At 48.8% G+C, this 71,026-nt stretch overlaps 1 protein-coding gene across 2 annotated transcripts; it reads right to left on the bottom strand.

Moving 5' to 3' along the window:
- Nucleotides 1–32,398: 32,398 nt before the first annotated feature.
- Nucleotides 32,399–40,755, bottom strand: CXCL14 (C-X-C motif chemokine ligand 14). 2 transcript variants are annotated; one of them, XM_010359911.2, is made up of 4 exons: nt 40,406–40,755; nt 40,125–40,230; nt 36,257–36,370; nt 32,399–33,564 (listed from the first exon to the last, which is right to left on the bottom strand). In XM_010359911.2, exon 4 carries the CDS (start codon nt 33,531–33,533, stop codon nt 33,057–33,059), a length of 477 nt encoding a protein of 158 aa, XP_010358213.2. In that variant the 5' UTR covers nt 33,534–33,564; nt 36,257–36,370; nt 40,125–40,230; nt 40,406–40,755; the 3' UTR covers nt 32,399–33,056. The 2 variants fall into 2 exon arrangements, with proteins under 2 accessions (XP_010358213.2, XP_030783508.1); XM_030927648.1 differs by having other exon boundaries at nt 40,406–40,749.
- Between the last annotated feature and the right edge of the window lie 30,271 nt (nt 40,756–71,026).

Consider the following 71,026-nt stretch of genomic DNA (forward strand, 5'->3'; position numbering starts at 1 on the left):
GCGCAACAATGGGCGCCCCCCTCCTTTGCCACCTCCGCCCCCCGCGGCAGCCCGGGTGAATGGAGCGAGGCGGCAGGTCATCCCCGTGCAGCGCCTGGGTATTTGCATAATTTATGCTCGCGGGAGGCCGCCCTCGCCCCTCCCCCCACCCGGAGTGTGCCCGTAATTACCGCCGGCCAATCGGCGGCGTCGCGCGGCCCCGGGAGTCGGCTCGGGCTAAGCTGGCCAGGGCGTCTCCAGGCAGTGAAACGGAGGCGGGGGCGGCGCGCGATTAGCGGCCGAGGCACGCTCCTCTCGAGGCGGGCTGGGCGCCCCTCGCTGGGGTGGGACGGGGAGGCGGGGCGCGAGCGCGAAAGTGTGAGCCGCCCAGTGAGTTGTGGAAACCTGGAGGGGACTTGGAGTTTGGGTTCACATCCCCTCTCCGGCTGCTGAGTGGTTGGCGTGACTTTGGACGAGTAATTTAACTTCCCTGAGCGTTGCTTTCCCCATCTGTAAAATGAGACACAAGTTTATCCTGTGGAGGGTGATCAGAGATAATGTTCGTGGAACACTAAATGTGCAGCAGTCGCTGAACAGGGTGAAAATAATTTTCTAATAGAATGGAGAGTGGCCATGCCAGAGGCACGGGGCGCAGGGCAAGGGTAAGTGTCACTGCTCCGTTCAGGTTGATGAAGAAACGGGAAAGAATCTTTTGACCTTCATTTGGGGAGTGCAAAGAGGAGAGTGGAAAAGATGATCGGGTGATTTCCCAGGTTGCCTTGAGTCTTGGTCTCACCCTTCCCTTCTTTCCCTTCCCTTCTCCACCCTACTCCACACCTCTGCCCCAACAGTCACCCCAAGATTCTTAAGGTAACAGAAGTATGAGAATTTTCTTTTCTCCAGAGTTCCTGAAACCTTGCCTGCCCCATGCCCGGAGAAATCCGTTGCATACCGTCTCTTGGAGCCCTGCTTGCAGCCTCTGTGGCCCTCTTCAGGGCGGGCCAGCCAGGGGATTCAGCTTCCCTGGCCCAAGAGAGAGCTGGCCCGTGGAGGGCAGCAGGTGCACAGTGGAACCCCTTTCCTCCAAACCCCTTTGCATCTTTGGTGTCTTAAACTCGCCTATTCTAGCAGGTCTTCCCTCTGCATGTCAGGAGTCACTTTTCTCTGCACTCACCCAGGAACCACAGAGGCCCAGACATCGCCCAACTTTGTACTTGGGGGATAAATAGTAAGCAACAGCACTGGATTATAGGATGAGGGTATTAAAAACAAAATGAGCAGCTTTCAGCAAAGTGCCTGCCGCCTCCCCTGATATCCAGGTGGTAGCCTCAGGCCAGATGCCTGGCCTGCTGCCCTGAGATCCCAGCTGACTCTTTGGAGGGGGGGGGGGGGGATTGGCACCTTTGAGAAAGGGAGCTGTATAGTGGCAGTGCCCACCTCGGCTCGCTGACCAGCACTTGCCTTCTGGCTCAGGGGACTCTGCCCAGCTGTCCCCTTCCCCCACTGCACCCTGCCTGTACCCCTGACTTAGGTGGAAGGCTAGGACACAGTCATATGTAAGGGCTTGAGATTTATTAGAAGTCACAGAAAGTGGCTTCAACCAGTTCACTCAGGAAAGGGCAGTTGTTGGATGGATACAGGAGCTTCTCAAGAACCCAAGGGCTTTGAGGACTTGTGTAAACCAGCAGGAGCCCAGGGGTCCTCTCTCTGCACACACACATATACCCTCCCTTCGTTTCTCTCCTTGTGTCACCTTCCTTTCTTTGGACTGCCACAACAAAATTCCACAAACTGGGTGGTTTAAGGCAACAGAAGTTCATTCTCTTACAGTTCAGGAGGCCAGAAGTCTGTAATCAAGGTGTTGGCAGGGATGGCTCCTTTTTGGAGGCTCTGAGAGAAAATCTGTGACATACCTCTCTCGCAGTTTCTAGTGGTGGCTCCTGGCCATCTTTGCCATTCATTGTTTGGCAGCTGTGTCACTCCAATCTCTGCCTCCTTTCTTCACATGTCATTCTCCTCTGTGTCTTCTCCTTCTCTGTCTCTTATAAGGACACTTGTCATTTGATTTAGGGCCCAGCTAATCCAGGACGACTTAGTCTTGCAACCCTTGCCTTAATTATATCTGCAAAGATGCTTATTCCAAATAAGGTCCCATTCTGAGGTTCTGGGTGGACATATCTTACAGAGGGCCATTATTTCAACCTACTACAACAAACGCTTTTCCCAATTCCTGAAGGAGAGAATTGGTTTGGCCAGTGTCACTTTTTTGGCTGAGAGGTACCTGTAGAGCTTTCCTGTTGAGAAATTTGAATGTATGAGAACCCATTCCCCATTCCTAGCAATTAGGGTGTGGCCAAAAGATTTTAGTACAGGCAACTGGCTGCCCCACTTGCAATTTAGGCTCAGAGCTGGTGACAGTCCAGAGTTCACTTGTGTCACGGGGCAACAACCTGGGACAGCCAGTGACCAGTGGTGGAAGAGGTGACCAGGAACCAGCGGACATCCTGTCTGAACTCCTCCCAGGGCCTGCCCTGGTTCCGTCTGTTTTTTGAGCCTGGTTCTCCAGCCTTCCCACTGATTGCATGAGCCCTCCCATGGTGGGCCTTTCGTTCATGAGGCTTTTCTGCTTCAGATGGCCAGGATTGGTGTCTGTGGTTTCATAAATAAAAACACCAAGTTAAATTCTCAGGTTGCTGAAGCATAGAGACTTAGCCTTGTATTATTTTGAAATAATCCATTGGCTATGTTGATAACCTGTGCTGGGCCAGGCACTGTGCTGGACACTGGGGTGATAGGGGTGATAAACCTGGCTGATGGGGATCATGGGCTCTGAGGCTTGCAAGCCAGGGTTCAGTGCCAGCAGAATCTTTGGAAATTATTCATCTATCCGCTGCACCTCATACATGGGAAACTGAGGTGGGAGATGGGGTGGTCTTTTTTCCGGGTTACCCCAGGGATCGCTGATGGTCAAACTAGGCCAGACTCAGAAGTCCTTTCAGCCTCCACTCTACGTTCTTCCATCACAATCAATCGACGAATACACACTGAGAGCCTACTGCATGCTGCCCTGTGCCAGGTGCTTTTGGAGTGTGAAGCAGGCCTATAGTCCTAAAGGAGAGGAGATGTGGCATTAGGACTAGAGAGGTGTTGAGGACCTATTAAGGGAGCAGATCTGAAGAGTGTTGTGCACCTCCCAAAGGGAAGGCTTCTTGGCAGAGTAGGGGGCTCACAAAGGCCTTGAAGGATGGATGGGATGTGAATACACAATTTAAGGAAAGAGAGGGCTGGGGGTTACTATAGTGGCTAGGGGGACTGGTCTGGAGGATAGGGCTTCTGGGTGAACTCAGTGGAAAGAGAATAAGGGGGCAGTTGTGGTGGCCCTTGAATGGCCATGGCGGCCTTCCTCATTCCATTCTGTCTCCTCCTCCTCTTGCTGCTTTCTCTGAGCAGGGGTGTTAAAGTTGTTCTAGTCATTCACTGTACAAGGACATCTGGTAGAGGGGGCAAATAAGGGCTGAAATCTAGCCTCTCTACTACCCGCCAAACTATGCACCCTGACATGGGCTACACCTGTCCATAGAGGGCACCTTGTCAAATATGTCCAGAGCCACCTTATGAGCTAGTAGTAGGTCTGTGCTTTCTCCTGCCATGCTTCCCTCCTTTTCCTGAACCTTAAGAGAGCTGAGCAGGCAAGCATTCAAGCCTTGCCCTGCCTGCTCCTGGCTCTTGGGCAGGGCATGTCGCGGCTCCTTCTTGGCTGTTAGTGCCTACCCCTTGTGCTTTTTATAAGTACATCTGTAGGGGCCCTTCTATAAGTGATCTACTGAGGATGGAGCTGAGCCCTGGCAGGATGAGAATGAAGGGGCAGCTTAAAGAGGCCCAGAGCCTCTCCTCAAGAGAAAAAGGCCAGGCCACAGTTAGAAGGATGCGCATGCTTGCCAGGGAAGATGAAAATTTCTCCTGCCCCTTGAAGCCTTCCAAGCCTAGTACATAAGTACAGTATTCTCAGAGTACAATAGAAGGTGATGGGGGCATGTAATAAATCCAACGACAGCAGGCGCCACCATGGTGAGCACCGCACCAGGTGTTCTGCCTGATGTGTGAGACATCCAGCTGCCAATCTGCTGGGGGGCAGGGGAGGGTAGGCAGATGTTCCAAGGTGGAGCACATGTTCCAAGGGACTAAGGATTAAGCTGGAGCTTCTTACACTGTGGTCACCTGCGGTAGTAGTGATGGTGAGGATCCCCACCCCATACCCCTTGAATCAGAACCTCTGGAGCACATGTTGAAGTCACTATTGACTGATACCTGGAGCCAATTTATTCACACTAGAATCGATATCTTGCATTAGCAACCACTCTCCTATCCTGTGCTTGCCTCAGCTCTTGAAGCAGGTCAGGTACATTTATGTGACAGCTAAGAGGAGCTCCAAGGGCACACCTGTTCCAGACAGCCCTAGGGATCTGACTCAAGACCCCGGTGAGACCAGCAGGGAGGTGATTTTACTTCATCATCAAGAAGACCTTTCTGGCATCAACACACTGATGAAGAAACAGCTTTCTTGGGAAATGAGAGGGAGGGGCTCTCAGGGTGGAGCAAGGCGTTGGATGCTTCCAGGGTCTTGAGAGACTTGGTTTATTATTATTTTTTAATAAAGAAAGGCCAAAATAGGGGAGAAATGGTGGTAAATTATAAACATTTACAAATAATAAATCAGTGTGGTTCACAAAAATATAAAGGAGTCTGTGCTGTTCACGGGGCAATTTCAGGATTTTAAAGTGACCATCAAACTATAGTGCCTGTAGGCATGGAGATCCAGGGATGGATTCAGATTGGAATTTGTGATGGAGCATCTTCCTCCACCCTGTCAGTGTCTCAGTGACCATGTGTATGACCTCGTTTGGAGTTAGTGTCCATAGCCTTCCAGCCCTTTTGTGGATGCGAGGCTGAGTCAGATAGCCTCCCTTCTGGTTTTCAGAAACACTTCAACCTGCGGTTGAGAGATGCTGTAACAGGAACTAGACTGGTCAGTTAGTGTCCTGTAATAACAAGTACTGACATGATAATCTGAAGGGGCTGAGGGGAAGGGGACACCATCACATTTCATACTTTCCTTCCTAAATTGCTTTAGCTCAGATTGATTATTCTCTGTCCCCTCCAATGGGTTAGATAGAATATTAATTTCAAGAGTGCTGTGGCACTTTCGTGTAGACCTGAGCTTTGTGGGGTTTCAAAGCAAAGTTGTTTTTTACAGTACATATGAACTTGCAGCTGCAGCTTATGACAAGAGAAGGGAATGTTGTGGGCATCTTACTCAGCCACTCACGTACTGGGGACAGGGCAGTCAGTGCACCGCACCGAGTTTGCAAGGCCACTCTGCAGTGCTGATATCTACAGCGGTCCTTGATGGGGAATTTTACAGAAAGTGAAGTTGTGGAGAGGGCCACCCTTCATAAACAAGACTGCTTGACTTCGATGATGATTTTCTTTCTGAAGCTATCTAGGGGGCAGTTGCATTGGTTTTGTGGGTGGCATTTTAGAAAGAAAATGTTGTTATCTTTATACAAAAAAAGGAAAAAAGATGCAGTTCCTCAAGAGGAAAGGATGAATGATGAGGTTGGACACAGAGCTCGCAGGTTCCTTTCAGTGCATCAAGTACACCCGAAGATATGCAGTTGGTTTTCCATATAAGAGAAAAAGGGTGGGGTTGGAAAAGAGAAACAATTCCCTATTTTCTTTACTGATGACCCATGACAGTTGTGGAAGGGGGGGCAAAAGGGAGGGGGGAAACGAGGCAGGACGGGGGAAACAGAGGGGTCTTTCAGTGACAGAGCAAGGAAAATGGCAAATTATCCATGGTTTCTAGAAATCCGTGGAGGCCCCCTCGGCCCCTGCCCTGCTAAATACAGTGCCGTCTGTATGGGTTTCCCAATTCGGAGATGTCGGCTTGAATATTCCTCAGCATTGTCTGCTGATGGGTTTGGTGAAGTGCAATCTGCCTACACGCGGGATGAGTCCTGGGCTCCAGCAGAAGCCCCAGTACACCTCTCCTTTATTCTGTGCTGTGCCCGAAATGCCTTCCCAAATGACACCGGGCAATTCTGCAGCCAAACACATTGTTTCCACAAGCATCTGTCCAGTTTGATTGGGATTCTTTAGCCTGCACTGGTGTTGGGGGACAGCATGTGCTTGGGCTGGCCAAAGTTTGAAGTGCGTTTGTGGTTAGGGCCAGTCTTGGGTGAAACAATGTCCTTTTTGTGCCCAGAGGCGAGGGGGGTGTGCACACAGGGAGGGCCCACAAGGGAGGGTGCAGGCCCTGAACTGAAGAGGGGGCAGGTGGAGGTGATTGCTCCACCTCTCCTCAGCAATGAGGCCTGGAGTCATTTTCACATCAGCTGCTAGAAGCTGTGAATCCTTCCAGACTCACCTTCAGAGCCTCTGAGTTTGATTCTCTTAGAGCTCTTGAAGTTAAATCTTCTGCACTCAGATAAAAACAAAAACCCAAACCATAGCCCCGCTGTTGCTGTCACTAGGTTTAGCTCCCCAAAGCCAGGCTGCACCTGCCACAGGAAGTTGCTAAAGCCAGGGTGAATTTTCCTGAGCAGTTTCATTTTTGCCAGCTTCATGTTTTTGAATTCTTAAGAAGGTCTTTACTAGGGATTATAAACACATCCCCCTGCCCTCCCGTATCCCTGGATGCTTGTGAATCAAGTGTGGGAAAACTGTGTGAGGGTGTTTTCTTCTGTGTGTACAAAAGAAGCCACAGTGAAACGTATCCTAATGGAATCTGACTATTGGTTTATGGAAAGAATTCAGAAATAAACACAAAAATTGCTAAGTGTTTTCTTTTTGCTTTTCTCTACCTTAACGCTCAGCTACATAAATTCATGTTGGGTTCAAACACAAATGCATTTTGTTTGTAGTAATTAAAATGTTTTAATGAGACAACCATAAAATCCACCATTAATTATTTTATTTCAAACACTTCTGCCTTCTTTTGAACCAGGTCTATTTAGAAATAGTTTAGAGAGTAGCCTGCAGTTTTATTCTTTCCTCTGCATTATACACAGGAGTGGAGAAGTCATTTATAAATAATTACACAATGTTTTGGGTCTTTGGGCTTGTATAATATATCAAAGCGATTAGTACACTTATTGTTCCATTGTAAATGCTTTTTTTCTCCTTTCAGTTTCACTTGCCTTGTCTTCCAGCTAAACCTTTTTCTGGAAATCTTTTGTCTTCTTCATTCTTTTTGCTTGTTACAGTCCAGGAGCATTCTTCTTATTCAAACACTCGCAGCAGGGGCAAAGAAAGCGACTTCGGCCGCATCTTAAGTTTTACCATAACTTTCTGGCATTTTCTTTTCTTCCAGTTTTCCCAGACTACCTAGGGGCAGTGAAGAATTATAACATACATGAATTATTAGTACTCCCCTCGAGTTAAAGGGGGAGGAAAGCGCCTCATTTTCTATGCCCCCAAGGGACGGACCGAGCAGGCGGCCTCTAAACAATGTATTTATCACTTTGCATCTCTTTGGGACGCCGGCCGCACCCCCACCCTTGCCGCCGCCGCCGCCGCCCCTTGGGTTTTGCTCCGTCAGGGGAGACCAGGCGTTTCTGGATTTCTTTTATGCAGCCACAAATAAAGGCTCCTGGGCTGGAAGAAGGGGACTTCCCCCCGAGTCTTGAGCAAATGACCCTAGCGCCGTGGTTCTTCCTACCGCTGGTGCCTCGGAGAACCCGGCGGGGCGCGCTGGGGGACGCGTGGGCACTGCCGCGTGGGCGCCCTGGCCCCGCGCCCGCGTGGAGCGAGAGCCGGGACTCTGGGCCAGCAAGTTCCAGTTCCCCGACGGGGCCGGCTCGCCGCCGGAGCCGCGTGAGGGGATTAGGGCCGCACGAGAGGCGACCGCGCTGCGGCCTCCAGCCACGTGAGCACAGACACTGCTTCAAACGTCCCCAACGCACTAATCCTTGTTATCCGGCAGGACGACCGCGGCCGCGCCGACACCCGGCCTGCCTCCTCCGCCTGGCTGCAGGCGGGTAGTGCGCCAGGCTCCCGAGCCCCTGACACGGATTTGGGGCCTGCTATGAGGATCTACCCGACCCCATCCACATTCCTGGGGCCCTCGGGGCAAAGTCCTACACTCCCTGGTGACCAACGCGCCTGCATAAAAGTGGTGGGAAAGTTGTTACGCTTAGAAAACTGCCACCACGCGCACGCCTGTAATCCCAGTTACTTGGGAGGCTGAGACAGGAGAATCGCTGGAACCCGGGAGGCGGAGGCTGCAGTGAGGCCAGATCGCGCCACTGCACTCTAGCCTGGGAAACAAGAGCGAAACCCCGTCTCAAAAACAAAAACAAAACAAAACAAAACAAAAAAACTGCCACCGCTCCGGAAGAGCTGGGATGGAGAATAAGGTTGAATTCTGGAGGGAAATCCGGCAAAATGGGCATTGGCACTAATATAGGACGTTCGTTAAGGAAACAACAAAGATGGCTGGAAGAATGGAGTATGGCTGAAAACAACCCACTGGAGAGAGAGGTGCAGATAGTCCCCTCTGGGCGCCTTCCGAGGCTGGGAGGGCATTCTGGCCCCCGCCCCTCCCCGCCGCAATCTGTCGGGACCGGCCGGGTTTCCATATGAAGAGTAGAGCCGGCGCCTTGGGAGCGCTGAATGGCCGCTCGCGGTCGGGCGGGCGCGCACGCCCCGCGGCCCGGGCTGGATTTGGCCGCATTTGCATAGCAGGTGCTGATGCTTGTCCATTCTTACTTAAGGAAGTTTTAATATGGGATAAATTACCAGGAACTAGGAGCTGACGTGGGCGGGAAAAAAGGAATCGTGTCGGCAGCCAGTCTTCTTACTGCCGCCTGGCCTGGAAGCAGAGGAGGGGCAAGGAGAGAAATGCGAAGTGAGATTCGATTTTAAAAGTCGTCTCCTTAAGAAGCTACAGCCTCTCCCCCTACGCCCCAAAAGGAGTAAAGAGAAGACAGGAGGAAACTTTAATCAATTTGATTTTAGAATCTGTTTTGCAAAGAGTAAAGCAGTAATCCTAGGGATAGTAATACGATTAACCAAAGAAGATCTTTGAGTCAGAAAGTCTGGTCGAGTTTAAAATGTTAATCCTGGCCCTAATCCGCCCCGTTGGCGGGGTAGAAGTGCTGCACCACGAGGAGAGATTGTGTTTCCTTCCCCTGCTCTTAAAGAAACATCCACGAGGTCCGCACCGGCCCATTTCTAGATCAGGATGAATTCCTTCCCTGGAGTGCCCTCCCAGGGCTCCCGGCCTCAGGGCCACTGGGAGCCAGGGCGTGCTCTGGATACGTTTCTCTCCCAGGGAAACCAGGCCCCCCTGTGGCTGCTTGGGGATGGCGGTGGCCTCCGGGTTAATTCCAAGTGTTTGGAATCTTGCAAAGGCTTGGAGCAAAATGGAGTTTCAAAGTGGTGGGATTTTGAAGAGATAGAGGCTGGGGTGGATTTCCCCGCCCTGCCCCCAAAATCCCCTTTAAACTGGACACATGCGTATCCTCAGGGACAATCTGGTTTTTAAGGTTGTCAGGGTCTTGGGGACTAGAGAAGGGGAATGGCGACCGCACACTGCAGCAGCCAGAGTGTGCATCTGCTTATCCGCTTCACGGGAGAAATGTCTGTAGTCTGGGGACCCCTGAGAAATCTCCAAATACTTGGGCCCACTAGGGGGCCAGGGTGAGGAGAGGTGGACTTAGCATGAGCACTGCTACCCCAGGGTCTCCATACTAACATGCTGTCAGACTCATGGAGCCAACAGGCCACCTGCTCTCTGAGGGGTCAAATACCGAGGCTCTTAATTCCTTTGCCCTCGGGCACAGGACCCTTCCTCCCCCCTCCTGGACCCACACACTGCTTTTTAAGGTTCAGCCTTCTCTAATAACTGGTGGTTCTTCTCTTCTGGCCCAGTCTGACAACACTTTGGGACAAGTTTGCACCTGGATCTTGCGGCAGGCCTCTGACTTGCCCCTAGTGCTTCCCAACGCCTGCTTTCCCTGGAAGGCAGTGTGAGATGCCCAAATGGACCATATGGTTTGGAGCGAGAGCCTTGGAGCCTACAGACAATGGGGAAGTGAGAGGCCCAGGTCAGTGGCGGAGCTCGAGAGGCTGCAAACCTCCCTTTCAGCCTAATGAAGCTGTTGTCTGGGGGTAATGATGCAAATGCCTGGGTCCTTTCTTGCCCGTGATAGTCTAGAACGTGATTTGTCATACAATCTGAATCTTTGGGAGGACTTTAGACAGAACCTCCCCCAAAGATGGAGATGAGCCATATGTGCACTTTGCATCTGAAGTGGAGATGGGGGAGGGTGAAGGGGGGACCCCCACCCACTCCGACTTCCCTGAAGGACAGTGTTCTGGCTGGAGCCTGACAGCCATGAGGACGAGGACGTAGATCCCAATGAGCCTAGGGCTGCGTGACCCTGGGGGCTCATGAGTGGATTCCGTGCCACAACATCTGATCACAAATTAGCAGTGTGTGTTGGGAAAAAATGTATGAACAATCTGGATATGCTGAGTGGGGTGGTCTTTGCTGCCCCCTCATTCTTTGTGTCCCATGCTGGGAGATGAGGACAGAGAAAAGGACATTCTGAATGAAAAACATGGCAATGTATTTATGACATTAATGACAATTAATGACATTATGAAATTAATGACAATGCTTAGATTTCACTTCATTGAGTGCCCCGCTGATGCTAACTGGGGCCAGGATGAACACTTCACGGAATATTTCTGAAGCAGAATTAGTAAAAGAGAAGCAGGGACCAGGTGACAGGCAGCCAGGCCTGGGGCAGCTGGGGACAGGAGAGGGGAAGATACAAACCCAGGTGAGGCGGACAGGAGGAAAGTGGGAAAAGTCGCTCCTTGGTGAGAAAGAGAAAGCTGGCATTGCTTCTTATATAAGGAAGAGGGGCAGCTCCCAGTTGCAGCTCCAGCTCTGGGCACTGTGGGTTCACCCAAAGTCTGGGGACACAAAGACATTACTCATTATCAATCTAAGTAAGCCAGGTCACAGTGGAATGAATTAATCCAATAACTCTTTCTGGGGGTAGGGGATGCAATAGAGAGGCACCAGTGCCCCAACATGACTGGAATTGGAATAGCAATGACAGTAAGTGCTGGGAAAAAAGGTGTCTGTGGGTGGAGTCTACAAAGATGACCCCTCCACAGCTGCCCGCAGACTACCCCTTTCTCTTCTGCACCACCCTCTTCTGTACCCTCAGTGCCTGGCAGTGCCTAACTTTTTCCAGGTGCCTGTTTGCAACTGGCAGTGCCCAGGGCCAGAGTGCTCTGTGTCAGTCCCTCTTCTTGACTTCATCATCATCACCATCATCATTCATATCCTTTGAGAACAGTTGATGCTCAAATGATATTTGTGGAGGGAATGGATTTGTGCATGAGCACCAGGTGTTCATGCCTGCACGGGTGCTGACATGCGTGGATACATATGCATACACATACATAGCCCTTCCTCACCTTAAAGGGAGAAGGGCATGGGGTGTTGGGTTGCACCACTTCTCCAGGATTACTCCACCTCCTATAACCTGAGAGTTGGCCCACAAGTTGGCACCAGCAGCCCCAGGCCCTCTGTGATGGGTGCTTAGCCCTTGGCTGGAAGAGGGCTTGCTGAGTGGGTGTTCGTTCACCCATTCTGTGGTTGTGTAACTTTAGGAGACAAAAGTGGAGCAGGATGGGAAATGGAGCCACCATAATCTGTGGAGGAGAGGTCCCTAATTACCCCTGCTGGCAGTGGACGTCGGGCAAGGGCACATAGAAACCATGGCCACACCTTTATTGCTGCGGATCACTCCCATGGCCACAGTTAGTTGTCACCAAGCTCTGCCAAAGCCCTGGCCACACGATACTCTTTGTGCTCCCTCAGACGCCCCTAGCCTCTTCTCTGGACACTGAGGGAGAGAGAAATGGGGAGTTGCCGCGGTGACAATACCAGCTTTCAAAACCACAAGCTTCTCACCGCAACACCTGCTACCACCCAGAGAGGTGTCCTGGAGTGGGAGTTGGGAGGTGGCTCTCTTAAGGTTTGGCACAAGGTGGGGTGGGGGTGCTGGGAACCCAGCGGGACCAGATTTTCTGCTAATTTGAGGGCTATGCAGAAAATTTTGTTTAGAAAAACAGGAATCTTTCTAGAACATCCCAGTCTTCCTTCTTTCTGGCATTAACAAGTATGTCCCAGGTGCCTGTTTACATGAGCACCAGGAATGCCAGTGTCAGTCCTGCTTGACTTCCTGACTCCATCATCATCATCACCATTCAGATTTGTATAAAAACTATTTGTGAACTAGTTTTGTGAGGGAGACACTCAGCTAAGCCCTCAGTATGTGGATTATATTAAATCTATACACAAACCTGTGAGTGGTGTATTTTTGTCTGCCTTTTAAATATGGGGAGACTGAGGCTTGAGGAGGTGAAGACTTGTGTCCAAAGTCATGGGGCCAGCAGGCAGCAGAGCCTGGGATGGAACTCAGGGCTCTTTGGCTTCAGTGCCCATAATCTTGACCATTTACCTTCCTCCTTCTGCCCCTTTATGTGAACAACCGCTTTATGGCGAGCTCCAGCAAGGTTCTGGGGCCATGGGGATGGAAACTGCAGTCCCACTCTGTGAGGGAGGCCAGTCCTCAGCTGTGGAGGTGGGTGGGGCTCTGTGGAGAAGCTGGAGAAGGTCTGTGCTTCTCTGCGAGTTGGCTGCTCTTGTGGGGAAGGGCCCTGACTATGGGCACACAGGGGACATTGTTGTGTTTGGAGCTGGTCTCTGTTCCTGGTATCTTGGTGAGAATTGGGAAGTCTGGGTTCCCTCTGCTACCTGGAGAAAACCTCTTTTTGAGCCTCATCTTCTGAATCTCAAAAAGAGATGATGGGTGTGGGAGGTGGAGGGGTATAAGGCGTCCTCCAGGGCCTTGGAGACCAGCTGGAAATCTCCAGGATCCTGGGAGCAGCACTGCCCTCACCTGAGATCTTGGGGAGTCAGCTCCATGTGTGATATTAAACTATCTGCTCTCTAATCTGGTTTCCCTACCCACACAGTGGGCTGAGTTTATGAGGGGCCCAGAAAACTCCAAGCAGTGGAGGGAACATTTGGTTTGGTGTGGCATTCATGGTTCTAGAGTTTGTGGGCTGTCCTGAGCTTCTTGTCTTTACGTTCTTGCAGAACTCAGCATGACCTTGGCACCGAGAGACCCTAGGTAGCATATGTTTATAGATTCAGAAGTTGTTCATTCAGTTCTTTTATTCATGCATTGCCATGCCGTTTAGTCAACTTTTTCTGGGTAAAAGATCACTTAAATTCCCCACCTAAAACCCTTCAAAAGTTTTTCATTACACTTAGAATACCCTGTGTCTTCATTTTAAGTGTGGTTAGTAAGGCTGTGGATTACCTGACCCCTGCTGACCTGGGAGGAAGGTGGTATCTCAGCCTCATCTCCAGGTCCTCCCTCCTTTGCCCTCTGAGCTCCAGCACACTGGCTTTCTCTGAGTCTTTCACACTCCCTGGGGCTTTGCACTTGTGCTTCCTCCTGCCTGGAGTGCTCCCCATATTGCTCCTTCTTAGCCTCCAGATCTGGTCTCAGAAGCCCTCCTGATCCTGGCCAAAGCCACCCTTCTGGCCCCAGCAGTCACCCCCATTGCCTCACACTGTCTCCACTAGCACGCCAGCTGGGAGCAGCTTATATATTTGTTTACCTGTTCCTTGTCTGCCTCTCCCACTAAACTGAGAATTCCACATGGTGGCAGTACCTTGTTTAGCTTATTACCCCATGTTCCCAATGTCTAGAACAACATTTGTCACATAAGAGGTGCTCAGTATGTTTTGCTGTTGAATGTGGACATAGATCTAACGTGTTTTAAATGATAAAGTGACTGCCGTGCCATGACATATGGAAGCTGGGAAGCTCCAGTCAAATCTGTCTGAAGGTGGGAATGAAGCCTGTGTGAGTGATTTGCTCCACATTTGTGAAGCTGTGTGCTTCTAAATGGGGTGTGTCCAAAGTGCACATGGGGCATGAGGACGTTTTCTGACTTGGTGGACAGAATAGGGAAGACCTGACTTCCATAGGGTGATTTTGTGTCACGCATGCACCCATGGGACTCTCTGAATCACATCGTGTATACTCAGAGGAGACCTCTGCACCTGCCAGAGTAAAGATATCTCTTCACTGTGAAAAACAGCCATGCAAGCATCTTCTCACAATGTAGGAACAGACATGAACAGGGTTTCCAGTCCGCATCAGAACGCTCACCAGGGCCGGGGAAGAGGAGGGCCTCCTCAGAGCGAGAGGGCACAGAGCAGCGGCTGAGTGCAGGGCACACCTACGTCACAGCGTCAGCAGCGAGAGGCCTGGAACTGGCTTTAAGGAAAGCCACTTGGGAGCGCACCTCATCATTCCCAGGAAGCACCCTGAGGTATAGTTGGGGTGGGGGAGTGTGAGGGGCTCTGGCCTGATTCCAAGTCCTCAGCAGCCCTCTGAGTTGCTCCCCAGCACTCTAAGTCCCGGCTCTTCCCCCTGAGCACTGGCGGTGGGTCAGCTGAGGGCTGGTGGGAAAAGACTTCACTCCTGCCCTCAGAGAGGCAGTGGTTGGCCTGGGGACAGGATGGAACAGGAGCAGGCCAAGCAGCCGGTGAACAGGATTCAAATGCAGCTCTGCTTACATGTGGCCATTCACTCACCTGACACCCGCCGGTCATTGATGTGCCTCCCAGGGGCTGAGGTCACTGTGTGAGGTGCTGGGAAACTTTATAGAGCTGCTGTCATGGAGCTGACATTCCCACGGGAAAACAGACCCCAGTCACATAAATACACACTTCTGATCACAGCAGGTGGCAGCAAGTACTAAGTATACAGGGTGACATTGTGGGGAAAATCAGGAGAGACCTACCGCAGCTGGGGTGTCAGGGAAGAACTCTGAGATGACTTGAAGCTGAGACCTTGAAGGATGAGAAGGAGCCAGCCATGGTGTGAGCTAGAGGGAGAACATTCCAGGCCAGGCACTAGCAGGTGCAGACTCTGGAGCAGGAACGAGCTTCTAGTGTGGGAAGAACTGTGGAGGACCAGTGGGTATTAAGAAAGCCTTCAGGCCGGGAGCGGTAGCTCACGCCTATAATCCCAGTACTTTGGGAGGCCGAGGCGGGTGGATCACCTGAGGTCAGGAGTTCAAGACCAGCCTGGCCAACATAATGAAAACCCGTCTCTACTAAAAACACAAAAATTAGCCAGGCGTGATAGGGGGCTCCTGTAATCTCAGCTGCTTGGCAGGCTGAGGCATGAGAATCACTTGAACCTGGGAGGTGGAGGTTGCAGTGAGCTGAGATCACGCCATTGCACTCCAGCCTGGGGACAGAGTGAGACTCCATCACCATAAAGAAAAAAAAAAAAAAAAAAAAAAAGCCTTTAGGAGCAGGCTTTTTTAAGCAGAATGCAGACAACTTGAACAGACAATGCATAGCCACATAACATGGACAAGAACTAGTGTCTACTGAGCACTTACCATGTGCCTAGCACTGTGCAGATGTTGCACACAGTGTCTCATTTCCTCCTCACACCAGCTCCACAGGGTGTGTGCTGTTACACTCCTTATTGTGCCAAGGGCAATGGAAGCTCAGACAGGTGAAGTCAGATGCCAGAGGCCATTGAGTGGTGGCATCGAGTTTTGAACATAAGTCTGATTCAAGAGGCATCGAGTTTTGAACCTAAGTCTGATTCAAGAGGCCGAGTTCATAACCACTAGGCAATTTTGTCTCCCTGTATACAGGGCAATACAAACTGCCACACACCTGCTCGATGGAATGGGTTGGAGGAGGGTGATATCAAAGAAAATTGCAGTGAGGACCTTGGGCTGTTGGAGGGATTGTGTAGAAAGCTATATGGACAAGCACACCAACAAAAGTCATCACTGAAGCCACACCCCACCCTCAGGAGTTTGCTCTCTCTGGAGGCGGCATCCAGTAGAGCTAGCGGCCTTAGCTGTCCAGAGGTGGAGAGCAATGCCACCTGTTGGTTGAAAAGGGTATGGTCGCACAACTTCTACTGATCCGTCACCCACGAAGGGTTTTTTAAATTGGCTACAGGACCCACATCACTGGGCTATATGTGTAAGATTGTGGGAAGAGGAGTAGGATGAGAGGTGAGGGGAATGCAGGAGAACTTGGAAGCACAGCTCTGCTGCGCAGAACCAAGAGGTATGGGACGCTGACGCTGTGACGTAGGTGTGCCCTGCACTCAGCCGCTGCTCTGTGCCCTCTCGCTCTGAGGAGGCCCTCCTCTTCCCCGGCCCTGGTGAGCGTTCTGATGCTGACTGGAAACCCTGTTCATGTCTGTTCCTACATTGTGAGAAGATGCTTGAGTTGGAGCCTGGGCCGCCCATTTCTGTCCTTTCTCGTGGGTGCCTGAAGATCTGTGAAAATAAACTGAAGGAGTGTGGAAGAAGTGAGGGATCTGGATTGACCTGCGAAGCTTAGAGAGTTCCATCAAAGAGGCAAGGCCTAAGCAAGCAAGGACTTGGAAAAGCAAAATGGTATTTCTGCACACCTGTGAAATGATGTACGTACAAGCTATTTGCTGCGGTGTTATTTGAAATGTAAAAGTTGGGAATGACTCATGTGTCCATCAGTAGAGGGGTGGTAGAATAAAGTATGTTACATCCATATAAAGGAATGCTGTGTAACTGTAAAAAATGAGCAGGCTCTTTATGTGTTAATAAGGAAATGTCTCCAAGGTGTATTGAAAAAGCAACAACACAGTCAGTTTCTCTCCACCTCGATTCCAAAGAGGTGGCTTTTGCTGCTTGTTTTACAGGGGGAGAGGTCACAGTATAGTTGGTAAGGTCCCTTGATCTTCTGCCTATACCCTGCCTCCATCATCTGGCACTGTCTCAGGCCTAGCCCAGTCTGTCCATATGAGCAGCTATGGCACTGCACTTGGGGTGCAGAGAATGGGGTTGGGACCATGCCTCAGTTTCCATGGAACTCAGCTTCCTGTCATGACATAGGGCATGGTGGGCGGAGCCTCCTAGGCTATTGCCCCTGATCCCCAGCTCTCATAACTAGGCTGTGTTTATCCATTTGTGAAATGAGAGGGTTGGGCAAGGTGACCTGCTGGAGGCCTTCCAGAATTTGGTCTCTACAGCCTTGGTGTTGAACAGTTTGGAAAGCTTATGACACTTCTCAGAGAATGGGGTCCAGTGATATTCCAGTGAGTGTGGCCTCCCCTTCTTTCTGTTATAGTAAGAATGACCTCTCTCTGAGCTTAGCTAGGGACAGTGTAGCTCCATGGAGACAGTATTAGACTGGGGAGGGAGGGGGTTCTAGGCTGTGACTTTGCCCCTTTGGGACCTCAGTGTCTTTATCTGAGTCACCAGGAGGTGGGTGGACAGGGCCCTCTCCAGCCTTGCCTTTGTAAGAGGCATCCCTGGTTCTATGGCGGCAGATGCAGAGGCCAGGTCCTCTAGCTCAACTGATCTCCGCCAGCCTCTCTCCCCTTGGCCTCCCAAATGAGTTTGCTAACACATCTCGTGGGAATGAGCTGGAGCTCTGTATCTGTGCAAGTGTCCTGCTGATTACTCAGTAAGCAGTTCATAAAGGGAGGATAGGAGATGCACCAGGGATGCACTGCAATTGAAACTTTAACATTATCTCCAGGGAGTTAGTGTATAAATAAATAAAAATAGCAGGCTGGAGAGAAGCCAGATGTCATACATCTTTGAATTGATCTCTGTTTCTAGACCACATCATATTCTATTATGAATTAATATTTTTTAAGAGCCTGACAGAATCTCAGAGATCCTACGGCAAAATCTCATTAGTTTTGCAGGAGTTCAAATCATTTATTTATTTCATGTAGACCAGAGATGTTGTGATATTTTGCTTTGGCATTTTGTCCTCTTGAGGACCTCAGCGGATGGGTGTGGTTGTTGTCTGAGGGCCATTGACGGGCTGGCTGTCTCCCAACCAGCGGGCCCAGGTGCTGGGGAGCTTCTAGAAGCTGATATGCAGCTATGATCCCAGATGGGACTTGGGCTAAACTTCCTCATCAGGCACAGCACTGAAAAGCAGTGAGGGAGGAGGAAGTAAAGGTGTCCCATGAACTTACAGGTAACGTCTTTATTTGGAGTGTTTCCAAGCCCGGCATTCACTCTGGAAATCATTTGCCACTTCCAGGGAGCTGTTTGAACAGCCACGAGGTGGAGCTCAATGCCTGCCTCCCAAGGGCTCCTCTTCATTCCTGGAAGCCTTTTCCAGAGGGGGAGGGTTGGGAGGTGGGTGCAAAAGACTTGGAAAGAAAAGTGCCCAGAGGGCAGCTCACCACCCTCCCTGGTCCCTCCCTGGTCCCTGTTCCTTGACAGGGATTGTAGAATCTCTGCCTTGAAGAGAAATCTCCTCTCCTTGACACTCAAATCAGACCCCTTCTGCTCTGCCAAGTTAGCAGGGGTTTCCTTTTTTCCTTCTGTCCTTCCTTCCTTCTGTAAACTGAAGCTTGAAGTGGGTGCCTCATTCTGAGAGCTGATCTGGGGCAGTGTCCAGCTCCCAAGTCTACAATTTCTCCTAGTGTGAGTTTCTCTGTGTTGAGATGGCTTTGGTATTTTCCTCAATGGATTGCTGCATTGCATGATTCCACGAGGCATTTTTTTTTTTTTTTTTGGCAAATGGTGCTCCCTGAAGTAATGTAAATATGGCAGTTATTGTATCCTGCCAAATGGAGAACTCTGTACTTAGCAGATACTCTAAATATGTAAAGAAAGAAAATTATTGCTATTAAAAAAGACCTGCTTCCTATTAAAAAAGCAGTATAAGCATAGGAATAAAAATCAGACATATGAAAATAAGTATAATTAAAAGAAAGTCAGGCCAAGTGCAGTGGCTCATGCCTGTAATCCCAGCACTTTGGGAGGCCAAGGTGGGAGGATTGCTTGAGCCCAGGAGTTCCAGAAAAGAAAGAAAGTCTCCCTCTGCTGACTTCAGCTCTTTTCCCTGGAGGCAACCAGTTACTTGGGGGCTCCTCCAGAAATATATATGCTGGAATGTGCATAGAACTGTGGGTGCTTTTTTAATTTTTAATTTATTTATTTTGAGACAGAGTCTCACTTTGTCACCTAGGCTGGAGTGCAATGGCGCGATCTCGGCTCACTGCAACCACTGCCTCCTGGGTTCAAGCAATTCTCCTGCCTCAGCCTCCTGAGTAGCTAGATTACAGGTGCCTGCCACCACACCCAGATAATTGTTGTATTTTTAGTAGAGGTTTCACTATGTTGGCCAGGCTGGTTTCAAACTCATGACCTCAGTTGATCCACCTGTTTCAGCCTCCCAAAGTGCTGGGATTACAGGCATGAGTCACCGCGCCTGGCCTTATTAACATTCTACTTTAGCATTCCACATTTGTTACAATTAATGAATCAATACTGATAAATTATTATTATTATTATTATTGTTATTTTTTTTGAGGTGGAGTCTCGCTCTGTCACCCAGGTTGGAGTGCAGTTGCATGATCTCGGCTCACTGCAACCCCTGCCTCCTGGGTTCAAGCGATTCTTGTGCCTCAGCCTCCCACGTAGCTGAGATTACAGGCATCTGCCACCATGCCTAGCTAATTTTTGTATTTTTAGTAGAGACAGGGTTTCTCCATGTTGATTAGGCTGGTCTCAAACTCCTGACCTCAGGTGATCTGCCCACCTTGGCCTCCCAAAGTGCTGGGATTATAGGTGTGAGCCACTGTGCCCAGCTACAACGTTATTATTAACCAAACTCCATGGTTATTCCCATTTCTTTAGTTGTCACTAACGTCACTTTTCTGTTCTAGGATCCCATCCTGGAACCACATTGTGTTTAGTCATCATGTCTCCTCAGGCTCCTCTTGGCTGTCGAAGTTTCTGACTTTCTCTGTTTTTGATGACTGTGACAGTTTTGAGAAGTACTGGTCAGGTATTTTGTAGGATGCTATAAATGGGCATTTGAAATGATAATACATTGTGTCAAACGATCCTACAGAATGCCTGGACCAACACTACCTTTAGATCTCAGGATTCCCTAGCTGGGTTTTTGTGTGCAATCAGTAGGTGACTGGAATAATAAAGAATAGAGCCTAGAGTTCCATGTTATCTGGGGAAATTGGTCAGAGGACATTTATTTGGGAGCAGCCCATCTGGGTGGGTCAACTGAAAGCTTCTTGAAGAGGAGGAGGAACATTTCCTACCTCAACATCAGTCTGACCTACAGACTCATGGCTCTTCTCATTAGCTGAGCCCATGCTTTGGAGAAGAGTAGGGGAGCAAGATGTTGGGGCAAAGAGAATTCATCTGGAGCCTGGCAGCTTTGGCTTGACGCCTCACTTTGGCATCTGTTAGCTATGTGGTTCTTCAGCGCCTCCGAGCTTTAGGTTCCTCATCTGCAAAATAGGGACAAGCATTCCTATTATCTGGAAAGTTGGAGGACTTCATTAAATGTCACATACTTCAGACTGGGCCTGGCATATTTTAGCAACTCTAGAAATGATAGTTTTGATGATGATGATGATTGGCCCAGAAAGGAATTCCAGGCCCAGAGAAGGCAAGAGGTCTTTGCTTTTAGAAGCTGCTTATTCTTCATCGAGCTGGAAACACTGCCTTTCCTATCTGGGAGAGCATATCTGGAGAATGGACTTTTGGGATAAATATGCTCTTTTAGGACAAGTATATTAAACTCACTTCCACTGAGTGGCTTCTTCAGAAACCTGCCTGTATTAGTCTCTTCTCAAGCTGCTAATAAAGACATACCCGAGACTGGGTAATTTATAAAGAAAAAGAGGTTTAATGGACTCACAGTTCCACATGGCTAGGGAGGCCTCACAATCATGGAGGAAGGTGAAGAAGGATCAAAGGCACATCTTATATGGCAGCAGGCAAGAGAGGGTGTACAGAGAACTGCCATTTATAAAACCATCAGATCTCATGAGACTTATCCACTATCACGAGAACAGCGAGGGAAAAATCCGCCCCCCATGATTTAATTACCTCCCACCAGGTCCCTCTCACAACACGTGAGGATTATGAGAACTACAATTCAAGATGAGATTTGGGTGGGTACACAGCCAAACCATATCATTGCCTTTCACCTTATTTTTGAAGACTGCAGTGGAGGCTTGTTTGTGAAACTACAATGCATCAATTTCTTTGATTTCCAGGCACTTGAATTTAAAAAAACTTTCTGAGTATATTGAATTTTTTCAAAAATGAACGTTTTGGTGTTCTAAAAAACGGGCTGATTCTACTAGAACGGGGTAGAAAATGGGAACTGCTCAATTACTCATGAAAATCTTCTGCCAACAGTTTCTGAACTCGAAGGAACAACCTTGCGATGTGGAGAAAATTGATCCAACGTTTTTTCCGGGGATTAAAAATGAGTCGGAAATTGCCAGGACTTGGGAGAAAAAGGCTCTTGTTGAGTTCCCCTTTGAATCACCGAGTCCCTTTGGTCAGAGTGCTAAGTGTTGAGATGCAGCGTCCTTACTGCCTAGAAACCCAACAAAGACTGGCTTGGTGGCTGCTTTCAGGTTTTGGTTCTATGTAGAATTTTAACCATGAAAAGATACAAAGATTGGTTTCTTCTGAGTCCTTAGCTGAACACCATAAAGAGGGACAATTAGAGGGGCGCTAGGCTACTGTCTCTCACCAGCTGTGCTGCTGCTGTTTGGAATCTTGGGACCCCAGGAGCCACATGGGGTACACTATCCCAGCCCCCTCCATTCCCAGTGCTCAGACCCGCACCACAGACTCAACCCTCCAGGGGCGGCACTTGCTGGGTGCTGGGGAGGCTGCCTGCTGCGGTGGAGAGAGGATGGAGCTTTACTTAGCTTTGTAGCCTGGTGTGTCACTGACTTGTTGGGTGTCCTAATCTGTAAAATGGAATAATAATGCCTGGATTGGAGGTCCATTATTAGAATGAGGTGAGATAATCGTGGATACTGTTGGCATAGAGTATGAAGGCAATAACGGTAGCCATTTATATAATATAGTTGTTCTCTCCATTGCACCCACCCTTGATTTATAGTGCAGATATCCTTCTGCCCATCTTTCAAAGCTCCGCCTCTACCCACTACCCCAGACCATTCCCAGCTCCCTATACTCTGCTCTGACTGAACAGGTCTCCATGGTTTCCCCTGTTCACCTGCTGGTTACACATGTGAATAAGGGACTGGTGCCCCTGACCTTGAGCAAACTTCTCGATCTTCCTTAGAAATGGAAAGGGATTGTGACATCTCCCCGCTAGGGATCACTGCAAAGGAAAAATTAGACAATGGAAACCAAGTACCTAGCACAGGACCTTGCCCCTGGTAGATGCTGAATAAAACCCCCTTCCTCCGCCTCCCCCTAGAATGTGAGCCAGAAAGGACATCTGAACAGACAAAGGAGCTCCCACAAAAGCCATGCACTGCCTATACGCATAACTCAGGAGGTTCTCTCGGCAGCTCACCTGGTTTGTGGTGTGCAGCAGAGTGGGCATGTGTCTAGACTTTGCACTAACACTACTAGGTTCAAATTCTTTGTCTGCCACTTTCACCAAAAAGTTATACATTTCTCTAAGCCCTAGATTACTCTTCTAAAAAATGATTGTAAAAAAAACTACCTAACATTTAAATGATTCCAGGATTAAATGTCAGAAAGCATGTAAAACAGCCCATAATCAAAACTCAGCAAATTATTATTGGTGTTCAACAAATATTTGAATAAATATTTCTATAGTTTTCACATGAATAGTTTCACTAGCTGTATATACTTAGTAAAATTGTGTATATAATATACATAATTGTATCCCGACCTTTGAGTATTCAGTTTCCTTTTATTTTTATTTATTTATTTTTACCTGTGGTAAATGACGCTTCAGTGAACATCTCCATGCAGATATCAGTTTCTTCCACTGAAATTCTTCCCTTAGGATAGACTCCTAGAAATGGGATTGTTCACTTAAATGACTTATTCAGCAATTCCTGAAGATATTTCTATAATACCACGCTGGAAAGAGTTGCTGCAGAGAGATATTTGATAACACAAAACACCCAGAAAGGGTTCTGTTATGCTCAGCAATCACTCTTAATGGAGATCCTTCTTCCATGCTAGCTTTTTATTTTACTCTATTAGGTTCAAATCCATGGCTTTAAACCTTGTTACATTATGTGATTATTTCAATTTTGAATCCAGTGGGGGCTGTTATTCATAGTTACTTGTTTTTTAAAGCCTTGTTAATGATAAAGTTGATGTAATTATAAAGTTATTTATTTTTTGCAATGGGGCTTTATACATCTTTTCTTTTTTGTCTTTACTTATTAGAGAGAGGGCTGTACGAGGCAAAGCGAGATCCAGGGGCTAACCCATGCGGTCTTAATCCCGTCACTCCATTTCTCTGCTCTGATTCCTTCTGTGTGTTGGCTTTGGTCTCAGGCAGGTTTTCTTCACAGGACCTCAACACAAACTTTTGGCCCTCTGAGTCCAAGTCTTTAAGCTTGGGGACCCAAAGAGAAAAGAGCCCTCTTTTTCCAGCTTCCACCTAGTAAATCTTGTGAAGTCTCTGATTGGCTTTCTTGGGTCAGGTGTCCATACCTGAGCCAATCAATGGGCTGGGGGAAGGATCCTGGGCTCTGATTGGCCAACCTGGGTCATGTGCACGCAAGCCCTATGGCTAGCATCAGAAGGCATGGAATCGTGATTTACAGCTCCCTTGGGCTTCACGGGGAGGAGAGGCATGCTGGATGAAGAGGAGGGTCAGTTACGCAGCTTCTCTGGACGTCAACGTCCCTTTCTGTGAAACGGAGATTACAGCAGTGCCTACTTCCCAGGCTGGTTGTGCAGGTTACATAAAACAATGTGCTTGTCACTCTGCCTGGCATGGAGTAAGTTTCATTAACTGTTAGTTTTGAGGACAGCCACAATAGTCACACCTACTAGGGTTAAGTAAATCTGATTAATATGAAGGCATTTTACCTGGGCATGGTAGCCCTATAGCCCTGTAGCTTTTGAAATGGGAGGAGTGTTACCAAGTGGCATTCCACATGTCTTCCTGGAAATGTTGGAAAATCCCTAATCCTCCCTGTGCACTGTGCCTGGTGCAAGGCAAGAGCTGCTTTCCCTTCTTTCATTTTTATATTTTCCTAGTCTTCAGGCCCCTCCTGATCTCAGCCCTGTGGCTACTTTTTTACCCACCTGTAATTATCAGCAGCTACCGATTACCCAGCTACCCAATTGTGGGGAAATAAGGGAAACTGTGGATTCCTGGGGCTCCTTGACTCCCTCCCAGAGGTGCGTGCCCAATCAGAGGGTAGCAGGAATGGGCGAAATCCTTCCCTCGGGCACCTAAGGAGGTGACTGTTGACTGTATTTTCTGCCTTCGAGAGGAGTGCCAGCTTTGAGGGTGGTGTGTTGTGTTCTCAGATTCAATGCAGGGCAGCCCACGTGACTCAGTTGCTCTCACGGTGCAGCAAGATCTAAGATCGAAAATGATCTTTCTCCCTTTCCTATTTTAACATCTCTGAAATCAAAATATGCCTTCTAGTAAATGTGTGTATCGTAGGTAGTGGATTACCAGCCCTCCGCAGCCCCACGCCTACCTCCGTCTTATATTAAATTGATGCTGCTTCTTACCATCAATGGTGTCATAAAACTGAGAAATATAGTAATGTGCGTTCTAAGGGACTGTAGGCAGTCAGGGACCGTGCTAAGCATTTATGTGCATGATTAGGTTTAGTCCTTCTAACTACCCTACGAGATAGGCCCAGTTATTATCCTCATTTAAGTACTAGAGAAACAGTCTCCAAGCGAGACTTTGACCAAAGTTGCGTGGTTTGTAAGTGGCCAAGCCAGGATTCAGACCTAGGCAGCTCTTTCTGATTCTGGAGCTGTGCTCTTATCCGATACATTATAGTTTCTTTGTTAGTTCCGAGGGTTAGATTTTGCAGCGAGGAAGCATTCTACTTTGGTTTTTATGATCAATAACTGGGCTAAAAGGGGAAGCCCCTCTGTTCCACCTTGCCTTCCCCTCCGCAGGGCACCCACCGCAGGCTGCAAGCGGCACGCAAGTTGCAAAGGCACCACAAGATGGCGCTTTCGATCTTTCTCCTCAGTGTGAGCTCTGGGCCCGGACTGCCTTTCCCTGCTCTTTGTGTTAATCCACAGAGATGTGTTCAGTGGAGCTGCTGATTAACGGTTTTCCGCAGAATTAAATTTAGCCTTGCAGCCTGTTGGAAAAGGCCATCTCAACTAAAAATACAAAAATTAGCCAGGTGTGGTGACATGCACCTGTAATCCCAGCTATCTGGGAGGCTGAGGCAGGAGAATCACTTGAACCCGAGAGTCCAAGGTTGCAGTGAGCTGAGATCGCACCATTGCCTTCCAGCCTGGGCGACAGAGCAAGACTTTTTCTCAGGACAAAAAAAAAAAAAAAAAGTAAAGTTATTCTAGGTAGGTTAATCCAGGTTTTATAGGATATAAAACTAAAGTTTCGCTTGGACATTTTAAAGGCAGATGATAATAATAATAGTAATAATAATAACACACAACTACCATTTATTTACTGCCTCCTTTCTGTGTTGAGACATTTGGCTCATTTAATACTTACTATAGTTGTAAAGATGGGACTGGGAGAAATTATTTTGCCCACAGGCCCCTAGACTTTGAAGGAGAGGGTTGAGGACAGCTCTGCAGACACCTGGGGGTGGACATTGGGCTGGGGGGTCTGGGTCCCTTTGTGTATCTGTTCCCATGAAAAGCCATTAGAATAGGTTTCCAGGGAAGTGCAGAAAACCCCTAGCATCTGGAGTGGGTGGGCATCCAGGTAAGACAGTGGCAGCTGGACATTTCCTAAAGCCCCAGGAATAATGCTCTGGCCCTGGGCTAAACACAGAGAGGGAAATTGAGGTGGTAAACCTGAAGGGTTCAGGAGCCACCCGAGAGCTACCTGACTCCAGGTGGCTCAGAGAGGCTGTTACACCAGCAGGGACCCCTTGGCCTGCATCTTACGTCTCTGCCCTCCCTCTCTTGCCCCCCAGCTCCTTCAGGCTCAAGAAAGGGAGCAAGTGAGCGGCCTTCTGGTGAGCTAACACTGCAGACTTGACCGAAACCTGGGGAGGGAGCTGCTGCGCCTGTGGGTCTGGAAGGATCCCCCAGCCTTCTCAGTGTGCTTCAGCCTTCCGCAGCCTCGTTGAATTGGAATAGGATGTCGAAAGCCCATATCCCATTACCACTCCTCTGAAGTAGCTAATCCCTCACTTAAAGCACATGCCAACCACATTGTCAAGGATAGGTTTGCCTCAGTCCTCTTGGAAGTGCAGCTGCCTGGCTGACTTTTGTTTTCTTGAAACCAGAACCTGATGCTTAAATTGTCTGGGGAATCTCATATGGGCAGACATATGGAGAGAGGACAGTGTTTTTCATGTAGTTCTTCATTGAACAGATGAGTCTCCAAAATACCTGGTGCCTCCCAGCGAACAATCTGACAGCATCAGATCCACCCTTTGTCTAGCAGGGAAGGCAGGCCAGGCTGGAACAGGGGATTATAGGGTACTCTATGGCGTTAAAGAGTTAGCATAACTTCTAAAGGGCCCAAACTCACTTAGGAGTTGGTGATGCAAGGGGAGAGGTTGACTGATCATTCCTTAGACGTCGTATATACTTTTCTGCTAGGCCCTGTAAGTGGAGTGATTTACAGTATATCAGCCATACTCGGACTCTTTTGAGAGTGAAAGGGAACATTCTTCGTAATTGCATTGGGTCAGTTATCATAAACCAGGACTGTCTCAGGCCAACCAGAATATATGGTCATCCAACCTAGGAGTGTCCAAAACTTTTAACACTGCCCAGGACAATTTAGCTTCTCTAAACCTTAAGTTCTTCATCTGTAAAACAGGACTAATAGTGGAGTTTGGTGAGACAGTGCAGTTGTTGCTATTGTGTTGGTTAAACTTTGCTCCCCTCAAAATATGTGGAATCAGCAGGATGGGTACCCTAGTACCTATAAATGAATTGAAGGATATGCTTTGTCTCATAATTTTCTTGGCTTATGAAATTTTTTTTTGGCTGTACCAATGTGAATACTTAACTCCAGTCTATCTTTGCAGGCCATTATTTCAGGGGAAAAAAGCCTTTGTGATTTAGAAATGATTCTTGTGTGAGGGCTGCCTTTAAGTAACAATGGGTTGAAAGAAAGAGCTTGTTGCTTCACCATCCCGTTGCTCTGGGGGAATAACTTTGAATATTAGATCAGAGTCTCATCTGCATCTAATTAGACATGCCTACCACTCATCCCGGAATATCAACCCTGTCCTCATTGTGAAGTGAGGCAGATTATTTGAAATTCAGCTTTGAATTGATTTTTTACCCAACAGAAGATCATTTTGCTTCTGACCAAAACGTTGAGTTGAACTTGACAACATCATAGTCATTTTGCTTCTTTACTGTATTTGGTGTTGGGGGAAACTAACTCTGCTGTTCCTCTACTCAAGTGGAATTTGTGTCTACCAAATGGGAGCTGGAGCAGCCGTTTCACAGCTCCGGAGCTCCCTTTCTGGATCAGGGGGAGATGCCCTAGAATAGCATGTGATTTCTGCAGGCGTCTGCCTGTAGGAGACAGAACTAGACACCGGCAAAACAAACCTGGCTGAGGCTGGTTGTTCGTGTGGCCCAGGTTAACTGGATGATTATTCCCCATTTGATAAACGGGGTCAGCCCCGAGGCGGAGCACGAGAGCACAGTGGAGCACCCTGTGGGCTGGGGTGGACAGGAACTGTAAGACACTGCCTACTTCGGAGAGCAGACAGTCTCCTTCGAGCCAGACACATGTGGGTTTGAATCCTGTCTCTTTCACCTGCTAGCTGTGTGAATATGAGTGATGTGTTCACCTCACTGAGCCTTGGTTTCCTCATCTGTGAAACGGAGCTTCAATAGAACACCTCCGTTGTGGTCGCTACCAGGATTCAATGAGATAGGGTATGTAAGGCCCTCCACACAGGGTCTGGTTCACAGTAGGTAATAATTACACTTGTCCTTGTCGCCCTCCTCATGCAGCCTCGGGGAACTTGGAGAGCCCTTGGCTGAGACACGCGGACTCTCGGCTGCCCTCTGGTGGTGAGGCTCAGTGCGGACTTGCGTGGAGGAAGCTGGGAAATGTTACTTTGAAAGCAAGAAAATAGCTTAGGGTTTTAGTGTTTTCTTGAAGACCTCCAAGAATATCCATGTAACTTTTCAAAAACAGAAGGAGAAGAAAACACCCCAGGGGCTCTAAAAGCAGCACAGTGTCTTCTTTGTGTGGGAGGTTGAGCAGGAAAGGTTGTGTGGGCTTCTTTGCCTTTGAGGTTCCGGAGGCCCCCATCACGGTGTCCTTGCAGGACAGGCAGGAGAGAAGGGAGCTGGGTGAGAGGGGAGTGGGGACTGAGGCTGGGGCTGAGCTCTGTGGACATGCATCTGGGGCATGGCAGATGCTCCCGGGCCTCCTCTGAATCCCCCAGGGTTCTCTACTTCTCTGCCCGTGGTGCTCTACTGCAGTTAGTCCGTCTCATTGCATATGAGCATGGCGGCGACGGGCCATGTGAGAGCCAGGATGGAATCAGCACCTTTTTTTTTTCTTGCCTGATAATGACTTGCAATCTACCATGAGCCTTCCCAGGACTGACTGAGGTCTTGATCAGGGGTCTCCTCCTCTGAGCCTGGGTGAGGCACCCGCCCCTTTGGGGCTGCCCCAGAGCCTGCCATGAGTCTGTCTGGCAGTCAGACCAACAGCAGTTTCAGGCAGCTTCTTTGCCTCCCTGTAGACTGAGTTTCTGGAGGGGCCATCTCCAGCATCCAGCGCAGAGCAGATGTTTAATCATGCAACAGTAGCTGGGTGCATGAATGGTTGAACTCTGTCCTTGAGGGTAAAGGAGCACAGCCAATCATACCTCTGTTCCCCATGGTGCCCAGCACAGAGTTTTGCACATAGCAGTAGCTCAGGAATGCGTGAAGAAAGCGTGTTCTCAGGTATCTCCCTATGATCCTAGTATTAATTCAACTGTGTTTGAGTACCTCGTAAGTGCTATCATAGATTCTGGGAGGTTTTTACAAAGCAGCATATGACACAGTTCCTGGTTTCTAAGAAGGGCTTCTTCTTAGATGTTCAGGTTAAAATAAAACTGTTAAATTGTAGTGCAAATTATGTAATAATTCAGGACCAAAATGAGTCACCCATATGGGTATTAGAGTTGATACTGGAGGCAGGGTTGGGCCCCATGGGCTTGCGACATGTGAGTTGCACAGAGCACGTCTGGTAAGGGCTCCATGCTTGGTTTAATGCCCTCCTGTTGCCGTCTAGAAATTCTTAATAATTTTTGAATAGGGGGCCTGCATCTTTTTTTTTTTTTTTCTTTCACCTAGCCTTGCAAATTATGTAGTCAGTCCAGGGTGACCAGGAGAAGCTCTGAGTGGAGGACATCTGAGAGCGGTCAGGTGAGATGGAGGAGTTGAGTTGCAGGGCTGGGCTGGAGCTCTCTGAGAACATGGCCATGCTGGTGTCAGCCCACTGCAGCACCAGGGCCTGCTCAGGACGAGCCTGTGGGAAGTCAGGGGCAATGGCATTTGGATCCAAAACAAGCCTAACTGTGAGGAAGCAGTGGCTCCAGAGGAGGTGGGGCCTGTATGTGGGCCGGGTCTGCACTATGTGCAGAGGAGAAGCTCACTCTTACCAAGGGAAGCCCATGAGAGCCACCAGTGCAGAGCCCACGCTGAAAGGCCACCTGGCCTCACTTTGCTGCACTAGGATTACTCTCTTTCCTGGAAGCTGGCAGGTGGACACCTCATAGGGACACTGGGAGGCCCAGAGGAGAAGAGGTCCAGGAAACAGGTCTGTAACCCCGGGAAAGAAGATTCTTCTCTGGAACCTCGCACAGTTCCAGGCGCCTGTGGGTCCTCCTTTGGTGTTTGGTGAGGTGTTTGGGCTCAGAATCTATTCTTAGTGGTCAGGCTAATCCCTGTCTGCTGGAGGAAAGGGCCCAAGCTCTCCCTGGAAGCATAGCCCAGCCTCTGTTCTCCCGGGACCCCATCTCTGTAGGGAATGGAGACATTTACACGCAGACTCTCCACCCTGCCTGCGCTTTGACCAGCTGAGGCTTGACTTCCGGGACTTCCTCTGCTCTCCTAAGCGAAGTGCTTCACTTGTCTGGGCACCGGTCACAAAGCGCATTGTGGTAGTGCAGATAGAGCATGTGGGGCCAGTGCTTGAGTGAGTGCCTGGATCAGTGGCTGGACCGGTATGAGGTGACACTGTTACTGTTAGTAATGATCCAATCCGTGACTTGGGATGTCAGAGAAGGGAGGGACCATCCGGGCCAGCAGAGTTAGAGGACGGTGGCCTAGCACTAGAGCCACAGGCAGGACAAGGACAGCCCCAGCAAGGACAGGGAGTGTGTATGGCTTGTTTACATGCGGCACCCCATGGCCCGTGCTGTCTTGGAGCGGCTTTTGCTCTTGGCAGCCGGGGCTCTTCAGCCAGCTTTGTACACTACCCTTCCCACCTGAGGCTCCACTGGTGTTGCTCTGAGGCCGGGTAGGGTTCGGGGCTCCCAGAAAGAGGCCCGGCCTCTGCTCTGCCCTGCCCTGGTATGCACTGTCTTCTGGGGCTCTCGCACTCTGTTCTGTCTGTTGGTCTCGGGGTTTCCCTGTCCAGTCTACCTTCTCTCTCTTAACGAAGGGAAAGGCAGGGCTGCCCCAGAGCGTTCATGGTCTCCAGCTCACTGTGGCCTCAGCCGGCCCCTCCTACACCCCTCAGCGGAAAGGCTGCCAGGCCCAGCCATTGGAGGGTGTGATGAGTGGTAGCTTTGTGGCTTTAGGCAACTTTCTCAACTGCTCTGATCTTCAGCTTCCTCAGGAATACATGTGGTGTAATTTGGAGGTGCCGGGAGGAAATAAGATGCTGATAAACGCGTTTGCGGTAGCACCTTGCCAGGGACATGCTGGGACAGGGTACTTGCTGGGTGTCCTTGTAAGTGTGTGCAGAACCAGCGTGTCAGGGAGCTGTCCGGGAAGGTGAAGGGGACATGGGTGACTGGCTCCCAATTGCTAGTGTAGCAGACAGGGTGGAGGCAAGTCCCCATGAGCAGTCCTTCTGGGTGTGGAGAACCCAGTGAGGGCAGAGAGGCCTGTTTCAGGGCCTGGTTGACTTTAGGATACAGTGAGATGCAGCACTGTGGGTAGCTGGTACAAAGTGCAAAGTAGCTGGCCTGGTGTTGTGCTTATTAAAACAGCCTCTGGCTGGGCATGGTGGCTCAAGCCTGTAATCCCAGCACTTTGGGAGACTGAGGTGGAAGGAGGATCACTTGAGTCCAGGAGTTTCAGACTGGTCTGGGCAACATAGGGAGATCCCATCTTGCCAGGCATGGTGGTATGTGCCTGTAGTCCCAGCTACTTGGGAGGCTGAGGCAGTAGGATCCCTTAAGGTCAGGAGTTCGAGGCTGCAGTGAACCATGATTGTGCCACTGCACTCCAGCCTGGGTGACAGAGTGAGACCCTGTCTCAGGAAAAAAAAAAAAAAAAAAAAGGTCTTCCATTACCACATGCTCACCACGACCTGGTATCCTGCTAAGTGCTTTACATGGGCTTACCTCATGCAGTCCCTAGAAGCACCATGAGGTGTGCCCTACTGTCCACCTGTCCACCTGGCAGGAGCAGGAACAGCTCCAGTATCTCCTAGGTGTGGCTCCCAGATGCCCAGCTCCAGAGTCCCACAGCCTCCCAGGTGGGCATTTCCCACCTCCTCAAGTCCCCCTAGCATCTTGGGGCCCTGGACCCCAGGGCATCTTGACTGGCCCCATCTACTATCTTCTCTAAATGGGAGAATATGAGTGATGCGATACCTCACTGAGCCTTGGTTTTCTCATCTGTAAAACGGAGCTTCAGTAGGACCACCCCCGTTGTGGTCATTACTAGGATTCAAAGAGATAGGGCATGTAAGGCTCTCCACACAGGGTCTGGCTCACAGGAGGCAATAATTACACCAGTCCTCCATTGTCGCCGTCCTCAGGCAGCCCCAGGGAACTGGCAGAGCCCTTGGCTGAGGCATCCAGGCTCTTTGCTGCCCTCTGGTGCTGAGGCTCAGTGTGGTCTTGCGTGGAGGAGGCTGGAATCATGACCCTCTAGTTCCCTGGGCTCCAACCTACCCACTCTGATAAACCTGCTGCAGGGGTAGGAATCGTCGGGGAAGGAGCCTTAGCCTCAAGGCCTGGCTTCTTGGCTTCCCAACTGTAATGACAGCTCCACACATTCCACAGAGGTGATGGTGTTGACAGGTATTTGGGAAATACCAGTTTTCTTTCCCAGCATATTTATCCTTATTTTTTTCAGGACATGGTAAATATTTTATTGTCATCCTAGCTTAATTAAATAGAAAAAAGGCAGCAGTCTAGAATTTTGGTACATTTCAAATATATTTTATTACTTTCCATCTTAGAAAGAATATGAAACCTGCATGCAATGCTAATGGTTTCTGACATGTACATAGCATATAACACAGCAGTACAATGCGGCGTATACTGGGGGGCAGTGTGTGGAGGGGGCGTTCTTAAGGGTATATGTACAGAGGAAAGGCGCATGGTCATCTTAGCTTTTGAAAGAGGACTGCACTGTTTAACACTGACGAATTACATGGGGAATCACAAATATATTGCTTTAGTACTGCATGTTCCATTGTGGTGAGGGAGAGAAACATGCTTTGAAGGTTTTCCCTTGTCAACAGAATGTGGGTCTGTAGCTGTGTATTGTGCATGTATTCATATATTTTTAAGTTTTCTCCTAAGGTTTTTGCTGACAGTGTTGGGAACCTCACATGGTTCTGAAGCATTAAATATTGAACCTGTGAACCTTTCAGAAACTCTCAGGTTGGGAAAGACCCCACACCTTCTTTAAGGATCATTTGTCTCACCATCACAGGATCTTGGAAATGTTTCCTAGGGTGTGTAAAAATTAACCAGGGGGGAATGAAGCACATTTTTCTGGCAACCAAACTTGAGTTCCTCAAAGAACAGATGCAGAGAGACCTGCTCCTGCTTGCCCGGCTACAGGGGCCACTACAGAGTCACACTGAGGCTGTGACCGGCCATAAGCCCAGGAGAGCCCATGGCAGCTGTGCCGAGGCGCCAGGACCTCTGAGCGGAAGCTTCCCAAGCTAGGAATGGAGCAACACTGCAATGAAATGTGTCCACCAAGCTCATTGTTCCTCCCGGGTGCTTATAAAGCTCAGATGTATAGTGACATATGGACAAATACAAAAAAGCATTTCTTAAAAAGGAAAGGCATGAGTTTTCCCCTTTTCGATAAAAAGCAGCCTGTGATGAAGTCTGGAGCACAAGAGAGATGGGTCTCACATCTGGAAGCCTTTCGCACGCAGCTATAAAATGTAAAAACTGACCGTTGGTAAAAAGTGCTTCATAACAATATATAACTTGTGTCTTATGCTTGTGAGAAAGAAAGGCTTTTTTTTTTTTTTTTTTTAAATCTGCAAAGTCCTTTGCACAAGTCTCCCAACTGGTCTGGAGTTTTCCCATCAGAGATTTTTCACCCTATTCTTCGTAGACCCTAGGGAGAAAAAACACATGTGTAAGTGGCTCAGGACATGAGGCAGGCAGTTCACAAGCTGCTGGCTAAGTGGCTTCATTTGCATCTGGTCTGCAGGGACTGCCCCTGTCTTAGGACTACAGGAACCCCCAGGGAGGAGTGGGAGGGACCCTTCTGAGGATGTGGTCCCAGGGACCATGAAAACTCACACCAGTGTGGCTTTGTCCTTTCTGACCGTCTGCAATCTCACCTCTACAATCTCATTTTGTCCTCAGAGGCCTATGGAGCAAACCAGCTTTGCATATGAGGAAACTGAGGCACCACAGACTTAAGATTTGCCCAGTGGCCACTGACTGTTAGTGGCAGGAATGCGGTCCTCTCTAGCATGGTGGGCTGCTCCCGCACCTCCTTGTTTCTTTCCGCGTCTGTACTCGGCCTCTCTATTTAGAGAAAATAGCAAGGGTGGGAGGCATTCTCTCCCTTGACTAAGGCTTATATATTTCTTTGTATTTTGCCCAAAGAATGCATGTATTCCAGAAGAATGTTAGCTCTAGAAGCTGCTTCTTAGAGATAGAAGAGGTGGTTGGTGGGGTGGGGAAGTGGTGCAGGAGGCCTGTGCCCCTCAGTCCCTGCTCCTGGCTGCATTGCCTCATCTCTACTGGTTCCCAACCCCACCTTCCCCTCACCTCTCAAGCTGTCCCCAGTTAGATATTTTGCTTTCTTCTAGTTCTGCCCCATGGCTGCCCTGGGGCCATACTTTACACTCAGCCTACCACTTCTCTGTCTTGTTCTTGATTTCTGAGTAAGACCACCGAATTATGCATTGAAATAAAATGCCTGACTCGGCGCTTCCTGTGATGGCCGGAAGCTCCCTGGAAGCTCTGGTCTCTGAAGTGCACAGAGCTCCTCTGTGTGGCACCCATGGGCCTGAGCCCACCGTATAATCTTCTCCTTTCTCCAACCTAGCTTTGGCATTTTCTCTCTCTCTCTCTCTCTCTGTACAAAGAGGACTTCAAACACTTCCTTTATTACTGTTCTACATTCATTAAGATATTTTCAACTTTTTTCAGGGGAGGGAGGTGGGGAGGGCAGGGACCTTAACACTCCAAGAAAGAAGGGTGAACTAATTTTATAGCAAAGTGAGAGAAGGCCTGGTAGCTGAGAGGCTCTCGTTGCTTTTATTATTGGAATTTTCAGGAAAAAAAAAAGCAGGGCCATGTTTAGACCTGTGGGTGCCTGCTTTTCCAGGTTGCGGCTCAGGTAGAGGGGAGGAGCAAGGTGAGTTAAGGTTTGAGTATCCCCCAGCAGTCAGACCAAGATGTCCTTAGTCTCTTCCATAACCTGCCCATGGGATTAGCCTTCTGCCAGTTTTGATGACACAGGGCCTGGAGGGTGACAGAGAGTGGACTGGGCAGTTCTGGCCTTTGCCACATGAGCTGCCTGGCTTGACCAGAAAGAGGGCTTCATTCCCATCAGATTTATAGAAAATAATTTCTCGCTCTCATCACTTTCTATTTCAAGCAACTGCAGATGAGGCTGTTTTGGAGGCAGCAAAAAAGGCTCAGATACAGCGGTTGAGCCTGAGTGTCAGCTCTTGGAGGGCTGGTCACAGGGCTGAGCTTGGTGTGGCATGGCTGGGCCGGGTGATGGGAGGGCAATGCAGGCACCCACTGTGGCTGCGCCTTCCACCCTGTGAGGGCAGCTCGTGGAGTAGCACCAGGAGGCCTGATTTGCTATCCTTGCTTTGCCCTGTGCTCCCAGGCAAGTCACCCCTCTCTCCCATTTAGCCTTGACTTCCCCCTCTGCAGCAGAGGGTGCTGACACAAGCTCCTGGGGAAGTCACCTGCATGGTGCATGCGTGCGTGCGTGCGTGCGTGTGTGCGCTTCCTGATCATACTATGCAGGCAAAGGTGGAAATAAACTCTGCATATTTGAGGAGTGAGGCAGGACAGGCTACCTTCACATGGTACAGGGGAGCTAGGAACTGGATTCCTCCTCCAAGGACAGACATAAGACCCCAAGAGACCAGAGCTGGGAAGTCACCTTCTGATTATGAGGAAACAGTGCCCAGTAAGTACAGGGCTGGTTCAGGGTGCTGGTACTTTTAACATTGCTGCCTGCCTGGGTTAACAGTGGCTCTGATTTTAAAGAGCCAAACCCGTGGTGCCTTCCAGCACCTGCAAAGGAAGGAGTTTATCAGGTTTCTGGGCAGCAGAGGGAGTGGGGCACCTTGGAGAAGAAAACGTCTTTCTGGCAAAGATCATCCTCAGCACCTCATGGTTTTATAGCACAGTTTTATAGCCAACATACACTGTCACCTAATTGGTCACATTTCACCCCACTGAATACTCAGAGCTCCCCTTGGAGCTATGCCAGTGCTCACCCTGCCATTTAACAACTTGTGTAACTTAAATAAAAAGAGGAATTAAGATTATAATGTAAATATTAGAGTGAGACAGACTTTAGTTTACAAAATGACAAACCTGCCATGCTTGCAAATGGACAAGAGATGCATAGCTAGCTTTGTTAAGTGGTGAGTTCCTCGTCCCTGGGGGTATGTAGGCAATGCCTGGGTATCTGTTTGCTGTGTATGTTGTGGTGGGTGTTCACAAATTAGATGGGGCTAGATGACCTGGTGGCGGGGGGTCCCTTCCCATCCTGAGAGCCACAGCTGGGTCTGGCGGGAAGGAAGGTGAGCAGAGGCAGCGCGTACCTGCGCTTCTCGTTCCAGGCGTTGTACCACTTGATGAAGCGTTTGGTGCTCTGCAGCTTCGGGTGCAGGCAGTGCTCCTGACCTCGGTACCTGGACACGCTCTTGGTGGTGATGCTGAAACGGAGCAGGATGAGGTGGAGGGTTGAGGAGGCTGAATAACATGTTGACTCTCCTGTGGCCTGTGAGTGGCCCTGCGCTAAGTCGGGATCCTGAGAGACTATGGCTTCCTGCCTCCTCTCAAGGGAGCCTACTTATATGCTCACTCCCAGCCTGGATCTTTGGAAGGTTCTGGTTGTCCCCTTATTCTCTGACTCCATATTAGGGCCTAACCCTCCCTCACTTTTCCCCTGGGAGTCCTGAGAGTCTGGGATGGTCTCTCCCACCCCCAACCTCATGCAGTGTGTTGTCTCCAGGGCTCAGGCCTCTTTTGGGGAGCAAAGGTCAGAGGACTCTTCCAGCCCCTCTGAGCCTGGGATCAGGAGGTGGAGAAAGCTAATGCCAGCAAGGTGCACATGCCAACACCTCTGTCTTTGGATTTGAGGAGTTCATGGTAAGGCTCAGACATGCCCCGCAGACACTCTGGTTTCTGTCTCCTCAACCCCAGTTCCCTCTGACCCACCATAGATTGTCTCAGGGTTGGGCATCTCCTGATCCTGAGGCAAAGTCTTGTTGGCCTTGTGTGAGGTGCCAGGTATCTCACCCCTAAGCAGAAGAGTAAGACCTCTCTTCTGCACAGCCTGAAGATCTCAGGCCTCTATCAGCCAATGTCCCAGCACCCAGCAGAAGCCTAGCCATGTGGTAGAGAAGCAGGTGTTGTGCAGACTGTAGGGGCCTGGGACTGAATCTCAAGTTTGGTTGTGGGACCTTGGGTAAGCTCTCTGAATCCAGTTTGGCCATCTGTAAAATGGGCACAATAATAGGACTATCTCACAGGGTTATTGGGATGATTAAAAGATACAGTCTTTACAAAGTGCCCAGAACCTGGTAGATGCACAATTAATAGTTACTGTTAGTAGTCATTGGTCATGGAAGATGAAGTGGCCAAGAGGAAAGAGTAGCCTTGCTGTGGGGGCTCCAGCCTGGAGGGCGAGGCAAGCCTGCTGCTCAGAACTTCTGAGCCTCTCTAAGCCGGGGCTGGGCCACAGGCATGACAGGAGTTGGAGGGAATAAGGGACCACCTAGGGTATTTGGAAAAGTGCAAGGCGAGAGGTGAGGATGCCATTTCTTGAGGAGTCACAGCCATGCAAGCTATGATGGTGGACTGGGATTCTGGAATGGGCTTGGAGGGCAAAGAAGGGAGACTGGAAGTGAGAGTGGAAAGAGTGAGAAGAGAGGGACAGAGGTCAGCTAGTTCCCCACTGTTACCAAATGGAAAATGTCAGGGCTTATATGGGCTAAGTTCTGGAAGGGACAGGATTCCCATGACTTCAGTCTCCCAATTGATGGGGAAAGAAAATCGGATCTTGCCACCAGAATGGGGGCATAATGTTCCTGGGCAACCTGTTTTCTTCCCTTCTCCGTGTTCTGGGTTTCTGGGGTCCCCACTAGGGCCTAAGCTCCTTGGGGCAGGGGCGGGTCTTCCTGCTGATGCCAGGTGATGGTGCCTGCCTTGACTGGACTCCTCTGTGACCCAGGTCATTCCTCTAGCCTTGAGCATGGGCCAGGCTTCAGAGTGAACTCTGGTTGTCTCTCTCTCCCACTGTGCCCAGTCACCCTGCAGGAATTTAGCAAATGCTTTTCTCTTTCTGCCTACAAGGCTGCTTTTGCATTCTGAAGGAAAGGACGTGGCAATGCCTGATAAAAACCCTGTCTCAGTTAGGTCAGCGTGCAGGCTGTGCATCCCAAATCCTGAAGGTCAGGGAGAGCAGAAGGGACACTCAGCCCTCTCACTACAGTGCTCAAATGCCACGTCATAATACTGGGATTATGAAAATTGGTTGTGGAGTGCAGACATGGGGATTTGTGACTCCAGCAACTATCAGAAATTCTGAGTCCTGTGACCCTCTCCTCCACAGTTCTGGGGGTGGGGTGGGGAGGCTGTGTAAGGGTTTTGGTGAGAGCTCCATGGACCTATGACACAAATGGCTCTTTCTAGAATTCAGACTCTCCTGGATTCTTCTGGGTGCAAAGACTCCCACTTGCAAAGCGGAACTTTCCCCCGTGCCCCTGCCTGGCCCCCACCCCCAGCCTCAGCAGAGATTTCTGGGTGACTCAGGGTGAGCTGGAAAATTTGTTTTTGTTCAGCCTTTGTGGCTGAAAACCTGCTTTGCAAAAGTGCTGGCCCCTCATCTGATTTGGAGAGTTTTAGGATCATGGAGAGGGAGAGGAGCCCCCGGCCCTCAGGGATGAAGTGGGAGGCTGGGGGCGCGGGGGAGGGGGGGTGTGGGGTGGGGTGGAGGTTTAGTAGAGGGTGATTGGATTGTGTGCTGATCTCCTGAGGCCCCTGCAAGTTTCCACAAGGCTCCATAAAGCCTTTCTTGCACTTGCCTAGCTATAGTTTTCCTCTATATGTGCAAAAGTTTACCCAGGAAAAGGGCAAGCGTATTTACTGAGGGCTCTGTTCTTTTTAGGTATCACTGCATCCTTTACTCTGCTTTCTTCCCCTGCAAGGTCTCAGAAACTTGCTTGGTATATAGAGTGGTTCTCAGCTCTTAGACGAGTGAGATTTAACTTGGAATTCCCCCTGTCATTCTTAGCCCGAAAACTGGAACCCTTGAGGAGCTTTGAGCTCCTTTCCCAGCTCATTTGACACTTGGCTCCCATCCAAAAGGATTTTTGGGTGTTTTCTTTGAATTTGGTCTGCAAGGCAAGGGGTAAGGACAAGGGTGTTAATTTAGGTGCCTGTGAAGGAAGGCAGTGGGGTCAGCTCAGGTCCAGTGGATTTCTGAATTCCCCTAATTTCAGCCTGACTGTGTAGCCCCTAGGCGGGGGATGTGGGGTGCTGGGTGGGGTGTGCCCTGCTTTCACAGACACTGTGGAAGGCTTTTGGGCTGGTGGGGGCCAGCCGGTGGAAGGCACTTGCCCAGACTGAGAATAAAGTGCGTCCTGTTTCTGGGGGAGGGGAAGAGGGGCCAATGGTCTGTGGCAAATATTTGGTAGCCGCTTTGCCAAGAGCTCCCTTCCTGGCCAAGAGCGTATTGATGAGGAAGCAGAGGTGCTGGCCTCAAGTGGTTAATTGGGAAGGCGGAGGAGCAAGAAACTAAGTGTTCTCTCACTCTGCCCCAGTTTTTCCAACATTCCCCACATCCCCACCAAGCAGGGCTCCAGCCATGTGGCACATTAACCCCAAGAGAGCATTCCGTATCTCGACCCACAGGGAGTACAGTCGGTGAGGGAAGCGCGTGGAGCGTTCTCAAAATGAAATCTCTAGGAGCCAAAAACTTGCGGTCCACTGGCCTCTGACTGGAACAAGGCTCTGAAGGAGAGTCAGGATTTAAGATAGTGTTTGCATTAATCCTCTGTCCAGTGACAGGAAGGCAGCACGCCTCACAGTTTGGGTGTGAGTGTGCTTTAAGTGATTTCAACCCAGGTTTTCTGAGTTGGCACAAGGGATTCCTTTAACCCTTGATGGCCCTAAGCAGAGTGGGTGGCCCATGGTACAAACAGGGAGACTACTCATTTGAATCCTAGCAAGGCTGAACTTGGGAGGCTCTGTTCCGGAGAAGCGGGACAGTGACCCCCTTACCCGACTGTCTTCTAGAGGGTCTCACCAGCGTCCTAAGGACTCGCTGGGCAATTACAAAGGCTTTTCCAGGGCTTTGACAAAGTCAGAGAGAAATGTTTGTTAGCCAGACCCAGGCCCAGGCTGTGCCCTGGCATCGGGTTGATAGCAGTGCGCACCCCCTCAAGGTGAGGAGCGAGAACTCACATAACCATCTTCTCCTCGCAGTGCGGGTACTTTGGCTTCATTTCCAGCTTCTTCACATCGCTGTAGCGGATCTTGGGTCCCTTCCGGGAGCACTTGCATTTGGACCCTGCGAGCGAGCGCGGGGCAACTGCTTAGTTGCCAGGGAATCTCCTACCCCTCGACCACCTTGGTGCCCACCCAGACCACCCCCCGCGGGATCCTAGGATGCCTAGAAATTGGCGCTTGTGTTCCCCAGGACAAGACGAGACGAGACGGCGACAAGGGGAGCTCCCCGCACTCACCGTCCACGCGCGCAGTGTACAGCGCCAGCAGCAGCAGGAGCAGCGCGGCCGCCAGGAGCCTCATGCTGACCGGAGGAGCGCGGCGCGGGAGCAGGGACATGGGTAGGGCGCTGGCCCGTCGGAGCGGCGGCCCGGAGACGCCACCCGGCTCTGCTCGGCTTTCTCTGCCCGGGGCGCGCCTTCCGGCTCGGCGGGCTCCGGCTGCGCCGTCGGTGGATGCCCACGGCTGTCTGTCGCGGTGCGCTGCGCTCTGCGCTTGTCTCTGCGCTCTCTCCACAGCCTCCCTCCGCCCGCCCTGGCCTCTTTTAAATCCGCTCCTGCCCTCGCAGCGAGTGAGCTCATTAATATGCAGAACCACTCGGTGACTCACTGAGATTTCTCAATGTGGTGAGGGGAGGAGACCTTCCCAGCCCGCCCGTCGCCCGCCCAGGGAAAGGACCCGCTATTGCAGCGGCGCACACCCGGAGCCACGCGCGCACACGCACACGCACATCCGCTAACCTCTCGCTCACACAACACGTATCCTTCGCACACTTGCACACCCAGACCACAGCGCGCACACATTTCTAGCGTCCCGCTCTGCCTTTGGGGAGCCCAGACTGCTGAAGGGCACTGCTTTTCTGAATCGCGTGGTTCCCTCTCTGGCCAGGCAGGCCAACTTTTCTGAGCTGCCGGGAGACCCAGGCCCAGGGCCCAGATCCTCAAAGACCCAAAAGAGTTTTGGAGCAGGTTGCAAGTGTGAGTGCCTGCACGCCTGACCCCCCAGGGCCCGTGCCAGGCCAGAACACAAGGCCAGTTCTGGACAGGGGCTTGTCATAGACTGTCCAGCAGCAAATTCATTGACTGTGGTCACTGGAACTGACTCAAAGAGGGTATATGTGTGTGTGCGGGGGTTGGGGTGGGTTTTGGGGAGAGAGTTTTGGTGACTCCCAAAGGAAAGCTCCTTAAAGCGAGTCAGTGGCCTGGTGGCTGTGTGAGTGTCTGGGTATTGGGGAGAACCAGGAGGAGTCCTCACTCTCACACTACTCTCCAAAGCCAGGTAGAGAGCCCTAGTAGAGAGCGATGACAATGGTAACCATCTGGATGGAGGCCTTCCCATGTTCTAGACATTGTGCCAGAATGCAAGGTGTAGTGGTGTGACCCAGCCATGGTGGCAGACATTCCCTCCTCACTACTTACCAGCACTAGTGAATTTACTGCTCTCAGCTTTTGTTTCATCATCTGTAAAGTGCGGATCGTCACAGTGTTTCTGATAGGGTAGCCGTGAGAACTATAGAAATCATACATGTTATCAGTACCCAGGAAATGTTACTTACTGGCACCATCATTTTGTATCTAATTTATCTAGTACTTTGATTCTTACAAATTGGTACTTTTCTTCCAAGTTGGTACTTTTAATTTCTTTATTTGACAGGTGTGGAAACATGCTCTGAGAGAAGAAATAACTTGTCCAAGGTCACAGAGCCAGGAAGCAAGTGACTAGGCCAGGAGGGTCCTCAGTATATGTGGCTGCAGAACTGGGACTCCTGTCCCTGGGCCGCTCTATTGCTTTGAGGCCTGTCTGCCCTTCTCTTCTTGCTGCCTTGAGAGACCCAGAGACAGGAGGTGGATCATTTCAAGTTCTTGGAGTCAGGGTAGAGCTCACCCAGCTCTATGCCATCAGCCTGGCAGCTCCCTGGAGGCAAAAATGTCCAGAGGGTTTCTGGATGATGGGGGACAGACTGCTGAGGGGTGCAGTGGGAAGAATCTGTGTCGTCTCTTCCCAGCTGGAGAGCCCTTGCTACTTCAAGAAGAAGCCGAGCCATGAAAAGCAAGCAGTGCCTATGCATGCTGTTGTGCCTATACCTAAAGCTAAGCCAATAGCTGCACATTTGCATTTATGCATAAGATGAGTATGAGGGAGTGCTTTTTGGCATTTATGTTAGTTTTTAAATCTAAAAATAATTTTTCTTAATATAGAAGCAGCACGTTTGCCCAGAAAAATCAGAAAACACAAGCAGAAGAAAACAAACATTTTCACGCAAGTAAAATCTTGGGTGAAATCTTCCCAAAGCATCCTCTCTTTGCTTTGCATGCACATGTGCACATGGGATCAGGCTGCATATACTCTTTAATAACCTGCTTGCTATACCTATTAGCATATTGTGAACATCGCTCCATGTGGCTAGTCTTGCTACAACAATAGCTCCCTTAAGAGTTTCATTTGAGGCCAGGTAGTATCATGGCTGAGAGGTTGGTGTCTGAAGTCAAACTGCCAGAGTATGCATCCTAGGTACTAGCTGTATGACTCTGGGCAAATACCTTAACTCTATTTGGTATTGGTTTCCTCATCTGTGAGATGGAGATGATAATAATATGTACAGCATAGGCAGAATTAAATGAGATGGTGCCTGTAATGCTTTTAATGTGGTCCCCAGCACAGAGTAAGTGTTTGACGTGTGCTGACTAGCGTGATTATCATGATTTTAGATGCAGAGTATTGCGTGGTACAGATGTGCCAGAATTAATTTGACCACTCCTTGCTGGACATTTGGATTGTTTTCAACCTTACCCTCTTACAACCAATGCTGTTTGACAAATATTCTTGTAGCTCCATTTTGGGGTAGGTTTTAATACATTGGATCAGGCCTCAGAAATAGAATCATGGGGCCGTGGCACACACCCATTTTAAGATGTTTCATAGAAATTGCCAATTGTCTTCCAAAAAAATACATTTCATGCTGCAAAGGAATTTCTTAAATACTAAGCTTTCCTAGAGCATGTAAAGTATTACTTTTTATTAATAATTTTATTTCTAACATATTTGTTTCAAGAATATGTTGGTTGATTAACTGGGATCTAACAACACCAGCAATCATGGGCACTGAGTTTTCACAGGAAAAAGTAGTTGGCTCTAGAAATATGGACCAAAGTTCCCCAGCTTCCTGGGCTGGACCAGAGGTCAGACATCCCAGTGGTTTGTCCTCAGTTTCACTCCTCAGTCTGTGTATGCAGATCTCTGGTTTGCAGAAGGCAGCCACTGTGCAAGCAGAGCTGAGCCCTTGTTTGTGTGAGCTCTTCTGGAGCCATGGTACAGGAGAGCATGTGGCACCTGCTGCCAGCGGGTCTGTGGGGGATGCTGCCCAACTGGGTGAGGGAGGGGGCTTGGCCCGTGACATACCTTCAGGACATAGACTCTCTAGTGAGCCCAAGCCGAGGGCCTCTGAGCAGGTGGGCATGGGTGAGGTCGTTCTTTGTACAGTGGCACTGTCTGCTTCAAGGAGTTCCCTGAGGTACAGGGAAGGACAGCACACATGCCTTGCCTGTGTGTGTGCATGCATGTGTGTGCATGCGTGTGTGCAGGTGTCAACACATTGATGGTCATATTGGGTTCTACAGAAGAGGTAGACGTGAAGTGTAGGGGTCACAGAGGAGGGAGGAAGTGGAAACAGGACACCACTCCTTAAGGGAGTGGGACTTTTGCTGAGACCCCAGGGATTTACTTATTTCTTCTCTTTACATTTATTGAGCACCCACTGTGTGCCAGGCTTTGTGCAAGGTGCTGGGGGTTGGAGGTAAGCCAAGGCAGCTGTGTGCCTGTCCCCGAGCAGCTCAGAGTCTAGTGGGGAAGGCAGACATTAACTATACAACCACAGAGATCAGCGTGAAACTCCTGCAGAGGTGTCCTGGAGGGTGCCTGGTGCTAGGAGACTCATCAGGGGATCTGACAGGGTAGCGAGGTGGGGACAAATTCCTGGAGGAAGGGGTCATTGAGTTAGATATGAAGGATGGAAAGGAATTAACCAGTGACCACAGGAGGGAGGCCACTCCTGGCCCTTCATGGACCCCTCTGCTCACACAGTGATCTCCTGGGGAAGTCCCTGCTCTGAGCCCTTTACTGGCTCCTGATCTCATGCAGAGTCCAAGCCAAGTCCCCAGCAGTGCATACCCCATTGTGACCAGCACCTGCCATGCTCCCCACAGGCTGTGCTCTGGCCACTCTACCTTGTCTTATCTTCAAACATCCAAGCGTGTTGCTGCCTCAGGGCCTTTGTGCTCACTGGCCTCTCCACCTGCAGTGCTCCTCCCCAGGGACTGACAGACAACCCTCTTCTCCTCACTGAGCCTCAGCTCCAATATTCACCGTCCAGTTCCAATCACACGAGCATACCCCCAACAACAGTCCCTCCCTGTGTTGCCACCGATTTTACTTTATTCATTTTATGTGCAGCAACCTCAAATTGTACATTTTCATGTTTATTTGAGGGTGCATTGTGGATGATCTGTCTGTGTCTGCGGGTCTCTGCCTTGCTCATCCTCAGTGTCTACAACAGTGATTGGCACATAGCAGGGGTTCTCTCCATGTCTGTGGAGTAAATACAAACATGTTTCAGGCAAAAGCTCAGCGTGTGAGAGTACTACTGAATGCAGGCTGCACAGGCTGCAAGGTTGCATGTGAGAAAGTGTGTTATATGTTTGCGTGTGTGCAGGGGGTGTGTAGGGGTGGCCATGGGGAGTCCATATTCCCAGGGAGGCCAGTTCCTCCTCAGGGCATTTGTTTTAGAGGTGAAGTCTCTGGGAGGGGGAGATGGTGATAGCAGGAGTGTGGCTTTCCAGGAGATCCCACGGTTGTCTGGACACTACCTCCTTGGTCTGCTGAGAAAGGGGTCTTGATTGGTTTTCTGCCCTGGGAGCTGGGATCCAGGACAATTCCTCCCCCCATTCTTTTAGTTCTTTTCATAACAGACCTTCTTTTCAGAAGAGGAGTCCTTTTTACTTCCCTGGAAGGATAGGAATCCTAGAATTCAGCACTAGTAGGGGCTGAGGCCACAACTGGCCCTCATTGTACATATGAGGAAACTGAGACCCAGCAATGGGGTTGATTGCATACAAGATCTCCCTGTGCATTAATGTTAGCCAGCCTCCTGTCTCTGTGTCCTGTATCTAGTTACTTAGACCAGAGCAAGATCCTGGGCTCTAGTAACCTGTCTGGCCCCATCACCACTCATGACATGGTGGATCAACCCAAAATACCTGCTTCCATTGTGTTGTGTGGCTGCTGGCTCTGAGTCCAAGCCTGGTGGGTGCCTCTCCCTCTCCAGCTCCTCCCTCTGCCTATTACCTGTAGTCTGTGGAGTCTGGGCAGCCAGCTGCCTCCTCTCTGCAGCTCTCCTTCAGCTACAGCCCTGCATGCTGACCCCTTCCCTGGCTGTGCTCTGGGGTGAAGGAGGTTGAAGGACCAAGGTTCCCAAGAACTATCTCTGGTTTTGTTCTTTACACTGCAAATATTTAGAGATCCTGAGTAACTTAAGCCCAGAGGAAATGATGTGGGGGACAGCCAGGCAGTAATGAATTAGGCTTAAAGCAGCCCCGAGGCAGAGTATATGTAGGGGGGCTCTGCTACTCAGATTGGTTACAGGGGGCACTGCAAGATTCCTCTAAACATGGGAGAAAATGCTTGCAGCAAATATGACAAACCAACAAGTAGCATTTATTCCACCATCTATTCATCCAGCAACACTCCCTTACAGACAAGCATCTTTATTATATTAAGAACACATGCAAAGATATTTCCAAAGAGAGCCCTAACATATAAATGAGCAAAGGACATCAAACGACAATTAAGGAGGAAAAGAAAGGCAATTAACCAATTCATCAAAGAACATGCATCCTCATTAGCAATCAAGGAAAAGCGCAGCAGTGGTGCAGCATCATAGCATTTTGGTGTAGGTCCCACTCAACGAGGAAATATTTATTTTAAATAGCAACATCCAAAGCTGATAATGGTAAAATGAGGAAACATCACTTAAGCATCACTCATGGGACTATCAGTTGGTACAAAATTTGGGGGAATCATAGAGTATGGTATCCAGAGTGTTTGAATTAAACCATTTCATCTTATTAACCACTTCAGAAATCTGTTTAAAATTCTCACAATGGAGAACTATCACATGCAAAGCTAGTCCTTGTTAAAAATAAAGATTTAACCTAAATGCCCAACAATGGGGAATTAAGAAAACAATGAAAGCTCTAAATTTGTGGAGTAAATGCTTATACAGTAAGTAGAAAAAACACAAGGTTGTGTAAACACTGTGATTACAAGTATGCAAAACAGTAACCTCTGTATAAAGGATGGCAAGACAGAGTTACAAACATCATTCTCGTTGAGTGGCGAAACGTTGGGCATTGTTGTAAAGCTTCTCTCCTTGCTTTCCAGTTTTTAAGAATGTTCTTGTTATAACAGCAACTCAGAAGCAGTTGATTCAGCAAGGGCTTGGGCACCCTTAAGCCTCACTGAGCAGACCCTGACGATGGGCGATGAGCACCTGTGCTGTGCAGCTGGCACTGCAGAGAGGCAGGTAGAGTTGTTGGTGGCTTGGGTGAGTCCCATGGTGAGGGACCAGGCCCATCTTTAGAGCTGTCCCCTCTGCTGGGCACAGGGGAACAAGCAGCCCACCAAGCTGGCCTCGCCTGTCCTCGTTCTGCCCCGCCCCACCTCCTGCCTCTCTCCCCAGCCCTGTTCCATGTTTGCAGAAGAGTCCTAAGCCTCTGTGCGGGCACCACCAAGTCCTATCTCCTAGGCTAGGCTGTTTGCTTTTGTTTGCCTTCCCGAATCTGCAAATATGTCATTTTACAGGGAAGCCCTCCTTGACTGCACACATCTGCCTGACTCCCCTCCCAGTCCCAGGGTAGGAGAGGCACCTGCTGTCTGCATGGCTCGTAGACCTCGTTCTCTCCAGTGCCACTCCTCACACTTGTAAAGGCTCCTGTGAGGTCTTCCTTCAGGTCCATGATCCTCTGAGGTTGCTCTGTGTCTTTCACATTAATTCTAGTTCGCCAGCATGAGCACAGGGCCGGGCACAGAGTAGGTGCTCAGTGAAGAAATGATTGAATGCAGGATGAATGAATTAATGTGGATCACAGTTTGTCACAGTCTAGTGCATTACAGAGTCAGACTTCCTGGTTTAGAGTCCTAGTCTACCATTCTGTGCTTCTGCTTCCTCATCTGTAAAAAGAAGATAGTAATAATAATAAATAATCAGGCTGTGATAAGGATTAAATGAGCTGATATAGAACAAACATGTTGCACAGTATCTTGTCACATAGTAAGCATTCCATAAATGTTCATTCTTGTTTTATGATTATTAAATCTTATAGACTCACCCCCCTTATCTGTGGGTTGTCTAATTTCTTCTGCTTTATATTTATGAAATGCTTATAGAATGCTTACTATGTCTCAAGGATTGTTCTAAGTGCTACATAAATATTAATTTATTTAATTTTCATAACCACATGAAGTAGGTTATCCTCATTTTATAGACGAGGAAACTGAGGAGAAGGTTAAGTACGTTGCCCAAAATAACTAGCAAGTGGCAGGGCTGAGATTCAAACCCAAGCAATCTGACTCTGGAGTCCTGCTCTGCATGGCCATACACTGCCTCCCAGAAGGAGGGTGGGGGGATGCTCCCCACCTTTTGCCAAGGCGTCACTTACCACCTTCCTGTCTGCATGCTGCTGCCACCTGGTCCTCAGTTCTTCTCCCTGGAGGGCATCCCAGAGTTCTCAACTAGCTAGGATTGTCAACTTTAACAAACAAAGAACACAAAATGCCCATGCAATATTTGGGGCATACTTATACTAAAAAATATTCATTGTTTATACTGAAATTCAAATTTAACTTGTGGCCGGTATTTTAGCTGGCAACCCTACATCCAGTACCAGAGGGTGGTAATGTGGTGGTCCAAGGAGTCTTCTGCGGTGATCTCAGACACACAGACATGGAGCCCTCTGGGTCTGCCATGGGCAGAGTGTGGGGAGAGAAAAGCTAGGCACACTGCTAAGCTCTCACAGGGCACAGTGGGCATTCGTGCTCTGACAGGGAAGTAGGCATTGAGGAGGATGGTTCAGGCAGAGACAACAGCTTAAACAACTGCTATGGGATGGGGAAGGTCAAGGGAACTCTAGGATGCTAACGGAGCCCTGTGCATGTAGGGCAGGGATCTGGGCAGGGGAGGGAAGGGGCATAAGGCTGAATATGTAGATGAGCACCAAACTGTGCAGGGTCCTGGGCAGCTGAGGAGTTTGGGCTTCATCACCTGGATTGTAAGAAGCCATTGGAGAATTTCAAGCAGGGTTGTGTGATTTGCTTTCCCCTTATGAGAAGATCTGTCTGGCTGTTGGATGAAGGAAGGATGGCAGAGAGGGAGTTGGGAGGCAAGAGAAACCTTGGTTTGGGGAAGTTCTTGCCCAAAGGTCAGGGCATTTTTTTTTTTTTTTTGAGACAGGGTCTTGTTATGTCGATCAGGCTGGAGTGCAGTGGTGTGATGTCAGCTCACAGCAACCTCTGCCTCTCAGGCTCAAGTGAACCTCCCACCTCAGCCTCCCAAGCAGCTGGGACTACAGGCACATGCCACTACCCTCGGCTAGTTTTTAAATTTTCTCGTAGAAATGGGGGTCTCACTATGTTGCCCTGGCATGTCTTGAGTTCCTGAGCTTCAGCAATCTGCCCATCTAAGCCTCCCAAAGTGCTGGGATTGCAGGCATGAGCCACCATGCCCGGTCTTTCATAAAAGCTTTTGTCTTCTTATTCCTGAAATCCTTTGCCTTCTGAAAAAATGTAATGCAGAAATAGAAAAGAAAAAAATGTTCTCAGTCTTGTTTGCTGTCAAGAGGGAGTATTTGTGATATTGGTGTTTTATTTTTACCAATTCTGTCAGTGTGGTCTCTAGCACAGCAGAAGGGAGGAAGTGATTGGGTCTGGGGTGAGAAGATTGTGACTAATTTGCTTTTAATCAGTCTCTGGCAGCTGATGGAGGAGAACAGGGTCCAAGGTGTTGCTCAGAGGATTTACCTGCCAGGTAAACACTAGCCTTCATGAATCTTCTATGAAGGAAACTTTTCAAGCAACCATCTGAGACATTCTGCAATTTTCTTTCTTAGCAACTAGTCATTGCCTCTGAACATGACCAGGTTCTTAACGGTGAGCGATTTAAGGCCATAAAAGAATTGTCATAAACAGCTCTCTGGAGCCAAGAGCGTGGCCCAGATTTTAAGCACATAATGGAATCATATCAAAAGCAAGGAGGGGCGGCAGGAACCATAAATCCTGGAAGTGCAAAATCTGTCCATTGTGAAACTTGTGCTGAAGGGAAACCAGATGTGGATGCTGGAGAAAGAGGGCAGGAGGGAAAGCGTGGTATGGGGACGCTGAGAACGGGCCCCTGTGTAAGACTAGATGTCCTGCTGTGTGTTGGCGGAGGCCTGAATTCAAGAGGCTCAGAACCACAGAAAGCAGGGCGGGTTTGCTCCTGGTGTCATGGCTGGTGGTCCAGTGTCCAAGGAAGAAGGCAGAGGCCAGAGAGTTAACGTTCTTATAGCGGCTGTTTCAGCTGGACTAACAGAAGTATTGTATAAGTTTTTCCTGAATTTTTGTCTTTGAAGATGCAACATTTGGGGGCAGTTCTTTAAACATGTATTTGAGCTATCACAAAGAGACTAAATTTGTTTATCCTGTGGAGGAAGAAAAGCCACTAACACATGTGGAAATCCATTTGGATTGGGATGAAAAACATGATTATCCAAGTTGCCGTCCTTGGCCTGAAATGGGGGGTTTATTTTATTCTGGTAAGCAAAAGCCTCTATAAACACCAAGTTGAGCCCTTGCTGAGCTCCTGCTCTGTGCCGGGGTTGCAGGGTTGCAGGGGCTGCGGGCCAGAGGCTTGGCAGGATGTCTGCAGGCCAGAGGGGCCCTTGCCAGCAGGCTGAGAGAATATTTCAAATGAGTTACGGATGCAAGGATTCCAGATGGGGGGCCTGTAAGGCAGTCTCATCCTGGTCGGGGATTGGGAGTGCTTTCATGAAGCAGGTAGTGGAAATCGACCTTGAAGGATGAGGAAGACTGCTCAGGTAGAGAGGGGTGAATGAAGGTGACCTGCAGGGCCAGAGCAGCTGAGGTCCAGCCTGAGGTCAGAATGCAGGTGATGAGCCAGGGACTGGCTGGTTTGATGGGAGGTAGAGTATACGCAGGGAGTGTGGGCAGCAAGCGGGTATTGCGGAGAGCCTTGAATGCTGCGTCAGGAACTCATAATTAATTTGACTGGAAAATTGGATTTGGTGCCTAGGTCTGTTTGAGGCCATTTCAACTCCCATTTCACAAACAAACAAACAAACAAGCAAAAATAAGCAAAGAACCAAACAAATGATACCATTCTGAAAACAGTACAGCAGCACGGAAGAGAAAAGGGGGCACATGGAACTTTCCATCCTTCCCAGGACCAGTCCAGGCTGTGCCTGTGAACAGGAACTTTCACATAATGACAGTTACACTGCTTAATCCTGTGTACGCATCTTTCTTTGGTGCACAGTATTTCATAAATGCTCTCACCGCTGTATAATCCCCACTTTAAATGCCTAGGGAGGTTTAAAAGGTCCTGGGGTGAAATACAGACTTTATGAAATGTGAACGACTTCCAGCTAAATGATTTTAAATTTGGGGTTCTCAAAGAGTGTCTCTAGTTTATACTTGCAGTGGCTAGGGAAGCCCTTAGGCCTTGCTCCCCCATTTCCCTCAACCACACGCTCCCATAGTGCGACAAAAAGGGAACTGTGTCACGGCTGTCACCATCTGCCCGGTCCCTGATAGGTGGCTGGGCTGACACCAGGCACTGGGCTCAGTCCTGTAGGGACTCCAGGTTAATTTTCAAGTCAGTATGCTGAAGGACCAAGGCCCTGAAATATCCGCTTGTCAAAGTGAGTTTCTAGTAACTATTGGTAACATTTATGGGCCTCTGCGTCTTTCTGAGCGTGCCCATTTTCAGTGTATTTGGTGGTTGACACGTTCTCTCTTACTTTGAATTTGGGATGTCCTGTGTGGGATTGCAAAAAGGGAAGATTTTAAAGATGCATTTTAGTTAATTAATTAATGTGTGTATTTATTTATTTATTTATTTATTTTGAGGCGGAGTCTCACTCTGTTGCCCAGGCTGGAGTGCAGTGGCATGATCTTGGCTGACTGCAAGCTCTGCCTCCTGGGTTCAAGCGATTCTCCTGCCTCAGCCTCCTGAGTAGCTGGGGCTACAGGTGTCCACCCCACACCCAGGTAATTTTTTGTACTTTTAGTAGAAACAGGGTTTCACCAAGTTGCCCAGTCAAGTCTCAAACTCCTGACCTCAGGTGATCCACCCACCTCAGCCTCCCAAAGTGCTGGGATTACAGGCATGAGCCACAGCGCCTGGCCTAAAGATGCATTTTAAATCCAGTCTGTTGGTTTTCCTTATGAGGTAAATTCCCAGATTTGCTTTTTTTTTTTTTTTTTTTTTTTGTTTGAGGCAGAGAAAAGCATCACATTTCTGGTAGTGCCTGGGAATAAGGATTTGGGAAGTTCTTGTTCAGGGCTCCCTGTACCTATCCCATATCCACGGCAAGATAAAGCCCTTTTAAGGATAGGGCTTTCCTCTTGCATATAGGGCCCCTAACAGGGGAAGTCCATGGGAACTGACTCCCAGGGAACTGGACCTCCTTCCTCTCCTTCTCCCCATCAATGTGCAGAGGAATACCCTCTGAGCAAAGGCTGCCTGGGTTGCAGTTGGAGAACAGTGAAGAGCCGGAGGAGGGCCTTTCCCACACAATCCCTGCCCATGGGCCCTGGGCCCCGGCCAGCCTGCAGGGCCTGGGAGCTCTGCATGGCCCCTGAGTGCCTTTGCTCTGTGTCTGGGCCTGTAAAACTGCTTGGAGCCCCCAAGAACGCATCACACTCCTCTTGCAAAATCACCCTTTATTTGTGTGTGTGTGTGTGTGTGTGTGTGTGTGTGGTTTTTTTTTTTTTTTTTTTTTTTTTTTTTTTTTTTTTTTTTTGCTTTTTTTAAATGAAGGCACCTGGTTCCCTTAAGCTCAGGGCTTCTCAGAGGGCTGGGGGCTGAGCTAGTGGAGGAGAACAGAGACCTGCTGGGGGACCGTAAAGCTTGAACGTTTCCAGGGCTGCTGCTGGCCCACCCCCACCCCAACACCTGGGCTGGGGGTTATGCTGCTCCCTGTCCTGTGAAGGGGGTGGGAGGCTTTGGAGAAAAGACAATAGGCTGGCTTTGTGAGACCTGAGATCCAGACACGCCATGGCTCTCAGGCAGGGCAGCCCAAAGAGGGCATTGGCCGCAGGCCTACTGTGTGCTTTGCAGACAACATCTGTTTGAGTTCTCAACCCAGCCCAATGTTCAGCACATGCCCACTGGTGATGAGAATAAATGACTTTTTGGAAGTCACCCAGCCTGTGGGCAGAGCTGGCCATGAACTCTCAGCCCTCCTGACTCCAAGGCCCATGTGCCACCACAGCATCATCCTGCCTCTCAATGCTGCCTGGAACTCAGGTAGGAGCCTCCAGGGTATCTGGGTGACCAGAGCTGCCTTCGCTCCAAAGCTTTCCCCTAACTGCAGGGTGCCTGTGATTCCACTATTAGGCCGCACTTCTCCGGGGTCCCTACACCCCCATAATGATGCAAGTGCAAAGCATCGGAGGTCACACAATGACCCTGCAGACATTCTCATGCCACTCTGGGAGGCAGGCATTCTGATCCCCTTTTAGGGTATAAAGAAACTGAGGCCCAGACCTGAGAAGGGACTTACTCAGGGCACACGTGGGGCACATTTTGTTCTCAGTTGTTTGCCTGATGTCTAGAATAGTGCCTGGTGTATCACTTGGATGTTCGTGGGATGGTCCTTCTGTGCCATGGAGCATGACTCAGAACCTGGAGGCAGGAGCACGGGCCTACACTACCCATCATAGCTGCCTCCTGAGCCCACCTCCAATATCAGTGGCAGCTGTGTTGGACAGTTCCGACTCACCTCTCCCTGCCTCAACCCACCTGGAGTGTTCCATGTATCCTGCTTTCTTCCGCAGTGCTTGCTGCAGCCTATGCAGCTCCCATTGCCTTTCCTCAGACACAGCCTGGAGATGTGGAAGTGGCTTTGGGTGGCCAGAGCACATACCTCTGGGGCAGATCCCAGCCAATGGGAAGTGGGAGCTGGTGAGTGACTGTTCGGGCCCTGCCTTTCAAGGAGCAGTTCTGGGAGGCAATTGAACACTTTCAGAGACCCTGGCAAAATGGGGGCCCTATTGTCTATACCTGTGACCTTGACACCCACCTTACCTTTTCTCCTTTCAGTCTCTCTCTCCCTGCTCCCTCCATCCTGCTTCCTGAGATTTCTCCCAAATAGATCACTCAGGCTCTGTGAGTGGAGAACCTAAGCTAAGCAGCTTCTTGGCTGAACCTGCCCCCAACTCTTTAGGGGCAGTGAGGAACTCCTGGGACGAGAGACTTTGTAGTAGGAAAGGCCTTTGAGAACCACAAAGCTCTGTTAGAGTGGGAAACTGAGGCCAAGTTAGAGGACTGACTGGCCTAAGGTCCCTTAGTGCCAAGGCAGGACTAGAGCTTGGCATCCTAGCTCTGAGGCAAGGATCCAGGGTGAGAAGAGGTTCCATGCCTGTCCCCTGGATTTGGTGAAGTGGTGGCAGGAGGAGAAACATGAGCTGATGTGCCACCCAGCTACTAAGTGCTGAGCCCTTCACCCCTGTGGCCTCATTAGGGAGGTGTGATGAAGCCTGGCCTATCAGGAACAGGTGTTTTCTGCTGCTTCAGGAGTGCTCTTCTGCTCCTAAACATCTTGACCTTGTTCTGTCTCTGAAAGTTCATTATGAGATGTTCATGCCTTTGGGATGTAGTAAGTGCTCATCAGATTAGTGCCAGGACTGTATCTCTAGAAAGCATGTGTAACACGTGTCACTGAAATGCACACCATTATAGAGCAGGGCGTGTTAAGGGTTCAGCTGGCAGTGCCCGAGGAAATAGCTCATGAAAGGTTAAGTCTCTTGGAAAAGGAAAGTGGCAAGGTGTGACTTACTGGAAGAGGAAGGCAAGTCAGGAATGAGGGAATGAGCGTGTGTGTGTGTGTGTGAGAGAGAGCGAGAGAGAGAGAGAGAGAGAGAGACAGTGAGAGAGAGCACCACAGGACACAGGTGTGTCCTGAAATGGTCTAGAGATGGCCCTGAGAGGCAGAAAGGTAAAGTGAGGCTGCTGGGAACTTTGGGGAGAGCTGGTTCCCATGCAGGTACTAGAGAGTGAAGAACAGACATCTGGAGCTTCTAGAATCTCTGAAACTGCCAAAAGCATCAATGCCTTAAGGTAGAACTCTCAGGCCCAGAGAGGAAGAGAGAGTGCAGTGTGGGGTAGAGCTTGGGAGAGAGAGACACTTGGTATAAACATTCTATAACTTATATGAATATCATTGGCTGTCCTGAACCACCACTCAAGCTCCTGGAGCTCTAGCACCTGTCAGGGGAAACTCCCCCCCTAGAGCTCAGCAGGACCCAGGTCTCAGCTTCCTGACTCCTGTTGAATAGTGAGGGCTCAGGTCTGAGGGCTTAGAAGCACACTGTCCAGGCTCTCAAGGTTGTATTGCCTTGTTCCCCCCACACTCCTCCTTTCTGATTGACCAGTCCCTCATTTCTAGTCACGGCTGATGGAGTCCTCAGTGTTCTCCACTCCTGAGGTCAGAAGCCAGGGCTTCTTGATCTTGGAATCTGTAGGGCTATGTGCATGGCAGGGCCTCAGGAAGATGCTGTGTATAGGCTTCTTGTTCCTGCAGAGGCTCACCTACAGCTGGTTTCCTGTGCTGTGACCCACAGCCAGCCACAGGCACAATGTATGTGTCTTAACCTCAGGTCAGCACTCAATGGGTATTTAGTGTTTCTAGCCTCTGGCAGATCCAATCAGAATAGGAGATAAAAAGGGGGCTTAATGGATCTGGGAAGCGATTCCATTTAATTAAGTAGCATTTGAAGTTGATTAAGCTGCATCTGTGGTTTCCAGCACCATAGACAAAGTTCCAAGGATTTCTCCCGGGAGGCAGATGGAGGACAGTGCCTTCAGGGACTGACTGATAAGCTAAAACTATTGCAGCGGTCCATTTCTGTGAGAACCTGACATCCAGAGCTTTGAGGAGTAGTCCCTACTCCAGATATCCTTTTATTAGGTCTTGTACTTAGATTATGGATCTTGGAGATGTAATCGATGGACTTTTGAAGTCTGATCATAGCGTCAGTTGTAATTAACAAACTAAATGACAAACAACCTGAAACAGGAGGAAGAGTTAATGGGGATGCTATTGTTCTTTGTGGAATCATAGCTGGGGGAAATATTGCAGTCAAGGCTTGCTAACTTCTGGGACCAGCTCCCCGGTCACTGGCTGGATGGGACTGAATGCTTTGTGATCACAGGAACTGCATCATCTTGTTTACCTGTCACAGTGTCTGATACACAGCAGGGGCTTGCTAAATAGTTACAGAATGAACGAACAGTCCCCTGAGGGATCGCTCTAGGTAAGAACACAAGGCTTAGTCAAGAGCGAAAGAGGAACTCTCAAACACTGTGACTTTAGTGGTCAAGGAGTCAGAGGGCTGCCACAATGACTTCATCTTCAATTTCTGAGGACCTGAGTGTAAAAATCAGCTCTTTTAAAGCTTTGGTGTTTGCTGGAATAGACATCTGTTTGGTTACAGAACTGCTCTTTATTTAAATTTCCCTTGGGAGAAAGTGGCTTCAGTTGGGGATACTTAGGTAGAACCAGAGGCTTGGTGAAACCTGACACATCCCTGACCCCCAAGTCCCATTACAACCTAGAATACAGTAACAGACTGTGTGACGTGGTGGGAAATCTAGGACTTTGGCGCCACAGAACACTAGCTCCAAATCCTGCTGTCTCACTCTCTAGCTGTGTGAATTCTGGCACTTGATCTCAGTTTCCTAACTTGTAAAATGGAGCCAGGTCAGTACCCTCGTAGGATGACTGTGAAGACTGCATGAGACTTACCCTGGTTGCTAGCATGTGGGAGGGGTCTGGACTGTGTGTGTGGGGGGTCATGGTTGAACTAAACCTAACCCCAACTGTTCTTCCTCTTGGTTGGCTCCCAAGGGGAAGAGCAAAAGCAGAGCAGTAGGCAGCAAGGATGTCATTGTTGCCAAAGGGGTCAGTGAAAGGCAGTGGGTGAATACAAAATCTGGCCACACCTCAGCTGCTGTTGCTGCTTCACTGCTTGGAGGGTGCCCAGATCCCTCCTATGCATAGCACTTGACAGCATGAAGAGCCCCTTCACACATGGGCTCAGGTAAGCCTTTTTGTCTTCCTGTTAGGCAGGAGGCCCAGTGATCATGATGCACATTTCACAGACAAAGAAACTGAAGTGCAGTAAGGGAAAGGGTGTTGGAAGTTCAGTTTTAAGATGGAACCAGAACTTTGGTCTCTCAACTCCTAGTCCAGGGAAGCAGGCTTCAGCCTCATCAATCTGGGGCTAGGCCTGCTTGGATCTGAGGCTCGGCCTAGGGCACTGTCTCAGGCCTCATTTCCAAACAGTCCCTGGTGGAGGCAGGTGGAGCCCTCCAGTTTTAGGCAGTGTAATTCCGGTGAAGCCCCCGCTCCCTTACCCTGCTCCACTCTCATGCAGCCCTTGTCACTTGCTCCATTTGGAGACAAGATTTTATGGGCAGGGCTATGGGGTTGCTTGCCTAAATCCTTGGGCATTGCCATCCCCATTGTATGTCCCTGGAGTTGTGGGACATGTTGATTCCACCCAACCTCATGGGCTCTAGGAGGTCAGAGCTGCCAAGGGCCCCACACTGGATTGGAAGCTTATTGATGGACAGGTACTGCCAACCAGGAACACAGAGCTTCCAATGGACAGATACCACTCACCATGGACATAAGTTCACCTATCCAGGAACTCCCCCTTGGCAAGTTAGAAAAGCTGTCATGTCTGTCACCTTGAAAACTTCAGAGTTTTGCTGGGTAGACAAAACATTCATGTTTGTGGGACTGTTGTGTGGTGGCAGAAAGGAGGGGGCAAAGAGAGCAGGGGCTTTGAATTGAGATAGGCTTGGGCATACATCCTAGCTCTGTTTCTTAGATGTGTGACTGCTCTGAGACTCCATTTCTTCATTTGTAAATTAAATGTAATTATTATTATATGCATCTCATAGTGATATTGTGAAGATTACCGAAATACTTGTAAAGCCCATGACAGTGACTGGCACATCGTACAAGCTCCATACCTGTTAACTTTCATTATCATCATTCATTCATTCAACCCAGCTTGCATCTATTCACACACACATCAGTATAGGGCCCCTAGCAGGCACAATCACAAGCACAATGACTAAATGATCATCTTGGTCCTTTTGGGCACCAGTCCTCCCAGAGTGGACATCATCATGTGCTGGACACTGTTTTCTGGGCACCTCCACCTGTCGCTCAGCCAACCCCTTACCCTTGCCAGAACTGCCTCACTTAGGAGATCTGAGGCTAGGACTGAAAAAGCAAGTCTGCACAATTCGTGAATTATTATTGATAGCCAAATAGTTACCCAATTTTATCTATTTTTATCTGTATAGACATTTCATACAAAAAATTTAAAAGATTCTGTGAACATCCTGTGTATTTGATTTCCATGATTGGAGCCCTAGGGGTGTTTGTTGAGAATATTTTATGTAAAAGAGACAAGTGATAATTGTTTATACTCAACTAGTAACCATAGAGATGAAACTCCACCAAATCAAAGTATGAAGATAATTAACTCCCTGCAAATTATGGTTGTTGAACTTAGGCACAGAGACATGTGACTTCAGTCACGGGCCAAGAAAAAATCTCTGGGGAAGGAAAAGGATTAGCAAGGACTTAACAGCAAAACCATGTCCCCATACCTGTCAAGACCAAGGATTTAGCCTCTGTAGTGCTCAAAGTCAGATGTATCTTGACTGTCTTCTCTTCACCTCCATTGTCTGAATGATCTCCTTCCTGACTCACTGAGCCAGAGGACGTAGGCACTGAAATAAGCAGAGGTGCTCAGTTGTCCGTGGGGCTGCTGAGGAGTGAGTGGTCGTCAGACTCTTCTTGCCTGCAATCTCCATTTGCCACCCCCTCCATTCTTGAATTTGGACAAGGGGAATATTCTTATCCTGTGTAAACTCCTGAGCAAGCGGAGCTTCATGCCCCAGTTTTCATTAGATTGACCTTCTTGAGTGCTCCCTCCATACTGATTGCACTATCATTTTGGTAGCCTCCAAATGACCACCGGACAGCCTTTGGGAGACAGTTCTGCTTTAATGTGGTATAGTGTAATGACTGGGGGTGTACTTGGCAGTGGTCTGAAACCCAGCTCTGCCACTGACTAGCTGTGTGACCTTGGTTGAGAGATGCTAAGTAAGCACCTCTATGACTCAGCTGTCCTTTGAAAAAAGAGCCAGTAGTAGGTTGTGAGGAGATAATGCATGTAAAAGCTCCAGCATAGTGCCTAGCACATCAGGCAGAGCTGTTAACCCCAGACAGAGAGTCGGTGACTTGCTCAAGGTCATACTTAAACTTATAAGGTTGCTTTGAGGATTAAATGAGTTAATGTATTAATATTTACAGCTCATAGGGTAGTGCCAGGCACATGTCTGTATCTCTATCTCAGACTGGATTCAGTGCAGGAAATGGAAACCAAGTTGCAGATCTGAACAAGAAGGGATTGGATACAGGGAATGAAGTACTACAAAATCATGGGAAAGGCTGAGAGGGTGGCCACTGATGGGCCTCCTTCAGTGGGACAATTCAGAAGTCACCCTCCAGGGTAGGGCTACCGGCCTCCAACCTGCCTCTGACACTGGAATTAAGAGCTCAGGACTCATTCTTGCAGTTGGGATCCAGGTACCAGAGACCTGGAATCAAGACTACACTTGCTGTTGCAGTTCCACCAGGACACTGCAGAATGGACATTGGAACCAGCTGCAAAGGACCCTGCTTGCCGATAGAAACAATCAAAGGAGATGCAAGGATGGCCTCTACCTCACTTCTGCTTCTCAAATCTGGTGTGAGTGCACCCAATTGGTGGCACCTAGTTCACATCTAAACTTTAGCTGCAAAAGAGTCTGGGAGTCTGGGAAATGTGTTTAGCTTTCCCAAGTCCCCATCAAGCTGGATGCAATGGCTCATGCTTGTAATCCCAGCACTTTAGGAGGCAGAGGTGGGCAGATTACCTGAGGTCAGGAATTCGAGACCAGCCTGATCAACATGGTGAAACCTTGTCTTTACTAAAAATACAAAAATTAGCCAGGCATGGTGGTGCACACCTGTAGTCCCAGCTAGTCTGGAGGCTGAGACAGGAGAATCACTTGAACCCATGAGGCAGAGGTTGCAGTGAGCCGAGATTGTGCTACTGCATTTCAGCCTGGGCGACAGAGCAAGACTCTGTCTCAAAAAAACAAAACAAAACAAAACAAAACAAAACAAAACAAAACAAAACACCCCCAAACCAAACAAAACAAAGTCCCCAACTAGGAGAGTAGAATGGAGATGGAAAGAACCAGACCAAAAGAATTCAATGCAAAGTGTTACCCATTAGGATGACTGCAAGTGATAAAAAAAAGTGACATAATTATTATCATTGTTATTGTTATATTGGCTTTCCTAGGCAGCCTGGCTTCAGGAGGCCTCACAAATTTGGTTGTCCCCTATAAAACAATGTTAAGGATTTCCTTCTGCTTTAGGGGTTTCCCTTGCCCTGTGGTTCTTCCTGTTGCATCATCTCATTTAACAGCATCATCATTTTTCCCTCCACCATATTGCCTGTGCCAGGAACTTGGACCACTCTGACTTGTTTTCCTTCATTACCAACATGCTCACCCAACCACTCACCAAGCTTTGTATATCTTCTACAATGGCATACTGTTAACTGAAGAATCATGAGGTTCATCAATTTGAAAAGGAAAGTTTCATTTCTTATAAAGGGTTGCAGCCTGCAGGCTGGCTACCCTGCACACTAGGAAGCATAGCCTGTGGCTGAAGCTGAAAGCAGGGACTTCAAAGAAGAAAAGAGTGAGGCAGGAATTTATGCTGAACAGGTCAGCTAAGTGTATATACATATTCAACAGGTTATAGGAGGAACTGTGAATATTCATAAAGAGGGATATACACACATGTGTAGTAAGCAAACATGCATGTTGTATACATCCCATGTTCACTTTGGGGTGGAGTATTAACATTTAAATGCATTAAAATTAGGCTCTGTACATCATAAAGTGAAATGGAGGACACAGAGGCATCCTGTGCGCAGCCTCTGCAAACCAGCCAGAACCAGTCTGTGGTCGGTGGTCTCTTATCTGGAAGGAATGCTACTCAGTTGCTGTGTCAAAACAGCAAAAGTAGAGAGGAGTACAGCTGGGCTGGATTCTGTTTAATTCTTAGGAAAGAAAGTCTAATGGCGATGAGTGAAGGAGGGGATATAATGAAGTGTGTCTGACCTCCCTTTTTGTCATGGCCAGGAACTCACTATTTTAAGGCTTCTCTGGGGTCATCTTGGCCAAGAGTGTGGTTCATTCAGTCGGTTCGGGGGCTTAGCATTTTGTCTTTATTTCTAAATACCAACTCACCCCTTAGCCCATTGCCACAGCCCTGTCAAGTCTTCATCACACTCTTGGAGATGGACAGCATGGCTGCCTTCTCCCTGGCCTGCCAGCTTCCGAGCTTATGCTCACCTGGATGGTCATGCTCATTTCTCATTTTGGGAACCACTGTCTGATTCTGTGGCTGTACACATCCCTCCCAGGCTGTCTGAGTTGGCATCCTTAGAGCTCGTGGATATTGGAGTGCCCCCCTCCTGTCAGATTCTGATAGGCAGTCTTTGGGGGTTTGCTGTAATCAGGTCACCCATTGTTCCCTTTTCTCTTCTTCCTTGGCTGTCCACAGGTTGGGGACTACTATGTCGTGTTGGGATCTGCAGGTAGCCCAGCCCTTTATCAATCACTGCGGCACTTCTAGAACAACTGGAAGCAGGAGTGGGCTGCTGAGGAAACCGAGGCTGGGAGTTGTGAGCACTGGCTGTGTGAATGGCCACTCCAGCTGCATGTTTCTTCTGCATGCACTCCTGACCAGACCAGCACAAGAAGTTGCTTATTCCTCCTTCCTGCCTCCCTTATTTCCTTCCTTCTTTCTCTTGTTCATTTTATCCAGCCAGTGTTTCTTGGAGCCACCTTTGGCCTGATCTGTGTAAGGAGCTGGCATGCAGGAGGAGCAGCCTCAGTTCTGGCCTCCAGCACTCCCAGGCTTGCCCAGGATGGGACTGCCTCCCCAGAAGCCTTGTAGAACTTTAAAAATTTGGGGGACGTTAGCACATGGCAATGACCTTGGGAAGAGGAGTCTATTCCTGTCTGTCCCTGCCATAACATATCTAAGAAAAAAGAAAGAAACATTTGTATTTCTACATACTCCTCCCTCCCTTGGCCAACCCCCTTGGGGCTCAATATCTCACTCATCGCTTTTGCTGTGTTTGAGTTGTCAAGGATACTTCTGCTGGCCTCATTATAGCTTTTCATGCTGGGAACTGTGTCTTTGGGTGTGGTTTTTGATTGATTAAAAGTAGGTTAAAGTAATGAGGTAGATGGAGGCGCTTCTAAGGGCCTTCATGGCTCTGATGCTGATGGATGAGACATTCCAAAGGAACCACAGTAATGTGGTTCTCCTGCTCCCTGTGGGCAGGGCCCTCATCCCTACAGTCTTGGGTGCTCACTGCCCAAGCCCCAAGGCTATAGGTTTGTGGATTTTGAGGTTCCACAAGTCAGGGACTGCAGTGCTGGAGTCCTTTGAGGTGGTGTACCCTGGGACCCAGCTGGACTTTTCTACCGAATGACTGAGTTGATACAGAACACCTCTTCTGTTCTGCACAGAATTGTGCCCATGCCGTCTTCCTGACTAACTTTCCTCGGGCTCCTGCCCTTTTGTAGTCTTTGTTCCTCCTGCTTGAAATGCCTCCTCCTTCAGGGACTGCATTTAGTTTTCACTATTGTGTCATCAGCACCAAACACAGTAGTGCCTGGCACATAGGTGCTCAAGTGTTTTTCTTTCTTTTCTTTTTTTTTTTTTCAGATGGAGTCTCACTCTGTCACCCAGGCTGGAGTGCAGTGGTGCGATCTCGACTCACTGCAACTTCCACCTGCTGGGTTCAAGCAATTCTTCTGCCTCAGCCTCCCGAGCAGCTGGGACTACAGGCACGTGCCACCATGCCCGGTTATTTTTTTTGTTGTATTTTTAGTAGAGACAGGGTTTCACCATGCTTTCCAGGCTGGTCTCGAACTCCTGATCTCGTGATCCGCTCGCCTTGGCCTCCCAAAGTGCTGGGATTACAGGTGTGAGCCACTGTGCCCGGCCAGTGTTTTTCGACTGATTGACTGACTAAATGGATGAATGAACAAATGAATCCTTCCCCAGCTTCACAGAGTTGGTCACATAAGTGGGAAAGCAAAAAACCAACCATAGAAAACGCTGGAGAGTGAAGAGCTGACCACTGTGGGGAGGAAGTGACTAGGGAAGTTCTGACTGCTGAGGTCACCCCATCCCTGAGGCCACTCCATCCGTGGGACAAGTAAGTCATTTAATAGCTCTTGACACCAATGTGTTCATTTGTGATACTAACCGCTGCCTGCGTCCTGTCCTTGCAGCTCTCTGGTGGGGGTCATGTAAGAACACTTTGCATACTGTTTTGTGCACATGTGAGAGGTTGCCACTACTGAGGGCTGGCTCTTCCCACAGTACCTCCTGTTGCCATCCTGAGGAATCTGGCCTTTCCTTAATTCTCACCTTCCTGGACATCTCTGGGAACCTTCCAGGCAAATGTTCTTGTATCCTTGAGCAGCTCATGTGTACTTGGAGAATTTGTCTTCGCCTTGTCTACAACTTCTAGGAGAAAGTGTGGCTCTCCCCTTTCTCCATCTTGACTGGAATCCATGGGTCACACAGTATTTGAAGAAACTCCCTTTCCTTCCCAAGCTTTGAACTTCCTTACAGCTTTCTCTGGTGGGTCCCACTCTGTTGCTTCCCTGGCCGTCTCCTACTGGACTGCAGGGACAGTGAGCTGCTCATCTGGACTTCTTGCCCTCAGCATCTGCCCTCACTGATCTATTCATCTCCCAACAGCTGCCAAAGTAAAGGCCTGGCTGAGCCAAAAGAAACTGTATTCTTGAATTCCTGGGGAGGTCGTGTGTGCAAGCTTTGATGTCAGAAGACTAGAGTTTGAATCCAGCAGTGTGCTCCCTTGCTCACTGACCCTGGGTGGTCACTTAATGTTTCTGGGCATTGGTTTCTTCTTTTTATAAAACGTGGTTAACAATGTCTACTGCACAGATTTATAGTGAGGAATAACTTCAATGTTAATCACTTGTACAGTGCCTACCACTTAGCAGGAACTCAGAGAGGATTAGTGCACCTGTCTCTGGCACATGCTAGACATTGACCCAGAAACTTCCTATCTCTTAAGTTTTTGTAAATAATGTGTACAGAGCCAGGGCCCACAGCCAATACAGTGAGCCTCTAACATGGTGAAAATCAGCTCTGATGAACAAAATAGGATAACTTGTGTTTGGATTCCTATATGTCCATATGTGCTGCTAAAGGAATTGAGAACACTCAGTGAGTCCAAACATTTCCTTCACAAATGTGTTTACCAATGTACTTTCCCCAAACCATTTACAACACCACCCCCACCCGCCAAGAGATTCCACATCAATTCAATGAGACTTTGCCACAAGTGAGTGGACTTCTGTAGACCTGGGATGGACCTGGCTTCCAGGTGGCTGCTTCCCCTGCCATTGTCCCCATAAATGGGCTTATGTACAATGGTTTAGTCATCTCTACTCCCTGGAGCTTTTGAGTTATGCGGTTAGGGGTTCTAGTAACTAAGTAGGTTTAGTTACTAAGTAGAATATTTGTGTATTTATTTTCTTATTACAAAGCATTACCACCAAGGGCTTTGTAGCCGTCAGTCCTTGCATGCTGTTTTCTGAGTAAAGAGGCATTCCACCAGATGGATATATGTCTGTCTGTCTGTTGGTCAGTTACACAAACTTGCACCTCACTGTCAGTCCATTCAGCTCTCACACCAGCAGGCCATTGCTATAGAGACTGAAACGGCTGAAGAGTGCACACCTGTGGGAACCTGAAGAAACCTGGGGGAACCTGTGCGCAAATGGGTTCCCTTGGTGGGGTCTCCCCTGACTAAATCAAATAGGCTCAGAGGGAAAACAGAAAAGTCACTCCTAGGCCTCCAGCCCAGGCCCACATCCTGGCTTGAGACTAATGTTCCAGAAGTTCCCCTTTTTGCCTGTCTCAGTTATACATATTTCTGGTTCCTTCTGTCCCTCTAGGCTCCTGAGGCCGTGCCGGAGTCCTCTTAGGAATTCCAGACACCAGCTCCCAAACCCTGCACCTGCAGCCTGCAGCCTCACAGCTGCAGTGGGATTGCTTTCTGAAGGTGCTTTCGAGAGGTTGAAGGTAAATGACTTCAGGCAGATGATTAGCCTAATTAAGCTTAATGCCTCCTGCAATTACCATGCTGGCTTTGAGGAGTGTCCCATTCCTCCCGTTCAGCCCGAGGGCTGAGTAGAAATCCTGATGAGGCAGGACAGGCCTCCCAGCAGGCCTGGCCCTGCCTCTGGTCACATCCCTCTGACGGCCCCTCCCTGTGTCTGGTGGTGGGGGGGTGCGAGCCAGCTCAGAGCCCTGGGGAGCCTGACCTCCTCAAGTGCAGGCTTGGTGGTGACAGCCAGCTTTCTGCCTGCCTCACTTACAGCCCAAGGAAGGGGGTTCAGAAACAGGGCGTTTCAGCCTTGGGGGCAGGACACAGCTCCCCAGACTTACTTGTTGAAAGGAGAAGGTGCTCCTTTAGCAATGAGATGCTCATGGTTCTCTGGAGCGCTGGAAGAGGTCTCACTGTCCCTACAAGGCTCTGTGACCATGATCGGGCACCTTCTGTCACCTCCACTGTGAAGTGGGAGGGGGCGTGGAGGGAATGAGGTCTCTAACCTCTACCAGGATCAGGCCTTGTTGGTGGAGGGATGAGGTCTCTAACCTCTACCAGGATCAGGCCTTGTTGGTGGAGGGATGAGGTCTCTAACCTCTACCAGGATCAGGCCTTGTTGGTGGAGGGATGAGGTCTCTAACCTCTACCAGGATCAGGCCTTGTTGGTGCAGGGAATGAGGTCTCTAACCTCTACCAGGATCAGGCCTTGTCGGTATTTCCCCTGCCCCCTTCCCAGGCCGGTGACATGAGTACAGGGAAAGCAGACGGTGTGGAAAATGAGGAAAGAAATAAAACAGCCTTGACTTATTGAGCGCTTGCTGGGTGCTAAATTCTTTGACATGAATTGTCTCATTTAATCCTCACAGTAACCCTGCGTGGTGGGTTCCATTATTATGCCCTCTGTGCAGATGAGAAAACAGGTTTAGCAAGCTTTAAGAAAGCTCATATCAACCCCAGCCTGTCTGACTCCAGAATCTGTCCTTTCCATCCTTATGGATGAGGCACAGGTAGATAATTAACTGCATGAACAAGTAAATGAAAAACAAAAACCAACGAAAAGCAGTCTGTACTTTACTCGGCCCTGGGCCGCCTGGGCCAGGTGCTTGAAAGGCATCTCTCTGTCTCCTTCATCCTTACAGACATCCTGTCAGGCAGGTATAAATGCCCCCATTTTATTGATGAGAAATTAAGTGCAGATAAACTGAGCCTTTCCTGAGCGAGTAAGTGGAGAACCGGCCAGTCCTGGGGCACTGAGGGATGGGGAGGCCAGGGGTCAGAACACCTGTAGCCAATGGCTCCTTGCTCTTTTGATGGGTATTTCTTTGGCAGTTTTTGCCTCTGGTTCCCTATGAGTAGTCTGTTTCAGTGGGTCCCACCCCAACCTTGTAGTTAACAGTTGAGATAATTGATGTTTGGGAAGAACCTTTTTCCTACAAGTGATACAAGAGCAACTCAGAGAGCTGGAGGGACTGTGACTAGAGGGGACTTTGAGGTCTTAAATTCAGCATTGCCGCAATCACAGGAGACCAAACTAGAATATTACAGAGTCATGAAAGGTCAGGTGTCCACAGTCCACAGGAGCAGCCCAGCATGGTGGTCAAGAGCATGGTCTTTGGGGTCAGACAGCCAGGCGTGAACTCCGGCTCTGCTACTTGCTTGCTCTGTGGTCCCTCAGTTTTCCACCTGTAAGTGGGTAATAATAACACTCATCTCATAGGCCTGCTGTGGGGAGTCATGTGCTTATGGAGCACTTAAAACAGTTTCTTGTGCAGAGTAAGTGCTATGTGGGTGTTCATGAAATATAAACATTGAATGTCGTTGAAAAATGCTTTTAAGTAATTTTGGGTATAAACTGTGAGCTGCAAAACTATATACATTATGCTTCTAATTTTCTTTACATATATGCATTTATACAATTTTTAATAATGGCTATCTATGTTACGGAATTTTGGATAATTTTTATTTCTTTATAACATTCTTTATTTTCTACAAGGAGCAAGAATTACTTTATAATTTTAAAAATACAAAACAAAAACTTCTTTTTCATGCCGGCCTCCAACCCCTATTCCCATTATGAGATTGGTTCTAAATGATGAGGACTGTATTCCTCTGAAAGGCTGGGAGGTCCTGTCTGGAAACATCCAAAGGCTTTGCATCTTCTGAGTGTGAGGATGTGGCCAGCAGGGTTTGTGTCATGCCTGTTTGACTGCCTTGTCCGCAGTGAGGATGCCTGGGGAGAACCTCTGGGTGTGGACTGCCTTTTCCAGGGTCTCATTTCTCCTGGGTTGTCTCCAGCTCCTGCAGAAATGCTGCAGGTATCCATAGAAACAGTGGACACTCTTGATTTAGTTTACCTTAGGTACTTGTTTTTCAGAAATGAGAACATTTAACATCTTCTTCACTACCTCTACCACTGCCTGACTTTCTTGCTGGGAGTTTGGCCATTCTGAAACACATACCTTTGGAAGTGGTAGTGAACTTGGAAATTGTCCTAAGTTTGGTACCATTGTAAAGTCTCTGACTGGGTGAGATATTTCTGCACTGTCTTGGATCCCGGGAAAATGTTTGTTTATCACAATACCAGACATGAGCAGAGAAATATCTGTGGTGTCACAGAAATTACAAGTTTTGGGGAGATGAACTTCTGGCTTGGAAAGGTATTGTCAAAGAGAAGCTTGCTGGTTGAAGCCAGCCTTTTACATGTTACCTATTATTTTCCAATTTAGGATTGAGCTCAAGAAATGCATATTTGAATACACAATTGGGCTAGATTCTTTCCTAAGCAATGCCGCTACAGAGGACTGGGAGAACTATTTCAGCCCTAGGGGAAAGAAAAATAATCTGGCCTTTCAGCAAAGGTGAACTGGCTAAAAAATCCTGAGACTGGATTTGCATTGACATGAAACTAAATCAGGCCTGGGCCTGCTTCTGGACAGAGACCCAGTTATTTGGACTGGCTCCTGCTCTGTCAGGCTTACCTTTTTCTTCCACATAAAATGTCTGCATTGTCAGGGAGGTGGTCTAGGTTGTAAGGCTATCTTGACAAGATAGGGGAGTATGTTAACTTGGGTCAAACTTGAAGTCAATTTGAGACCCCAGAAATGATAATAATTGAAAAATCTGACTTTTTCAACATTTTATTTTAAATATTTGAGAAGCATTGATCTGCTGATAAATTATATCACATTTTTAATCCTCTAAGTGGACAAATAACTCCACTATACATCTGCAGAGCACCACCAGGTCCCAAGGTCATTGTGCTGTATCTATGGCAGGCTCTTTTCATCCTTGCTGCAGCCCTGTAAGCCAGCAGCATTGTTGGGTCTGTTTCACAAGTGAGAAACCAAGACGGGGGAAGGTAAATGGCTTGGCTACAGGTCCCTGTCTAATGAGCGGCAGACCCTGAACTAGCCCCCAGCTCTTTTGTCTCTGAAATACCCAGGATTCATTGTCGTCTCTGGCACTGTGCTTTCTTCCAGGTCTAGTGAAACTTGCCAGCAAGGGAGATCCTTGGAAAAATAGCATCACTACTTGAGGTGTCTTTGTATCTGTGGTCTCTGAACAAATCTCCCCAACCATAAATAAGAGGTTTTCCAGGTCCAGTGAAGCTGCTTTGAACATGTATTTGATTTGCTTTTATAGTTCAGAGGAACAATAAAATGACTAAAATTACCACCATGGCAATGAATTAGAATTCCTTGCTGGCAAAACCTGTAATTCTCTTCTGTTCCCTGCATTCTGCCCTTCTTTACCATGGGTCCTGCTTTGGCTGCTCCTGGACTCATCTGACCCTCAAGAACTCTTATCCAGGGGACTTGGCCTAGGCCCCAGGACTTCTCAGTGTCCACTGAGTTAACACATTTCCTCTTCCTTCTCATGCCGCATGGCTGCCCTTCCAAAGGCGCTGCCTCTGAGAAGCACAGGTTTCTGAATTTACCGTATTTACTGGTTTGGGTTAGAAGCTTCTCCAGCCCCTTTCCTTCCCCTATGTTCTTTCAGTGCTGCCCTTGAATTATCAATAGTGAAAATTGCAGACATCAAAGGTTGAATTTAATGACGACCTACTTATCAAGTTCCAAATAGATCTGTAAATACAGCTGATCTCCAATCAAAGGAGACCAACTCATTTCCATGTGTGCATGCATGTGCCCATGCATACATCTATCCATGTGTGCACGCATTCATCTTTCATCTACCTACTCATGGAATTTCAGCACCTGCTTGTGCCAGATGCTGTGTTAAAAGGTGAGGTATAACAGCGAGGAAGACAGTCCTGATTCTTACTTCTAGGAGGAGAGATCCTCCTAAACTTCACTTTAGAATGAGGTGTGCTTCAATCAGAAAAGTGTAGGGTGCATGTTCTGTTGGTGATTGCCTTTAGAAGAAGAGCATGCACACATCTCTGAGTGTATACGTTTTCCTGCTTCTATATGAAATAAGTTAAGCCCGCTGGAAATTGTATTAGGGAAAAAGAAATTTCTTTACCTCAGGATTTCTTAGCAAATAGTGATTTGCTTAGTTCCTAGTGGAAGTTCATCTTGGTGACTTCAACAGGGGCCCATTTTTACTTTAGTAGGTATGTAAATTAGCACTCACCAACAGCTGAAGTAGGAGGTAGAACTGGCTTATTTATGGGGCTGAAGTCAGGGGATTTCAGTTGTAGTTCCACTTCTGCCACTAACTTCTGTGGGATCTGAGGCAAGTCTCCTTACATTATTCTGCCTCTGTGTCTTCATTCTTAAAGTGGAGACTATACTTGTTTTCGTAGTTCTTAAGAATATTATACAGATGTGAACATGTGTGTGAAGTTTTAAATAAATGCAAAGCAGTGGAAGAAATGTACTTGAGTGAGTCTTTGGACAAATGGTCCAAGCGCAGAGATGTGTTCACAGCTGTTACGACCAGCACACTTGTTGCCTTAGTTAGAGTGACATACACCTGGTTTGCCCAGACAGTCCTGATTCATGCCCAAACTCCTGGCAAAAGTATTAAGACTGATCCTTTTTATGCTCAAGACTGTCTTGATTTGGAGGAGAAATCATATGGTTTTCTTCCTATAGAGAACATGAACTAAGCAGAACACTAACCTCTGTCTCAGTGGCATGAGTTCTGTCATGTTTTAGGTTCATCAAATGATGGTGGTCAGAATGGGACCAGCACCAGCCTGAGATCAGTGCTTGAGTATGTGTAGCTCAAGTTAGAAGTGAGCAGCTGCTGTCCTTTTCTCTCCATAAGGGATGACTCTGCAGTTAACCTAGAGTGCCTCCAGATGAGCCAGCCAATGAGGTGGTCCCAGAAAACTGGGTCCATTGGAGGAAGGGCAGATTTCTATGTGGGGCTGCACCTGTCTTCTCCCGCTTCCAGCCATGGCTCTGCAGTTACAGCGCACATGCTGGAGCATGCAGGTCAGTCGTGCCTGGAGGTGCAGTAACTCGATGAGATTGCTACACCATGGCCAACACGATGAGTGATGGAAGTGGGTAGGCTGAGCAGAAAATGGAGGGTGCCTTCTTCTGTCTCCACCCTCCCTCTTCTCCCAAGGCTGGCCAAGCTAGAGTGAGAGGAAATTAGTGAATTGTCCCTGGTGCCTGAGGCCCCTGACATCTGTCAAATGTGAGAGGGATAGTGTGTGTCCTTTGCTGGACTTGCTGCTTCTTGGGGTGACCTGGGACATAACTTTAGATCTTAGTTGGAGGAAAGAGCATGAGGGTGTCTTGGCCCTTTATCTATGGATATCTGCCATGTTGGGCTCCTATTTGAAAACAACAGCTGGGGGGATGCTGAGCTTCAATTGTCATGACCTGGTATTTCCTGGAGGTGGGAGGGGCATGGGTCTTGAGTCCCAATGTCTGAGTTATAAGTTTGACTCACCACTGACCCACTCTGTGGCTTTGGGCTAGTTGTGCTTCTTCTCCAAACTTGTTTTTCCATCTGTAAATTGCGATTAATTTTTACCCCAGTGATGTCATATCACCTCATTTATCCCTCACTCAGGAGGTTAAGGAGCTGTGTGAAGTCACAAGGTTACTTTATTTACTCGCTGAGTGTACACTGAGCACCTGCCATGTGGCAGCATGTGGAGGGTGCCAGGAATACAAGTGTCTGAGACAATCACAGCCTTGGCCCTCATGGAGCTGCTGTTTCATGAGAAGAGATTAATGGTGAACCACTAAATAAACTAGCAAATAAAATAGTTAGATCCCACTTTAAATAGTATGAAGAAAACATACAGGTTCTGAGATACATACAGGTGCCTGAGTGAGGGAAGGGGGTAG

This window comes from Rhinopithecus roxellana, chromosome 3, assembly GCF_007565055.1.
Source record: "Rhinopithecus roxellana isolate Shanxi Qingling chromosome 3, ASM756505v1, whole genome shotgun sequence".
NCBI lineage: Eukaryota > Metazoa > Chordata > Mammalia > Primates > Cercopithecidae > Rhinopithecus > Rhinopithecus roxellana.

Bases quoted from the DNA above. Each gene is read 5' to 3' on its own strand.
- CXCL14 (XM_010359911.2), bottom strand. From the start codon at position 33,533: ATGGGAAAACTCCAGACCAGTTGGGAGACTTGTGCAAAGGACTTTGCA.